The sequence below is a fragment of the Arachis hypogaea genome, chromosome 11 (genome assembly GCF_003086295.3).
Source record: "Arachis hypogaea cultivar Tifrunner chromosome 11, arahy.Tifrunner.gnm2.J5K5, whole genome shotgun sequence".
NCBI classification, from domain to species: domain Eukaryota; kingdom Viridiplantae; phylum Streptophyta; class Magnoliopsida; order Fabales; family Fabaceae; genus Arachis; species Arachis hypogaea.
In genome coordinates this window covers 119910575-119982663 of record NC_092046.1, presented here as the reverse complement: position 1 = coordinate 119982663, position 72089 = coordinate 119910575, and the positions used below count along the sequence as shown (strand labels likewise).

Here is a 72089-nt window from a genome sequence, read left to right as displayed (position 1 = left end):
CCTAGTCCTCTCCCTTGGGAAGGTCTAGCGTTAGTAAATAAAGAATTAGCCAACAACTTCCAATTTAACTAATCACTTGAGCATTCCAACTCAAGTGTCTCCTTTTAATCAACCCCCATGTCAAGTTGGGAATCTACTCCATTGACATGGATACCATCTTCGTTATTGGGAGTTTGGAGTAGAAAAGAGACATGATAATTTAAATAAAATAGAAATTCAAAATTAATTAAAAGTAAAAGTAATCCTTTGCGTTAACAATCCATGAAAATAATCCAATTGTAACTCTAAACAAGAATTAAGAATATGGAATAAATAAAAGAGTAAGGAAACAAACTAGAATAGTATCTTAACGGAGGTGATGACTCTTCAATCCAAAGCAAAAGCAATAAACTATGAAACTATGAATGTAAAAGAAAACCTAGAGGAAGAGTAATTTTTCTCTCTAGATTCAGATCTAAAAACTAAAACTATGCTAATGAGAATCTGTCTTGAGTCTCTGCAGGTTCCCTGGCTCTAGTCTGTGTTTCTGGGCCAGAAACTGGATCAAAACTCGGCCCAAAATCCCCCCAGCGTTTTCTGTTATTTCTGCAGATCGCGCATGTCACGTGTACGTGTCAGTCACGCGTACGCGTCGCTGGTCGTTTTGGCGTGTCACGCGTACACGTCATCCACACGCATGCGTCTTTGTGCAGTACTCCAATCCACGCGTACGCGTCAGGCACGCGCACGTGTCGCTGCAAATTTCTCCATATCGTGCACACGTCATTCAAGAATCAATTTTATGATTTTTCAGATTATCAATAACATTTCTCTTTTTTCATTATTCTTTCAAGAGGCAACAATTTTAACATTCATAAACAACAAATTCAAGAATATGCACTGTTCAAGCATTCATTCAGAAAATAAAACGTATTGCCACCACATCAAAATAATTAAACTAATTTCAAGATAGAATTCGAAACCATGCACTTCTTGTTCTTTTGCAATTAAAAACATTTTTCATTTAAGAAAGATGAAGGATTCATAGGACATTCATAGCTTTAAGACATAGACACTAGACACTAATGATCATGTAATAAAGACACAAAACATAGACAAAACATAAAGCATAAAAACCAAAAAACAGAAAAATAAGAACAAGAAAATTAAGGAACGGGTCCACCTTAGTGATGGCGGCTAGTTCTTCCTCTTGAAGATCTTATGGAGTGCTTGAGCTCCTCTATGTCTCTTCCTTGCCTTTGTTGCTCCTCCCTTATGGCTCTTTGGTCCTCTCTGATTTCATTAAGGATAATGGAGTACTCTTGGTGCTCCATCCTTAGTTGCCCCAGGTTAGAACTCAGTTCTCCTAAGGAGGTATTAATTTGCTCCCAATAGTTTTGTGGAGAAAAGTGCATTGATAAACCACTATTTTATGGTTTATCTTGTGCTCAATTGAGTAGTTTTTATCAACTCTTTACCCGCTTATTCATACTATTTGCATGGTTTTACATTTGCCCTCCTAATTATGTGCTTTGATTGAAAACATGCTTCTTTGGCCTTAAGTTCCCTATGTTTAATCCTCTCTTATTACCATTAGATGCCTTGATATGTGTGTTAAGTGATTTCAGAGATTACATGGCAGGAATGGCTCAGAGGATGGAAAGGAAGGATACAAAAGTGGAAGGAATACAAGAAGTTGGAGAAATTGCTAAGCTGTCCAGCCTGACCTCTTCGCACTCAAACAGCTATAACTTTAGCTACAGAGATCCAAATGACGCGGTTCTAGTTGCGTTGGAAAGCAAACGTCCGGGGCTTCGATTTGATATATAATATGTCATAGTTGCCCTGACGCTAGGCAACACGAACGCGCGCTCCACACGGACGCGTCGCAGTTCCAAAAATCAGCGTGGCAGTTTTCTTCTCCAGCGATTTCTGGGCTGTTTTCGACCCAGTTTTTGGCCCAAAAAACACAGATTAGAGGCTATAAAGTGGGGGAATCCATTCATTCATGATCATAAGCTCATAATTCATAATTTTTATTTTTAGATGTAGTTTTTAGAGAGAGAGGTTCTCTCCTCTCTCTTAGGATTTAGGATTAGGATTTTTCTTACTTTTAGGATTGTTTCTTTTTTATCAGGTTCAATTTTTCTTTTATTTTTTCAATTTAATTTATGAACTTTTCCATGCTACATTTGATATCTTTATTAGTACAAATTGAGGTATTTCAATTTATGAATGTTTTATTCTATTTATGAATGCTTTTAATTTAATTTAGATATTTTCTTCCTTTTGGCTTTAGTTAAGTAATTGGTAACGTTTGAGCTGTCAAATAAAGCAGTGGTTGAAATTGGGAGTTGCTCCAATAACTCTAGTCTTTCCATAGGAATTGACTAGGACCTGAGGATTAAGCTAATTAATCCACTTGATTTACCTTCATAGTTAGATGTTAACAAAGTGGGATTAAAATCCAATTCTCATCAGCATTGATAAGGATAGGACTTCCAGTTCTTATACCTTGCCAAGAGTTTATTTTATTATTACTACTTTATTTTTCTTATCATTTAACATACTGCTTCCTTACTTTCAAAACCCCCGATTTACAAGACTTATAACCAATAATAAGAACATACTTCCCTACAATTCCTTGAGAAGACGACCCGAGGTTTAAATACTCGGTTATCAATTTTAAAGGGGTTTGTTACTTGTGACAACCAAAACGTTTGTAAGAAAGGTTGATTGCTTGGTTTAGTAACTATACTTGCAACGAGAGTTTACTATAACTTCTAAACCATCAATCTTCAGTTCTTCAAAAAATGGCACCGTTGCCGGGGAACTGCAATCGTGTGCCTTATTACTGGTTATTGTAAATATTTTTCTTTTATTTATTTATTTGTCTTTATTTTCTCCTTTTATTTCCAGTAGCTACTATGAATCCTCACCCCTCTCGCTTTGAGTTTGTTTCTAATATTGTTGAAAGGAGTGAAAGTTATAACAGGAACATACATCAAGGTCAGAGCAATCAAAGATGGATGGAGCCAAGAGGATCTGATCAACCCTTTAGGCAACAACACCCTCCAAGATATCATGGACAAAGACCATTCTATAATGCATACCAAGCCAATAAACATGGTGGACAACCTTGTAGTTACCAACAAGCCCCACCTTATGCTTATAGGCCATCCTTTCAACATAACTTCGAACTACCACACTCACAAGCTCCTTTTCACCATTCACCACCATATGATCCTCATTTACCCCAATTCCAATCCAATTACTCCCAAACACCACCACTTCCCCATGTACCACGTCCAAATCCATCACCCCGAGAATCAGAGGTTCACCTCAAGGAAACAGTAGATCAACTTCAAACAACCCTTCATCAACTGGAGCAAGCAGTAAGTCAATTATCTTCTAGACGTTCGAACATTCAAGGACCTCTCACAGCCCCATGTGGACAATCTAATGAAGAGCGTAGTATGAAGGAGATACTAGAAACTCCAGTGGACAGAATAGGGCATGACTTCGTACTGGAACAAGTAGAGGAAGCTGTCATTGTAAAAGAAGAAGAGTTAGTTGAAGACTTAGGAGAAGCTGAACTTCCATCAGAGTCCAGAATTGTGGAAAATTTTGTCAAGGACGTTACAATTGATGCTAAGGAGGATAGTGCACAACTCCCAAAGCAAGTCTTTTATGAAGAACTAGACGGAATAATCCAAGAAGCAAGTTTCCTTGATAATGATAATCTCGAGTCAAGTTCTCCTAGTAATGAACTTGCATCCGCAAGTGAATTCTCTGAGATCGATGGATCTTCCCCAAGTGAATACGAAGATGATGCGGAGGTAGATTTCTCTCGACCTCCCATTTATGACTTAAGTGACGAGGAAGACATAGAAGGCTTTGATCAGGACATGGATGCATTTGAAGAAGTCTGCAAGGAAGTGAAGAAATTCACCGAAGAGCACAAGGGAGTAGAACTTACAAAACCACTGAAAACACCTATCCCAAGGCCATTACCACCCAATACAAGCTTCAAGTGGGTACAATCCTTAACCTTTAGCTTTATTTTTTCACTTGAATATGGGTTGCTTGAAACAGATGGCCAGCTTAGAGCTCTCTGCGGCTTTAAGAGTAAGAGGGAAATGGCTCGTACTCAGAACTGGTGCACAAGGTTCAATAAGGTTCTACGCTTCAACTCGAAGTGCACGGATTGGCATCATGATCAATCGAATGGATCTAGGAAAATGTTTGGTCACCATGGTGAGAATCTACTTTCTAAACCGCACGGATGGAAAAATATAGATCAAAACGGAGGCGGATTTAAAAGCAAAGTTTGGGATCCTGGAATCTTTTTTGACATTCGCCACCCCAGGAACCTGAGAATCTGTTTGAAGCTGCTCAGAAGCTTTACATGCCTAGTTTGGGACCCCGGAGGCCATTGGCATCCCAAACATTGGTGGAGATTTCTGGATGAATTTAAACATAAGCCGCCATAACAGGAAGCTCATCCAATGTCCAACTTAAGGACTTTAACTAAAAGTGCTAGGTGGGAGACAACCCACCATGGTATAATCTTTTCTTTTTTTATTTTTATTTAGTTTTATTTGTTTTCGAGTTTTATTTTATTTTATTGTATTGAACCTGGATTTTTGCATAACATTCATATTAGCATTGCATTCTGCATTTTTCATGCATAAAAAAAAAATTCACACGCGACGCGTCCGCGTCACCAGTGCGTTTGGAAGAAAAGGAAAGTGAACAGAGAGTCACGCGAAAGCGTGGCTGGAGGCGTGCCTTTGGCACAAATTAATCCACGCGACCGCGTGGATGACGTGTTCGTGTCATTAGCGAAATAGCCTCCCCACGCATTCGGGTCACCCACGCGAACGCGTGGCTCTGTAAAATCGACGTAAAAGGGTGCATGGCAGAGAGTTATGATGGAGCGGGGCTGGAATGGTGCTAGAAGCACAAGCCCCACCACGCGAATGCGTCACCCACGCGTTCGCGTCATATTGGAAATAAGGCCACCCGTGCGATCGTGTCAACCACGCGACCACGTCACCCAAAAATTTGGCGAAAAGAGTTTCAAACAGAGAGTTGTGCGAACGCGAGGCTGCACTCGCGCCAATCGCACAAATCAGGCCACGCGATCGCGTGACTCACGTGTCTGCGTCACCTGACCTTATCGCGCACCACATGACCGCATCACCCACGTGTCCGCGTCGCCTGCGCCGTACAACTTATCCAGATCTGCGCCAAATATCATATCTTTTCTTCCTTCAAATCCTAATTTTTCTTTTCCATTCTTATTTCTTTCTTCTTTTCTTCTTCCTTCTTTACTTTCATTCTCTTTTACTTAATTGCATACTTTCATTCATTGCATTTTAAATTTTGTGCATATTTTTATTTTCTTTTCTAAATTTATTATTTTTTTTCCATTAGTGTTACAATTTTCTTATTCAACTGTTGCATCTTTTCTTGAATTTATTTTGGTGCTCAGTGACTTGTTTTACACTGTTGGGCAATATTATTTAAGTTAATGCTAATCTTTTATGATATTTGTATTAATTTTGCATTGACATTAAATTATATTATCTTGCACTCTCTTTCCCATTGTTACAAATTTTGTACCAATGGTATGCCATGGCTTCTATTGTTTTCTCACGTACATGTTGAAGCTTCCATGTAAATGAGACCCTTTTCATTTGGCATTAACCCACCCATACTTCATTTATTTTCTTATCTCTATTTCTGGGTTACTTTTCTTTCCTTTTTCTTTCAGGATGGCCACCCGAAAGGGAACCGGAAGACGTTTACATGGGGAAACAAGACAAGTCCATCTGCACAATCTTTGGAGAAAAGCGCCAGTTGGAACAATCCGTCCACCTGCACATCTCAGCATACACCGAGGACGGTGCAATCTTTAAGTGTGGGAAGGTCGATACCGATCTCCATGGGTTAGTTACTCTTCTATCTCAACACCAATAGTTTATTTTCCTTGTTAGTTGTTGCATTTGCATGTTTGATTGCATGATTATTTAATTTTGTGCATATTTTACCACTTGGTTAAAGTAATACTTTCTCTTTCAAGAAACTTTTTTTTAAAAATATTTCACTAATTTGACTTACATTTTTTGTTACATTTGTTTGAAGAAATATTATACTGGAACATGGTTTTGAGCTCGAACACACAAAAGTTGTGAGATTTTGAGCTTATTTGAATTGGTTGCATTTTATCAACCAAAATTTTGTTTTAGTGTGTGTTTTTCTCTCTAAAATTGTGATCTTTGTCTTGCTTAATTCTATATTTCCATTGTTTGATGTATGCATACACTTACATGATTGAGGCCTTTGTTTCACTGAGCTTACATACCCATATGGCCTTACCCTTTCATTATTCTTTACAAACCAATGTTGAGCCTATTATACCCCTTTGTTCTTTACTTTAGCACATCATTAACTCTAAGCAGAAAATGATAATGTCCTTAATTTGAATCCTTGGTTAGCTTAGACTAGTGAGAGTGCTCATGAATTAAGTATGGGAAAAGTTGAATTCGGAAACATTTGGTTTGAGAATTGAGTATGTTAGAATTTTCTGAAAATGTGAAAAAAATATTTAGGACATGATTCATGCATCCAATAATTTAATCATATGCATTGAGAAAAATAAAAGAAAAGAAAAAAATATATATATACATATATAAAAGAAGTGAGAAAAAGAAAAAAAAAGAGCAATTAAAGGGGACAAAATGCCCCAAAGTAAGTGGTGAAAGCAATGCATATGTACTGTACTTGAAATTAGAATGCATGAATATGTGGAAAACATGGTCAATGGATAGTTAGATGTAGTATTATGATTACATGGATTGTCTAAAGTTAGGTGAAAAGTTTAAGTTAATTAAGGATTCAGATTTTAGTCCACTTGGCCAAATACAATCCTACCTTGACCCTAACCCCATTACAACCCTTAAAAGACCTCTTGATATGTGTATCTGTGCATTAAATTTATGTTGATTGTTAGATGAAGATCAAGCCTTAGAAATCAAGGTTAGTAGAGAATTGAGAGAATCGAACCTAAAACACTTGAGTGATTAGAGTGCATACACTCCCAGTGAGGGTTCGATGCTCTATTCTTTGTTCCCGGCTTTCATGAGCTATTTTCTTCCACAAGCCTATTTGTACTTCATTTTTATGATTTGAATTAGTGAAATCCAGTTCATATTTATTCTTGGAGAATTTATTTACTTTTAAACCAAGTAGGAAAAAACATTCTTCATGTAGTTGCATTCATATAGATAGGTTGCATTTCATACTTTCTACCATTCCTCTTCACTCTCTTATAGCTTCTCCTGAGCTTAGCATGAGGACATGCTAATGTTTAAGTGTGGGGAGGTTGATAAACCACTATTTTATGGTTTATCTTGTGCTCAATTGAGTGGTTTTTATCAACTCTTTACCCACTTATTCATACTATTTGCATGGTTTTACATTTGCCCTCCTAATTATGTGCTTTGATTGAAAACATGCTTCTTTGGCCTTAAGTTCCCTATGTTTAATCCTCTCTTATTACCATTAGACGCCTTGATATGTGTGTTAAGTGATTTCAGAGATTACAGGGCAGGAATGGCTCAGAGGATGGAAAGGAATACAAGAAGTTGGAGAAATTGCTAAGCTGTCCAGCCTGACCTCTTCGCACTCAAACAGCTATAACTTTAGCTTTAGAGGTCCAAATGATGCGGTTCCAGTTGCGTTGGAAATCTAACGTCTGGGGCTTCGATTTGATATATAATATGCCATAGTTGTTTTGACGCTAGGCGACACGAACGCGCGCTCCACACAGACGCGTCGCAGTTCCAAAAATCAGCGTGGCAGTTTTCTTCTCCAGCGATTTCTGGGTTGTTTTCGACCCAGTTTTCGGCCCAGAAAATACAGATTAGAGGCTATAAAGTGGGGAAATCCATTCATTCATGATCATAAGCTCATAATTCATAATTTTTAGTTTTAGATGTAGTTTTTAGAGAGAGAGGTTCTCTCCTCTCTCTTAGGATTTAGGATTAGGATTTTTCTTACTTTTAGGATTGTTTCTTTTTTATCAGGTTCAATTTCCCTTTTATTTTCCCAATTTAATTATGAACTTTTCCATGCTACATTTGATATCTTTATTAGTACAAATTGAGGTATTTCAGTTTATGATTGTTTTATTCTATTTATGAATGCTTTTAATTTAATTTAGATATTTTCTTCCTTTTGGCTTTGGTTAAGTAATTGGTAACGCTTGAGCTGTCAAATAAAGCAGTGGTTGAAATTGGGAGTTGCTCCAATAACTCTAGTCTTTCCATAGGAATTGACTAGGATCTGAGGATTAAGCTAATTAATCCATTTGATTTACCTTCATAGTTAGAGGTTAACAAAGTGGGATTAAAATCCAATTCTCATCACAATTGATAAGGATAGGACTTCCAGTTCTTATACCTTGCCAAGAGTTTATTTTATTATTACTATTTTATTTTTCTTATCATTTAACATACTGCTTCCTTACTTTCAAAACTTCCAATTTACAAGACTCATAACCAATAATAAGAACATACTTCCCTGCAATTCCTTGAGAAGACGACCCGAGGTTTAAATACTCGGTTATCAATTTTAAAGGAGTTTGTTAATTGTGACAACCAAAACGTTTGTAAGAAAGGTTGATTGCTTGGTTTAGTAACTATACTTGCAACGAGAGTTTACTATAACTTCTAAACCATCAATCTTCATTTCTTCATGCATCCCTTGAGGCATCTCAGAGATTTCTTGATGAGAAAATTTCACATGCTCTTGTTGAGGTCCATGTGTGGGCTCTTTTGTTTGCTCCATCCTCTTCTTAGTGATGGGTTTGTCTCCTTCAATGAGGATGTCTCCCTCTATGACAATTTCGGCTGAATTGCATAGGTTACAAATGAGATGAGGGAAGGCTAACCTTGCCAAAGTAGAGGGCTTGTCAAGCACCTTGTAGAGTTCTAGAGGTATGATCTCATGAACTTCTACTTCCTCTCCATTCATGATGCTATGGATCATGATAGCCCGGTCTATTGTAACTTCAGACCAGTTGCTAGTAGGAATGATAGAGCGTTGGATGAACTCCAACCATCCCCTAGCCACAGGCTTGAGGTCAAGCCTTCTTAGTTGAACCAGCTTGCCTCTTGAGTCTCTCTTCCATTGAGCTCCTTCCACACAAATGTCTCTAAGGACTTGGTCCAAACTTTAATCAAAGTTGACCCTTCTAGTTAAAGGATGAGGATCCCCTCTCATCATTGGCAAGTTAAATGCCAACCTCACATTTTTTGGACTGAAATCCAAGTAATTCCCCCGAACCATTGTGAGCCAATTCTTTGGGTTCGGGTTCATACTTTGATCATGGTTCTTAGTGATCCATGCATTGGCATAGAACTCTTGAACTATTAAGATTCTGACTTGTTGGATTGGGTTGGTGAGAGCTTTCCAACCTCTTCTTTGAATCTCATGTCGGATCTCTGGATATTCACCCTTTTTGAGCATGAAGGGGCTTCGGGAATCACTTTTTTCTTAGCCACAACTTCATAGAAGTGGTCTTGATGGACCTTTGAGATGAATCTTTCCATCTCCCATGACTCGGAGGTGGAAGCAATTGCCTTCCCTTTCCTCTTTCTAGAGGTTTCTCCGGCCTTAGGTGCCATTAATGGTTATGAAAAAACAAAAAGCAGAGCTTTTTCCACACCAAACTTAAAAAGTTTGCTCGTTCTCGAGCAAAAGAAGAAAGAAATGAGGAGAAGAAGAAGAAATAGAGGAGATGGGGGGAGGAGTGGATTCGGCCAAGGGGGTGTTAGTGTGTATGATGTGTGAAAATGAAGGTGGTGAGGAGGGGTATTTATAGGGTAAGAGAGAGAGGAAATTCGTGTATGAGGGGTTGGGTTTGGGAGGGAAATAATTTGAATTTGAATGGTGAGGTAGTGGGGTTTTATGATGGATGGATGTGAGTGGTGAAAATGTTGTGGGGAAGAGGGTAGGATTTGATAGGTGAATGGTGTTTGGGGAAGAGTTATTGATGGGAATGGTCAAGGGTATTTGGGGAAGAGTGTTATGGAAAGGTGTAAAGAAGAGAGAAGAAGAGGTGGGGTGGGTGGGGATCCTGTGGGGTCCACAGATCTTGAGGTGTCAAGGAATTCTACTCCCTGCACCATTCTGGCGTTCAAACGCCCTCTGTGTGCCAATTCTGCCGTTAAACACTAGCTCTGCTACCTTTCCTGGCGTTAAACGCCAGTCTACTGCCCCTTTCTGACGTTTAACGCCAGCCAGACACCCTTTTCTGGCGTTAAACGCCAGTCTGTCTGCCATTTCTGGCGTTTAACGCCAGCCAGACGCCAGACACTCTTTTCTGGCGTTAAACGCCAGTCTGTCTGCCATTTCTGGCATTTAACGTCAGCCAGACGCCAGACACCCTTTTCTGGCGTTAAACGCCCAGAGTGCTGCCCATTCTGGCGTTTAATGCTCAGAATGCTGCCAGGCTGGGCGTTAAACGCCCATTCTGCTATCCTTACTGGCGTTTAAACGCGAGTAAGCATGTCCTCCAGGGTGTGCTGTTTTTAATGATGTTTTTGATTGTGCTTTAATTCTACAGTTGTTTTATGACTTCACATGATCATCAACCTAAATGATAATGGAATATAAATATAATTAAATAACATTGGGTTGCCTCCCAACAAGCACTTCTTTAATATCAATAGCTTGCAGTGAGCTCTTAGAGAGCTTCACAGAGACTCAGAGCTTGATGATGGCCTCCCAACACCAAACTTAGAAGTTGAGTGTGGGGGCTCTGTTTTACTCTGTATTGAGAGAAGCTTTTCATGCTTCCTCTCCATGGTTATAGAAGAAGATCCTTGAGCCTTAAACACAAGGTAGTCCTCATTCAATTGAAGGACTAACTCTCCTCTGTCCACATCAATCACAGCTCTTGCTGTGGCTAGGAAGGGTCTTCCAAGGATGATGGAATCATCTTCATCCTTCATCCAAGGAAGTGTCTAGGATTATGAAGTCAGTAGGGATGTAATAGCCTTCAACCTTCACTAAGGCATCCTCTACAAGTCCATAAGCCTATTTCCCTGAATTGTCTACCATCTCTAGTGAGATTCTTGCAGCTTGTACCTCAAAGATCCCTAATTTCTCCATTACAGAGAGTGGCATGAGGTTTATACTTGAACCAAGGTCACACAGGGCCTTCTTAAAGGTCATGGTGCCTATGATGCAAGGTATTAAGAACTTTCCGGGATCTGGTTTCTTCTGAGGTAATTTCTGTTGAACTAAGGTATTTAGTTCATTGATGAACAATGGAGGTTCATCCTCCCAAGGCTCATTACCAAATAACTTGGCATTCAGCTTCATGATTGCTCATAGATACTGAGCAACTTGCTCTTCAATAATATCTTCATCCTCTTCAGAGGAAGAATACTCATTAGAGCTCATGAATAGCAACAGTAAGTTCAATGGAATCTCTTTGGTCTCTATATGAGTCTCAGATTCCTTTGGTTCCTCAATGGGGAACTCCTTAGGGGTCGGTGGACGTCCATTGAGGTCTTCCTCATTGGAAATCACTGCCTTTTCCTCCTCTATAGGTTCGGCCATGTTGGTTATATTGATGGCCTTGCACTCTCTTTTTGGGTTCTCTTCTGTATTGCTTGGGAGAGTACTAGGAGGGATTTCAGTAACTCTTTTATTCAGTTCACCCACTTGTACCTCTAAATTTCTAATGGAGGCCCTTGTTTCAGTCATGAAACTGAGAGTGGTCTTAGATAGATCAGAGACTATGCTTGCTAAGTCAGAGCGACTCTACTTAGAATTCTCTGTCTGTTGCTCAGAAGATGATGGAAAAGGCTTACTATTGCCAAACCTATTTCTCCCACCATTAGTATTATTGAAGCCTTGATTAGGCTTCTGCTGATCCTTCCATAAGAAATTAGGATGATTCCTCCATGAAGGATTGTAAGTGTTTGCATAGGATTCTCCCATGTAATTCACCTCTTCCATTACATGATTCTCAGGGTCATAAGCTTCTTCTTCAGAGGAAGCTTCTTTAGTATTGTCGGATGCAGCTTGCATTCCAGTCAGATTCTGAAAAATCATATTGACTTGCTGATTCAATATTTTATTCTGACCCAATATTGCATTCAGAGTATCAATCTCAAGAACTCCTTTCTTCTGAGTCACCCCATTATTCACAGGATTTCTTTCAGACGTCTACATGAACTGGTTATTTGCAACCATTTCAATGAGTTCCTGGGCTTCTGCAGGCGTCTTCTTCAGATGAAGAGATCCACCAACAGAGTGGTCTAATGACATCTTGGACAATTAAGACAGACCATCATAGAATATACATAGGATGCTCCATTCTGAAAGCATGTCAGAAGGACACCTTCTGATCAATTTCTTGTATCTTTCCCAAGCTTCATAGAGGGATTCACCTTCCTTCTATCTGAAGGTTTGGACTTCCACTCTAAGCTTGCTCAACTTTTGAGGTGGAAAGAATTTGGCCAATAAAGCATTGACCAACTTTTCCCAAGAGTTCAGGCTTTCTTTAGGTTGTGAGTCCAACCATATCCTAGCTCTGTCTCTTACAGAAAAGGAGAAAAGCATAAGTCTGTAGACCTCAGGATTAACCCCATTGGTCTTGACAGTGTCACAGATTTGCAAGAATTCAGCTAAAAACTGATGAGGATCTTCCAATGGAAGTCCATGAAACTTGCAATTCTGCTGCATTAGAGAAACTAATTAAGGCTTAAACTCAAAGTTGTTTGCTCCAATTGCAGGAATTGAGATGCTTCTTCCATAGAAGTCAGAAGTGGGTGCAGTAAAGTCACCAAGCATCTTTCTTGCATCTCCACCATTGTTGTTATTTTTGGCTGCCATAACTTCTTCTTTTTCGAAAATTTTTGTTAGGTCCTCTCCAGAGTGTTTTGCTTTAGCTTCTCTTAGCTTCCTCTTCAGAGTCCTTTCAGGTTCAGGATCAATTTTAATAAGAATGTTTTTATTCTTGTTCCTGCTTATATGAAAAAGAAGAAAACAGAAAAGAAGAGGAATCCTCTATGTCACCGTATAGAGATTCCTTTATGTGAGTATAAGAATAGAAGAATAGAATGAAGAAGGGAGAAGAAGAAGAATTCGAACACAGAGAGAGGGAGAGGGTTCGAATTTTAAGAAGAGAAGTGTTAGTGAATAAATAAAATAAATAGAAAGAGATGAGAAAGAGAGAGTATGTGTATTCGAATTTTAATTTAAAAGAAAAGAAAAATATTTTTGTTTTTATTTTAATTATTAGTTAGAAGTTGAATTTATTAAAAGAAATAAAATAAAAATAAATTTAAAATTTAAAACAATTAGTTAATTAAAAAGAATTTTGAAAAAAGGGTTAGTGATTTTCGAAAATTAGAGAGAGAGAAAAGTAGTTAGGTGGTTTTGAAAAAGCTAAGAAATAGTAAACTTTTAAAATAAAACAAAAAGTCAAGTAGTTAATTGAAAAATATTTGAAAATCAATTTTGAAAAGATAAGAAGTTAGAAAAAGATTTGAAATTAAGTTTTGAAAAAGATATGATTGAAATCTATTTTGAAAAATATTTGAAAAGGAAATTAAAAAGATTTGATTTTTGAAATTAAAGTTGATTACTTGACTAACAAGAAACTAAGAGATATGATTCTAGAATTTAAAGATTGATCCTTTCTTAATAGGCAAGTAACAACTTGAAAATTTTTTACTCAAAACATTGAATGTTAGCAATAATTTTGAAAATTATGAAATAAGATTAAGAAAAAGATTTTGAAAATTTTAGTTAAGAAATTCAAAAATATTAAAAAGAAAAGTGAAAAAGATTTTATTTTTGAAAAAGATTTGAAAAAGATAAAATTTTTAAATTGAAATTTTGACTTGACTAACAAGAAACAACCAAATTTTTAAAAATTTTGACTAAGTCAATACAAAATTTCGAAAATTACGAGTAAAATAAGGGAAAGATATTTTTTTATTTTTGAATTTTTAATGAGGAGAGAGAAAAACAACAAAATGACACAAGACATAAAAATTTAAGATCAAAACAAAAAAATGCATGCAAGAACACTTTGAATGTCAAGATGAACACCAAGAACACTTTCAAGATCATGATGAACATCAAGAACATATTTTTGAAAATTTTTAAGAAAAGAAAAACATGCAAGACACCAAACTTAAAAATTTTTAAACTTTAGACACTAATAATTCGAAAATGCATATGAAAAACAAGAAAAGGCACAAAGCAAGAAAATGTAAAGATCAAACAAAGAAAATCATCAAGAACAACATGAAGATTAAGAAAGAACATAATGCATGAGTTTTTGAAAATTAAAGAAAATTAAAAACATGCAATTGACACCAAACTTAAAATGACACAAGACTCAAACAAGAAACACAAAATTTTTTTGTTTTTATGATTTATTAATTTTTTTGTACTTTTCGAAAATTATTTTGGAAAAAAAAGAAAATAAAGAGATACAAAATTTTTAATAAGAATTCCAGGATTTGTGCAATGTTAGTCTAAAGCTTCGGTCCAAAAGAATTAGACATGGCCAAATGGCCAGTCAAGCTTTAGGATAACAATTACAGACATGTCCTTTCTCCAATGGAAAGTGGAAACCTTGGTCCAAAAGATTAGACATAGCTTCACAGCCAGCCAGGCTTCAACATATCTCATGAAACTCTAGAATTCATTCTTAAAAATTCTGAAGAACACAATTTTTTTTTCGAAAATAAAAATAAAAAACTTAAACATAAAATAAAATTACCCAATCTAAACAACAAGATGAACCGTCATTTGTCCAAACTCGAACAATCCCCGATAACGGCGCCAAAAACTTGGTGTGGAAAATCGTGATTCACACTTTTCACAGCTCCGCACAACTAACCAGCAAGTGCACTGGGTCGTCCAAGTAATACCTTACGTGAGTAAGGGTCAATCCCACAAAGATCGTCAGCTTGAAGCAAGCTATGGTCATCTTGTAAATCTCAGTCAGGCGGATTCAAATGGTTATGAGTATTGATAATTAAAAGATAAATAAAACATAAAATAAAATAAAGGTACTTATGTAATTTATTGGTGAAAATTTCAGATAAGTGTTTGGAGATGCTTTGTTGCTTCTGAACCTCTGCTTTCCTATTGTCTTCTTCCAACCATGCGTGCTTCCTTCCATGGCAAGCTGTAAGATCCTCTCAGTGAAAATGGTCTTCTACGATTTCTGCACGGCTAATCAACTGTCAGATTTCTCATCTCGGATGAAAAATACCAGGCAGAGCTACCGCATGGCTAATCATCTGTCAGTTCCCGCTAGCGTCGGAATAGGATCCATTGATCCTTTTGTACACTATCACTGCGCCCAACATTCGCAGGTTTGAAGCTCGTCACAGTCATCCCTTCCTAGATCCTACTCGGAATATCACAGACAAGTTTTAGACTTTCCAGATCCCAGGAATGCTGCCAATGATTCTAGCCTATACCACGAAGATACTAATCTCACAGACTCGGTGTGTGTATTAGATATCCAAGAGAATATACTCCGGCTGTCGTCCAATGACTACGTTGAACATCATGTAGACCGCTTTGTGGTTGTCAGGCACGTGGATCTTGGCTAAGCGAGTAACGAAGAATGGGTGATTCACGGGTCACCCCTTCATTCTGACTTAACTGAATTAAGTACGAGAGGATATCTTGGAGAAGAAGTAGGCGTGAATTGAAAGAAAAACAATAGTACTTGCATTAATTTATGAAGAACAGCAGAGCTCCCCACCTTAATCTACGGGGTGTAGAAACTCCACCGTTGAAAATACATAAGTGAAAAGAGGTCTAGGCATGGCCGTATGGCCAGCCTCCATGCCAAAGGTCTAAGGACTAAACGTCCAGAGATGTAAAGATCTGAATATAATAGTAAAAAATGCTATTTATACTAAACTAGTAACTTAGGTTTACAGAAAATGAGTAACTAAGTGCAGAAATTCACTTCCGGGGCCCACTTGGTGTGTGCTTGGGCTGAGCATTGAGATTTACACGTGCATAGGTTGTTCCTGGAGTTAAACGCCAGCTTGGGTGCCAGTTTGGGCGTTTAAGTCCAATTCTGGTGCCAGTTTGGGTGTTTTACGCTAGAAAGTTTTAGGCTGGATTTGAGCACCAGTTTGGGACATCAAATCTCGGGAAAAGTATAAACTATTATATATTTCTGGAAAGCCCAAGATGTCTACTTTCCAACGCAATTGAGCACGTGCCAATTGGGTTTCTGTAGCTCCAGAAAATCCACCTGGAGTGCACGAGGGTCAAAATCCAACAGCATCTGCAATCCTTTTTCAGCCTCTGAATCAGATTTTTGCTCAGGTCCCTCAATTTTAGACAGAAAATAGCTAAAGTTATAGAAAAACACACAAACTCATAGTAAAGTCTAGAAATGTGATTTTTTCATAAAAACTAGTAAAAATATAGTAAAAAGTAACTAAAACATACTAAAAAACTATGTAAAAATAATGCCAAAAAGGGTATAAATTATCTGCTCATCAGCTTCCTAGATCCATACAATTTAGTATTCTTCCAACCATGATAATTCAGCCATGAGCTTCCTACTACAATGAATCTAGGATTGTGTTGCCAACTACTAACCATCTCCCTCTTACTCTTAAAGCCACAAAGAGCTCTAAGCTGACCATCTGTCTCAAGTAAACCATATTCAAGTGGGAAAGTAAAGGTCAAGGATAAGAATTTTACCCACTTGAATGTTGTATTGGATGGTAATGGCTTTGGAGGAGAGGTCTCCAACAGCTTTGGCAAGGTGATTTTCAGCTCCATTCCCTTGAGCTCTTCCTTGACAACTTCCACCTCTTTGCAAGCTTCTGTAACATTAACCTCTTCCTCTAGTTCAATGGGAGAGAGTTCAATTGTAGGTAGAAACTCATTAATTGTTGAACCTGTCTCATGATCAACCGCTTCTAAGTCTTCAACCATGATATGCCTTGGAGGTTGTACACCCTCCTCAACATCAAATTCAAACTCCTTAGAAGGGGGCTCTATGACTGGGCTTTTCCATGGACGTTTCGCATCTCCTAAGTCTTCAACCACTTCCTCTTCTTTAGTAATTTTGGCTTTCTCCACTTGCTCTAGTACAAAATCAGACTCCTCCTTGATGTCTTCCTTTCTTTGACAACTCCTTTCAACTATTCTTTCATCTTCAAGGGTCTCTCCTGCCACTACCTTTAGGGCCTCCTCTAGCTTCTTATGAAGTATGGATTCGCGAAGATGATTCCTTCTCTTTTGTTCCATGTCAATAGCATAACTAGAATAATCTTGCTCTTGCATTGATGGATATGGGCATTCTTGCACGGAGGGTGGTGGTGTGCTAAAGCTTGAGGGTTGAATATCGAAGGTAGAGGGTTGGTTCATGCGGGATATAAGATTTTGGAGTGTAGAGGTGAGACCAATGATATTAGAGATGAGTGTGTTGTTATCCAATAGAGGTTGGGGTGGATAGGAGGGTTCATTTGTTGGGAGAAAGGGCTCATAATACGAAGGTGGCTCTTCTTGATAAGGATATGGAGATGGTGAATATTGAGGTGGTGGTTTTGGGTGTGGTTCATATGGAGGTGAATGGTGGAAAGGGGCTTGTGAGTGTGGTGGTTCAAAGTTATGTTGAGGAGGGGACTCATAGGCATATGGTGGGGCTTGTTGGTAACTACAAGGGGGTCCACCATATTTATCATCTTGGTACGCACCCTGGAATGGCTCTTGACCATAGTAATTTGGTGGAGGTTGGTTGTCACGAAAGGGTCCACCATAACTATTGTCTTGGTATGCATCACAGAATGGTTGTTGGTTATAGCGCATTGGAGGGGGTTGTTGCCAAGAGGGTTGATCAAATCCTTGTGATTCCACCCATCTTTGATTCTTCCAACCTTGATGCCTCTTCTCATTATAGCTTCCATTCTTTACAATAACATTGGAACCAAACTTGAAACCAGAGGGGTGAGAATTCATAGTGGCTAAACAAAATAAAAATGAAAACTCAAAAAATTAGCAATTAAATCATAAAACTAACTAATAAGCAAAAAGCAAATATTTACAATAACCAATAATAAGGCACACGTTTGTAATTCTCCGGCAACGGCGCCATTTTGATGAACAGATTTTTTGCTAGTAAAGAAATTCACAAATATATTCTCGTTGTAAGTATAGTTTCTAAACCAACAAAGAATCCTTTCGTACAAAAACTTGTTTGTCACTTAAGCAAACCTAATAAAAATAATAACCGAAGTATTGAAACCTCGGGTCGTCTCTCAAGGAATTGCAGGGAAGTATGATTTATTATTGGTTATGGAAAAGTATCTTTTTGGGTTTTTGAAATATGGAACAAGAAAATAAATTGGCAAAAAAGTAAATTAATAATCATGAAAACCCTTGCAAGGTATAAGAACTGGAAATCCCATCCTAGTTATCCTTATCAATTGTGATGAGAATTGTTTATTTCTCCCACTTAGTTAACCCTTACTAAATAAAGGAAAGTCAAGTGATTGAGCTAACTCTTATTCGCAAATCCTAGTCCTCTCCCTTGGGAAGGTCTAGCATTAGTAAATACAGAATTAGCCAATAACTTCCAATTTAACTAATCACTTGAGCATTCCAACTCAAGTGACTCCTTTTAATCAACCCCCATGTCAAGTTGGGAATCTACTCCATTGACATGGATACATCTTCGTTATTGGGAGTTTAGAGTAGAAAAGAGACATGATAATTTAAATAAAATAGGAATTCAAAATTAATTAAAAGTAAAAGTAATCCTTTGCATTAACAATCCATGAAAATAATCCAATTGTAACTCTAAACAAGAATTAAGAATATGGAATAAATAAAAGAGTAAGGAAACAAACTAGAATAGTATCTTCAACAGAGGTGATGACTCTTCAATCCAAAGCAAAAGCAATAAACTATGAAATTATGAATGTAAAAAAAAACCTAGAGGAAGAGTAATTTGTCTCTCTAGATTCAGATCTAAAAACTAAAACTATGCTAATGAGAATCTGTCTTGAGTCTCTGCAGGTTCCCTGGCTCTAGTATGTATTTCTGGGCCGGAAACTGGGTCAAAACTCGGCCCGAAATCGCCCCAGCGTTTTCTGTTATTTCTGTAGATCGCGCATGTCACGCGTACGCGTCAGTCACGTGTACGCGTCGCTGGTCATTTTGGCGTGTCACGCGTATGCGTCATCCATGCGCACGCGTCTTTGTGCAGTACTCCAATCCACACGTACGCGTCAGGCACGCACACGCATCGCTGCAAATTTCTCCATATCGCGCGCTCGTGTAAGCCATGCGTGCGCGTCAATGCTCGCTCTCCTTGGTTTCTTGTGTTCCTTTCATTTTTACATGCTCCCTCTCCATTCTCTAAGCCATTCTTTCCCTATAAAGCCTGAAACACTTAACACACGGATCACAGCATCGAATGGTATAAAGGAGAATTAAAATATACAAATTAAAGATCTCTAGGAAGCAAGTTTTCAACCATAGAACAAAACTAGGAAGGGATTGTAAAATCATGCAAATCATATGAATAAGTGGGTAAAGACTTGATGAAACCACTCAATTAAACACAAGATAAACCATAAAATTGTGGTTTATCATGGCGCATACGCGCCATGTGCGCGTGCGCGTCGATTGGCCAATTTCTCACCCGCGCGTACGCGCCATGTACGCGTACCCGCCGCCAGGCGACTTCACTTCTGTGCACTCGCGCCTTTTACGCTTGCGCGTCTATTGAAATATTCCCAATCTTTGTTTCCTTATGCATTCTCCACTTTGTATGCTTTTCTCTTCATTTCTTCCGTCCGATAGTTGCCTTATGAACCTGAAATCACTCAACAAACACATCAGGGCATCGAATGAAATTAAAGTGAATTAAAATCACCAATTTAAGGGCCTAAAAAGCATGTTTTTACACTTAAGCACAAATCAAGGGAGAATGACAAAACCATGCTATTTCATTGAGTAAATGTGGGAAAAGGTGATAAAATCCCCTAAAATGAGCACAAGATAAACCACAAAATCAAACCTCCCCACACTTAAACTAAGCATGTCCTCATGCTAAAAGTAAAGACAGAATCAAAGGGGTATCAACATTTATTCAATGTAAACTAACTACATGCAATCTATTTAGATGAATGCAATTGCTTGGTCAAAATAAATCAACTTCCAAGAATGCATATACAAGTACAAGGGCTAAGGCAATAGTAATCAATCAAACCCACAATTGAATTGAAGCATTGCAAGACTTTTCAAACTTGCAAGAAAGGATGATCATGGGTGGAAACATGTAATTGAGCGGTCGAACCCTCACCGGATGTGTATCCGCTCTAGGCACTCAAGTATGTGGGGTTGATTCACTCAATTCTTCCCTAATCATGCTCTCCAAGATTTGTTTTTCATCTAACAATCAACAATTACTTTATGCATGCATACAAATATCATGAGGACTTTCCCACAGGTTGTAATGGGGCTAGGTCAAGGTAGGATGCATATGGTCAAGTGAGCTTGAAATTCGAATCTTTGATTAACTTAAACTTCCCACCTAACCTATGACAACCTATACAATTCTAAACAAACCTAACTACCCATTCTTCACTTTTTCACATACTCATGCACTCTCTTTTGATCACCACACATATGCATTGATAATTATTGAGCCTTGAACTTTGGGACATTTTGTCCCCTTTTTATTGCAATTCTTTTTCTTTCTTTTCTATTTTTTTTCCAGTAAGGTATATATACAAGTAATAGTGCATATGGTTTCATATTTAATGCATGAGTATGCACCCAATTCCCAAATTTTTAACACAAAACGTAAACACACTTTTATCTCTATCCAATGTTCCCAACTTCCCCAAAATCAAATGATGAACACTCTCACTAGCCTAAGCTAATCAAAGATCCAAATTAAGGACATTTATTTTTTTTCACTTAGGCTTGTAATGTGCTACAATTAAGAACAAATGGGTTAAGCATAGGCTCAAAATTGGTTAACAATGGAGAATAAAAGGATAGGATATTTGGGTAAGTGAGCTATTTGAACAATGGCCTCAATCATATAAATGCATGTATACACAAAGTAATGGACATAAAGAATCAAACAAATCAAAGATTTCAATCATAGGAAGAGAATAATGCACACAAGAATGAGAATGAGTGGTTATATATGACGCAACCACACAATTAAGGCTCAAAACTCACATGCTTGTGTTCTTTGCTCAAAACATGATCCACAAAGTGTATCATTCAAGCAAGTTCTAAAAAAAAATTTTCAACCAATTGGGGTGGTGCCCTGGAAATGAATTTCTTAAAAAATTTCATCATATTGACTAAGCTTATTCTAATGCAATGTTGTGATTTAGAAAATTTTAAAAATTTCCTTAGTTTACCCCCCTTTTTAATCAAAACACATTTCTTATACAAAGAGGGTCAACTAGGTTTCAACAATCCAAAATACTTTTCTAATCACAACCAAAAGCAAAAACGAGCTAAAACAACTATATAAAGCAAAAGTGCATATATAAAGCGAAAGTGTAAAATCAACAGTCTAAACAAAAGTATCCACAATCCACAATATTAATATATACAATGATCCAAAAGGTGCAAAATAAGAAAAAATAACATAGGCTAGAAGATAGTGTCCGAAAATGTTCACGAAATCCACTGACGGCTACGACGGTGACTTCCCACACTTAAGATGAAGCATCGTCCTCGATGCTACTGATCGGGCTCATGGTGAGGGTTAACAGTCGTATCTGGCTCCGGATGGGGCTCAGTCTGGGGTACTAGCTCCTCGGGAGGCTGCTGGGTCTCCTGAGTATCCTACGTCTGTGGAGGTGCCTCCTACTGAACTGGCTCATCAACATGCTCCTCCTCGTGCTCTGCCTCGTGATCCTGCTCATCGGAAGTGGGAGAGTCAGGAAGAGGAGGTAGCTCAATGCCCTGTGATACAAACACCTGGTCTATGCGATCGAGACGTCGCATGATACGACACTCGCTGCGCTCCATGAAGCGAAACAGGCGCTGTACTAGAAGATATGTCAGCTCGAGTGCTTGTGGTGGTAAAGGTGCTACTGCTGCTGCTGAAGAAGAGGTTTCTGCTGCGGCTGCTAAAGATGAAAGTCTAGCTGCCTCTACTACTGCTCTAGCTCGAGAGCGGCGCCTGGATGGGGGCTTCTTGTGCACCCACGTACCCCACGGAATAGTAACCTCCTTATCGTCACCATCTGGGGGTGGTGGTGTCACGTCGTCGTCCCTCCATGGGGCATCAGCTAACTCAATCATCCTGGTGACCAATGTGGGAAACGGTAGTAGGCCACGGATGTGTGCTTGCCACATGCTTTGCCTGATCAACCGGGGGAAGTATACCTCCTTCCCCTCCATAACACAGCCAATAAGAACAAGCATATCCATCGGAATCTCAGAAAAATGGGTGGTAGGCAGGACATAGTGGGCGAATATCTGCTGCCAAGTCCTAGCCTCTTTAGACAGATAAGTAAATAGCATCCCCTTTGGCCTCTTGTTGCTAGAATCCATCACCCAAGGGGCGTCCGGTGTGGTAATAACGCACTTCAACACCTCATAATTAAAGGTCATGCAGTGTATAGCTATCTCTGCCTACTGATAAGCACATGTGTCACCAGTTTGAGGTCGGCAATGCAATACATCCCCAATAGCAGCTTCAGTAACTAAGATCTGTCCACCCTGTAGGTGAACTGAATCAAGAGTCGCGCGAAATAAGTTGCAGTAAAACTCCTTCACCCACGAAGTGTTTATTATTCCCAAATCCCTATCAACAAAGTCCAATCCCAACTCCTGAATACGGGTATTGATGGCGCGTCTCACATCGTTGGGAAGGTTCAATTTCTTTTCAATGTTCAGATTCATCTTCTGATATTTAGGAAAGCGAAGCTCACAGTAGAGATTGGGAAACTTGGTTGTGTCAGTGGGTGGTAGCTGCTGATTCTCCTTATCCACGTCATTAAGCAGATTCTTGGCATAGTTGGCATAAGGGGAGGGGGTAGAAGCTTGAAAGCGCTTCCTCTTCTTTAAAGTAGTAGCTATGGCTTTTCCTCTATCCGACATCCTGAAAAATAGATATGATATAATATAAGCAACTAGCCAAGTAGATGTATAGCACACAAGGTAAGGCATATTCATGAAGTGAGTGAAGAAAAGAGAATTCTTGGAATGCAAGTAACAAAATTCGGAATTCAAACCAAGTCACAAACCAATAATTCAAACCACATTTACACAATGCTTGTTCATTAAGCCTAAGAGACATCATGTCCAAAAGAATGATTAAAGGAGTTAGGTTGAAAACAAAAAGAAGAAATCAGTTGGTTAATCAAGTTAGAATTAGAAACTGGTTCAAAAACTAGTGATAGGACGGTTATTGGCTTAATTAAAAGAAGTGCACAAAGTATGGAAGGTAAGCATATTCACATCCATGAAAAAGATGCATCATTGATGATGAAATATGAAAATTTTACACAGAAGCATATATATGGGAAGCTAATCTTCTATCAATCAATGTCATGGTCACAAAGTTTTGCAATAGTTGGTATTGAAAGAATGAAGAATGCACTAATGTAACCAAAAGCACTTGAAAACAATATTGAATCAAAAAGGGTTATACTAGTGAGATCCACCAAATATTGCAATTAAATGAACCTTATTGAGGAAAATCACAAGTTAAAGTCAAATTGGAAATTTTGTATGATTCAAAAGGCAGTTGACTTAACTTGGAGGGTGGGAACACAAAAAGGTTCAAGTTGATGAGTTAGGTAAGGGATTGTTTGTCACAGAAATCTGGCAAGCAACTCCTTGAACTAACCAATCCATTGTATATCGCGGGAAATACAAGTAAGTACGGAAATGCCAACCATAGTAACCTAGGAATTAAACTCGCTGAAGTTGAATAAAACTCAATCTGAAAAGTGCTAAGTTCGATTCTAAGGTTGCAAGTTAAAGCACATAGCAATTTTTAGAAATTCGGGCAGCATTCCGACATTGAATTTGATGTTCCCAGATAGCATAAAGCAGCAAAAACTGGTATATGAATCCAAAAATGAACAAGCATGACATAAGCATGGATTACGTATAGTAGGGTAGTACCAAACACAATCAAACAATGAAATTCAACAAGCAGCAGTCAAAATCAGCACATCAGTGAAATAGAACATATAAAACAGAGCATACCACTCATCATTCAGCATGTAACATTTGAACAAGTAAACACAAACGGCGCACTTATCAGGCCTAGAATTAGCTAACCACATCCTAACTACCTAACAGCATGCAATTCAAAGCTAACCTAACAAATAGAGTATTCAACTAATTAATCTAATCTAATCATACCAGAATTAATGAAAAATAGTAAAGAAACAGAGCAGAGGCAGGGTGTAACCTGGAGTGCAGAAGCAGAAAGAGAAGGGATTTGAAAATGGAAAAGAGGGAGTAGCAGAACTGTGGCGCCGCCACCGGGGGACAGTGAGAAAGACAAGTGAGAAGAGAGGGGGTGAAAGGGCGAGGAGAGAGGAAATGGCTGAGGGAAGGAGAATGGGTTGAGGGCGAAGGCTCGCCGGCGACAATGGTTGTCGCGGTGGTTGCTGGTGGTTGCAGCAGAGAGTGAGAAAGGGTGCGAGAAGAGGGCAGAAAAGTGAGAACGGTGAGAGAAGAGGGGAGGGGAGACAGAGAGAGGAGAGGGGGTGAAGACGGAGGCTCGCCGACGATGAGGTGTTCGCCGGACGGTGGCGGTTATGGTGGTGACTGTGGAGGTTTGAGAGGAGTTGGTTATGGCTGAGGAAGAAGAAGAGGGAGAGACGTTGGGGAAAGGGTAAGTTGCGCAACTGCACTAGGGTTACTCGTGTCCCTCGGGTTAAGGTTTTCGAATCCACGCGTGCGCGCACCGTGCGCGTCTGCGTGGATGGGGAGATGAGCGAACGGCGCGGAAGTGTCAAACGCGCCTTTGCGTAGATGGATGATGTGGGCCTGGGCGCGGACGCGTACGGCGCACGTCCGTGTGGGGTGTGTTAGGCTAGAGGCACAAAGGTGGCCCAGAGTTGGCACAACTCTCGGGTCCTTGGCCTGGGCAATGCAAAAACGCTTCGGTGCGCGTGCGCATTGTGCGCTTGCGCGTGGGTGATCAGAGCGATGATGGGGCGCGGAGGCACCAGGTGCGCCTACACTTGGGTATGGAAACGCAAAGAGACGCAGACGCGTCATGTACGCATCCACATGGCTCAAGGCACAGAGTTAGCCCAGAAGTGGCACAACTCTCTGGTCCTTGGCCTGAAGAGTGCGAAATGCACAACCAATGCGCGTGCGCACTGTGCGCTTGCGCGTGGCTCTCTCTCTTCTTTTTTTTTCTCTCAAAAACACTAAGAAGAGCTCAGAATCCTCCTAACCTTCTCTAAGACACAAAAACCAGCCAAAATGCAAAATCAACTATGTTTTTGAATTTTTGAGGATTTTTCAAACAACTTGAGGAAACTTGCAATCCAAGCAAAAACTCAAATCCAAAGAATTATCCTTAATTAAGGCATAGAATGTATAAACAACTTAGCGAGTAGAACAACATATACTAAAGAGTAAAGAAGTTATTTGCAATGGAGCCCAATTTATTCATTCATTATATCTACAAGAGAATGGGAAGTGTTTACCATGGTGGGGTGTCTCCCACCAAGCACTTTTAGTTTCAGTCCTTAAGTTGGACATTTGGGAGGCTCCTTGTCAAGGTGACTTATGCTTGTATTCATCCTTAAACCTCCAAGAGTTCTTGCTTTTCAATCGGTTGTCAGAATTTTTAACCATCTCCACCAAGCTTAGGTGAGGTTCTTCCTAAGATATGAGCTCCCAAAGTTGGTCTTCATGTTGTGATCCAGGGTCCCATATCTTATCTTCACACCCATCTTTGAGTTTATCAATACGATTCCATTTGGGTGGTAAATTATCCGAATTCCTATGTGAGCACCAAACAATCCTCCTAAACCCAATCAATTGAGCACTACATCAAACCGTGCGATCAAACGTTGAACATGCAGCCATAGTGAACTTATGATAATGTCTCCAACCACTACACAACTCTCCCCTACTCTTAACTCCACAAAGGGCTCTAAGTTGACCATCATTTTCAAGCAACCCATATTCAAGTGAGAAAGCAAAGCTTATAGGAAGGAATTTTATCCACGTGAATGTTGTGTTGGGTGACGGTGGTTTAGGGAGGGTGACCTCCCCACACTTAGTCAATGCAAGGTTCATTCCCTTGTGGTCCTCCTCACCAACTTCTTCTATCTCTTCCCCATCACTCTCATCGTAAATAGGAGGTTTAGTGAAGTCTACCTCAACATCAATTCTAAGCATAATAGGGAAGGACTCATCAAGGTCAAAAGGATCATGCGTTGACACGGAATCATCATAAATAGGAGGTCCTATTACTTGGAATGCTTCTTCCAGTTCTTCACTCACAACATGCATTGGAGGTTGCACATCCTCCTCAACATTGCTCTTTGTCCCAATGGAAGGAGGCTCAACAAGATCATCAAGGGGATTGATCAATGTGGACAAAAAATCACTAATGATGGAATCCACTTCTTGATCAATATCCCTCAACTCTCTGTCCAATTCCTTAACATCCCTTCTTGATTCCGTGGAAGGAGGCTCTTCAACTTGCGATTCCTCTATGTACTCAATGTATCCTAAGTATCCAACCACTACTTCTTTTTATTCAATAATCTCTACCTTCTCCTTTTGTGGTACTTCTTGCCTTAACTCCTCTTCTTCACCATGGAGCTCCAAATTTACTCCCTCACTAAGCTCCTTAGTTGCTTCTCCACATTCAACAACGGAAGTACTTGGAATGCATGAGCTTAGGTGGGAGGCTAGGCAACCAACGGCTTCTACCATGATAACCATCTTGGTTTCTAGCTCCTTAAACTCCTTTTTCGTCTCCTCTTGTTGCCTTAAGATATGAGATTCAAGATCCCTTAGTTCTTGCGTGTGGGCTTCATCGGAAGGCGGTGGTGGAAAAGAGGGTTCATTGTTTGAGGGAAAGGTGTTGTAATCGGAAGGTGATTCATATTGGTGAAAGTCTTGAGGTGGTGCATATAGAATTTGTGGTTCTTGGGGGTATTGGTGTTAGAATGGTGGTGGTTCTAGATATGGTTTATATGGTGGTTGGTATAGTGGGTATGGGTTAGGGTTATATGGAGGTGAATGGTGGTATGAGGCTTGTGAGTATGGTTGTTGAGGGCTGTATTGAGGAGGGGGTTCGTATGCATGTGATGGTTGTGGTTGACAATCACAATATGGGTCATCACATACATTAGATTGGTATGCATTAGGATTAGGAATATACCCATAAGAATCCAGAGGAGGTTGTTGCCAAGAAGATTATCCATAAGCTTGGGGCTCCACCCACCTTTGATCTCCAAATCTTTGATGCATATCCTCATTACAGCTTCCAATTCCGACAACATAGTTTGAACCAAACTCATAGCCAAAATTATGAAAATTCATGGTGATAAGAGAAAATAAAAACAAAAGATAACAAGAAACAAAGAAGATAAAGTCCTACAACTAGCAAAAATTAACCAACAAACCCAAAATCAAGCTATTCACAATATATACAATAGCCAATAACATAGCATCATTGCAACTCCCTGGCAATGGCGCCATTTTGATGAGTGAATTCCTTGATGGTATAGAATTTCTCAAAATGAATTCTCATTGCAAGTATAGTTATACACCAACAAACAATCCTCCCAATCAAAAATTTGGTTGTCCCAAGTAACAAACCCCAAATAAGAATTAACCAAAGTATTTAGACTCCGGGTCATCTCACAAGGAATTGCAATGAAGTGGTCAATTATTGGCTATGAAGGAATAAGGGGTTTGATTTATAAGAGGAGCAAGAAAAGTAAATCAAGTAAGTAATTAAAGAAAGCAAGGTAAAGAACTCTTGGCTAAGACTTAGGTAATTGAGATCACCATCTTTGTCAACAAATCAAATATTGATAATTATAAGGAACCGAGCTCATTAGGTCTACTCACTAAAGCCTTAAGTATGTAATGTCTACTCCTAGGCTTGGAGTACGTCAAACGGCTTGATCAACATCAATTCATAAGTCTCAACCTAGTTACTAATTAACTTCTAGAGTCAATGGTTATCAAATTGATCCCCAAGGGTTCTAGAATCACCAATTCAATGAAGCCAAATGACTCAAGATCACTCAATCCCCTTAGCCTAGGCCAAGGGTTCTAGAATCACCAATTCAATGAAGCCCAATGACTCAAGATCACTCAATCCCCTTAGCCTAGGCCAAGGGTCAAGAGAACTACTCAAAAACTATAGGAAACATTCTATCAAACACCTATGTGCAATAAAAATAAACATCACAAAATGCAAGAATTAAGGAAACCCATAACTAACTTAAGCAAGAAATCAACAATGACAATGAAAATAAACATGAAGGAGACATGGAAACATAAAATTGCATTAAAAGAAATTGAGATCCAACAATTGTCATCACATAAAAGAGAGCAAAATGAGAAAGTAACACTACAACTAAGAGAATCAAGTAGTAGAAATAACAAATCATAAAGGAAACAAGATGAAAACACGAAATTGAATCAAGATCAACAAGAAATTAACCTAATCCTAACCTAATTCTAGAGAGAAGAGCGAGCTTCTCTCTCTAGAAAACTAACTAAAGGCTCATGTTGACTAACTAAGTGCCCCCCTTTGCTTAGGCTTCAATTTTGCATGAAATACACTCATAAACAAGTTGGATTTAGGCCTGGGCAGCTCAGAAATCGCCCCCAGCATTTTGCCTTTAAGTGGGTCACGTGCGAGTATCGGCTCGTACGCGCCATGTGTGCGTGCTCGTCGATTGGCCATTTTCTCACCAGCACGTACGTGCCATGTACATGTACGCGCCGCCAGACGACTTCACTTCTGCGCGCGCGTGCCTTGTATGCTTGCGCGTCCATTGAAATATTCCCAATCTTTGTTTTTTTATGCATTCTCCACTTTGTATGTTTTTCTCTTCATTTCTTCCATCTGATACTTGCCTTATGAGCCTGAAATCACTCAACAAACACATAAAGGCATCGAATGGAATTAAAGTGAATTAAAATCACCAATTTAAGGGCCTAAAAAGAATGTTTTTACACTTAAGCACAAATCAAGGGAGAATTACAAAACCATGCTATTCATTGAATAAATGTGGGAAAAGGTGATAAAATCCCCTAAAATGAGCACAAGATAAACCACAAAATTGGGGTTTATCACTTCTCTCTCTAGAAAACTAACTAAAGGCTCATGTTGACTAACTAAGTGCCCTCCCCCCTTTGCTTAGGCTTCAATTCTGCATGAAATACACTCAGAAACAAGTTGGATTTAGGCTTGGGCAACTCAAAAATCGCCCCCAGCGTTTTGCCTTTAAGTGGGTCACGTGCGAGTATCGGCACGTACGCGCCATGTGCGCGTGCACGTCAATTGGCCATTTTCTCACCCGCGCGTATGCGCCATGTATGCGTACGCGCCGCCAGGCGACTTTACTTCTGCGTGCGCACGCCTTGTACGCTTGCGCGTCCATTGAAATATTCCCAATCTTTGTTTCCTTATGCATTCTTCACTTTGTATGCTTTTCTCTTCATTTCTTCCATCCGATACTTGCCTTATGAACCCGAAATCACTCAACAAACACATCAAGGCATCGAATGGAATTAAAGTGAATTAAAGTCACCAATTTAAGTGCCTAAAAAGCATGTTTTTACACTTAAGCACAAATCAAGGGAGAATTACAAAACCATGCTATTTCATTGAATAAATATGGGAAAAGGTGATAAAATCCCCTAAAATAAGCACAAGATAAACCACAAAATTGGGATTTATCAGTCATATTTGGATATTGTTAATTTTGAATTTATTAATGCAATGAACTATTTTTATATTTAATTCCATTACTTGTTTGATTTCTTTCAATTAATTATCAGCTCCAAATTTACTTTTATTAATTAAATTTTAATTACCGTGTCTCCTATCTACTCCCTTTACATGTTTGTGAAAATGGCATTCATGTTAATGGAGTAGAGCTCCCAACTTGGCTTATGAGTTGATTAATTGGAAACCCTTGAGTTGTAAAACTCAAGTGTAATATGTAATTGAGAATTGCTGGCTAACTCAATTTTCACTGACTCTAGTCCTTCCCTAGGAAGTGACTAGGACTTGTGAATCAGAGTTAGTGCTACCCACTTGACCTTCCTTTGTAACTTCAAAAGGATAACTGAGTGGAAGCAATAAGCCTTTACTATTGCACTTGGGAAAGACAACAATGATAGAAATTCCAATTATCTCTCCTAACCAAGGCTTTTTATTTCAATTATATAACATCTCTTGTTACTGCTCATTACTTTAATTTTCCAATTATTTATTTTTCTCATTCTCAATTTCAAAAATACTCAGAAAATTCCTAACCAATAAATTGCACCTTGTGTCAACTCTTTGGGAAACGACCTGGGAATTCTATTTCCAATTATTTAATTTTAATTGTGACACAAACTAAATTGATAGTGGAAATTTCATCGGTTAAGGCTATATTGACAACGCTGTTTTCATTAGAAATTCTTAACCGGCATTTTTCCACCCATCATAGCTCAATTTCTGCTTTGATGGGTGCTATACCGGAGAAATATGGTGATCCCAGTTCTTGTCTAGTTACTTGCACTATAAGTGGTATACAATTTGTTGATTGCTTGTGTGACCTAGGTGCTTGTGTTAGCATTATGCCATTATTTGTTTATGATGCATTGAAGCTTCCACCGTTGAAAAGGTCGGCAGCCTGTTTTGTTCTGGGGGATAAGAGTATAATCTCGGTGGTTAGCATTGCGGAAGACGTCTTAGTGAGCATCAAGGGGTTGACTTTTTCAATTGATTTCTACATTCTTGAGATGCCCCCTAATGACTCCGGAAGACCATCATCTATCTTACTTGGGAGGCCATTCTTGAAAATCTCCCATTTTAAATTGGATGCTTTTTCGAGTACCTATTCCTTTGAAATTGATAGAAGAGCAGTGAGTTTCAATCTTGATGAGGCTATAAGGCATCCACCAGAGGACCATTCTATCTTCCGGTGTGATATGATTGATGATATTGTGGCCGAAGTCCACCATGATATAGTTGATGAGAAGAACATGGTTCAATGTGCAAGTGTGGGGAAATCTCCTGAATATACTGAAGACACCTTACCACTTCCGGTGACACCGGATGATCAAGTGCCAAGCCATGAGCCAAATATGGAGTTGAAGCCACTTCCACCCCATCTTAAGTATACGTATCTTGAAGAAAATCAAAATCTCCCGGAGATCATTGCAAAGGAGCTTACTTTCCAACAAGAGGAAAGATTGCTTCATGTACTGTGAAGGAACAAAAAAGCTATTAGGTGGAGTTTGGCGGACATAGTTGGTATAAGTCTCCAAGTTTGTCAGCATCGTATTTTTCTAGAAGAGGGAGTAAAGCTTATCCGTCAACCTCAAAGGCGGTTGAACCCCACAATTTTAAAAGTTGTGAAGAAAGAAGTGACCCAACTACTTGAGGCCGACATTATCTATCCAATCTCGGATAGTGAGTGGCTTAGCCCGGTACAAGTGGTTCCAAAGAAGTCCGACGTCACCATAGTCAAGAATGAGAGTGGGGAACTGATGATTGGATTTTCGACGGTTTAGAATTCACAATATATTCTCGTTGCAAGTATAGTTTCTAAACCAAACAATGATCCTTTCATACAAAAGATTGTTTGTCACAAGTACAAACCCCTAAATTTATAAACCAAAGTATTGGAACCTCGGGTCCTCTCTCAAAGAAATTGCAGGGTAGTGTTCTTGTTATTGGCCATGGACAAGTAGATTTTGGGGTTTTGATTAAGGAACAAGAAAAGTAAATGACGATGGAAATGTAAATGATAAAGCGGTCTTGGCAAGGTTTGGCAGTCAAGGATCTCTATCCTTATCACTAACCACAACATGAGAATTGGCAAGGATCAATCCCATTAAGTCATCCTCTAACATAGTAGTAAAGGAAAGTCAAATGAGTTATATCAATCCAAGTCCATAAGTCCTAACTCTCCACTAATTGAATTAGTGAGAACTAGAGTCAATGGCTCCCAATCATCAATTACTTGGACATTAGTAACTCAAGAGTTCCTAAGTTGTCTTCCCAAGCTAAGAGCATAAAATTCTACTCTAAAATCCAACCAAGCATTTCATCAAACACTTGGAAGGCAAAAAAGGAAAATATAGTAATTTGGCAACAAGAATAAAATCTAACAACAACTAATTGCAAAGAATTAATAACAACAATCAAAAGAAATACAATTATTATGAATTACCTCAAATTGAATTGGAAGAAAATAGAAGGAACAAGAGTAGATCTATAAGAAAGCATAGAAATAACATAAAGGAAATTGCAACAAAAGAATAGAAGAATGATGAATGTAACAACAAGAAATTGAGAAGCAAAAGTAGATGAAAGCATGAATTGAAATCTAGATCTAAGATTATTACCCTAAACCTAATCCTAATCCTAATCCTAGAGAGAAGTGAGAGCATCTCTCTCTAAAACTAACTAAAACTAAGCCTAAAATGTCTTGTGTGTCTTGGTCCCCCCTTCCCCTTTATTCCTTGGTCTATTTATCCTTTTCCCGCCAAAAACTCAGCTCCAAATGGGGCCAGAAACCACCAAAATCGCCAGGCACGAGTTCTTCTTTAAAAATCACGTGCGGCCTTTAGCGCGTACGCGCCCCTAGAGTATTTCGTGATCCACGGGTAGGCGCATAGTGCACGCGTGCGTCCATGGGTGTTTTCCAAATCTTTGGCTTTTCATGAATTCTCCACTTTGTATGCTTTCCTTTCACTCCTTTGATCCTTTCCTAGCCCTTTTCAATCTGAAATCACTAGCAAACACATCAAGGCATCTAGTGAAATCAAAGGAAGATAAAAATCATCAAATTAAAGGTCTAAAAAGCATGTTTTCACATCTAAGCACAAACAAAGAGACAATCACAAAATCATGCTAATTCATTGAATAAATGTGAGAAAAGGTTATCAAAATGCTCTAAATTCAACACAAGATAAACCCTAAAAAGGGGGTTTATCAGGAACTCATGGCCACAAGGGTGCAAAATTCATGGAGAGTTTGCATCGACTACAGGCACTTGAATTTGGCCACTTGCAAGGATTACTATCCACTACCATTCATCGATCAAATGCTTGATCGCCTGTCCGGTAAATCACATTATTGCTTTTTAGATGGTTATACCGGTTATTTTCAAATCCATATTGCTCCGGAAGATCAAGGAAAAACCAATTTCACATGCCCTTTTGGAACGTTTGCATACAAAATAATGCCTTTTGGTTTACGTAATGCATCGACTACGTTTCAAAGGTGCATGATGAGTATCTTTTCGGATCTTCTTGAGCACTGTATGGAAGTATTTATGGATGATTTAGTATTTATGGTAATTCTTTTGACCTTTGTTTGGATAGTCTTGCTTGAGTATTAGAAAGATGTTCTAGTTTAAACCTTGTGCTTAACTTTGAAAAATGTCACTTTATGGTAAAGCAAGGTATTATTCTAGGTCACGTTGTTTCTATTACTGGTATATCTGTGGATCCTACAAAGGTTGATGTTATTTCTGGTTTACCTTACCCCTCTTCTCTTAGGAAAGTCTGTTCTTTTCTTCGTTATGCAGGTTTCTACCGGTGGTTCATCAAGGACTTCAGTAAGGTTGCACTACCCCTTTCCCATTTATTGCAAAAAGATGTAGAGTTTGACTTGAGTGAAGAGTGTACGGAAGCATTTGATAAGCTGAAGATTTCCTTGACCCAAGCTCCTATTGTGAGAGGGCTTGATTGGAGTAGGCTGTTCGAGATTATGTGCGACGCATCTAACTATGCAGTAGGAGCGGCGCTTGCACAACGCGAAGGTAAGGATCCCTACATCATAGCTTATGCTTCTAAGACATTAGATGGTGCCCAATTTAACTATACTACCACTGAAAAGGAACTTTTAGCAATTATTTTTGCCTTGGATAAATTCTGGGCCTATTTACTTGGAACCAAAGTGGTAGTATGTTCAGACCATGCGGCTTTGAAGTACTTGCTAGCTAAGAAAGAATCAAAGCCAAGGTTAATCTGTTGGATATTGCTATTACAAGAGTTTGATTTAGAGATCAAGGATAGGAATGGTTCCCAAAATTTAGTTGCAGACCACTTGAGTCGCCTAGAGCATATCAAAAGTGACTCCACTCCTATCAATGATGCATTTCCTCTTGATAGCTTGCAAGCAATATCCGAGGTGGTTCCTTGGTATGCACCCATTGCTAATTATTTGGTCAGTCACACCTTTCCTCCAAATTTTTCTATACATCAAAAGGACAAGCTCAAGAGCGAGTCCAAATATTACATATGGGATGATCCATATTTGTGGAGATGTGGTGCCGACCAAATAATTAGGAGGTGTGTTCCACAATCTGAAATTTAGTCTATCTTGGAGGTGTGCCACTCTTCTGAAAGTGGTGGCCACTTTGGCCCTCAAAGAACTGCAAGAAAAATCTTAGACTACAGATTTGGTGGCCCACACTCTTTAAAGATACAAATCTTTTCTGTAACTCTTGCCACAGATGCCAAAGGTTTGGAAACATATCCAAGAGGGATGAGAACAACTCATGTTGTTTTGTGAAATTTTTTATGTTTGATGTATTGACTTCATGGGTCCCTTTCCAAACTCGAATGGTTTCATATATATTCTGTTAGTAGTTGATTATGTTTCTAAGTGGGTGGAAGCAATTTCTACCCGTACTGATGAAGCTAACATGGTTGTTTCTTTTGTGCGAAATAACATCATTTGCCACTTTGGATCACCACGAGCGATCGTGAGTGATCAAGGCTCTCATTTTTGTAACAAAATAATAACAGGTTTGATGAATAACCATGGCATTATTCACAAGGTGGCAACGGCTTATCATCCCTAAACAAATGGCCAGGCCAAAGTGTCTAATAGAGAGATTAAGCGCATACTTGAGAAGATAGTTAAACCTCATAGAAGGGATTGGAGCTCTAGGCTTGGAGATGCGCTATGGGCTTATCAAACGACTTACAAGACACCGATTGGCATGAGTCCGTTTCGACTAGTCCACAGAAAGGCTTGTCACCTTCCGGTAGAGGTGGAACACAAGGCTTATAGGGCTGTGAAGGAATGTATCTTAGGATTGGAAGGAGCCGGAGTTGAAAGAAAACTGCAACTGGAAGAATTGGAGTTCATTTGGCTAGAGGCTTATGAAATTTCAAGGCTCTACAAAGAAAAGGTGAAGGTGGTACATGATCAGAACATCAAGAGAAGAGAGTTTAGAGCTGGGGATCAAGTCCTTCTCTATAACTCAAGGTTGAGATTAATGCCGAGCAAACTGAGGTCAAGGTGGGATGGACCATATGTGGTGAAGAAGGTTGAACCGTATGGAGTTGTCCACTTGAGTCATCCCTCAAGCCCTACCTTTTTCAAGGTCAATGGCCACTGGTTGAAACTCTATCATGGTGTGAAGATGAAGAATAACAAGGAGTTGGAGATCTTTCTCTTGAAAGATGATGATTGGGATTTGCACTGGTTTGGAATTTCTCAAAAGTAGAATAAGCGGTTCGTTGCAAGTATAGCCCAAACCGGAAATTCAATCCCAGACATCAAAGTTTAATTCAATTCAAATATAAACCGAGAGTAATGAAACCTCGGCTTGTTCTTCCCTAGGATGCAATCGAAATGTTACTTCCTTGGTTGTTAAGGCAAAAAGGGGTTTTGCAAATCAAAAAACAAAAGATTAAGGGAACTAAGAAATCAAAGAACTAAGGAATGATCAAAATTGTACTTAATGCAAGTAAAGAGAAGATGAGATCAAAAGTAGTGAAAATGCTATAAATGTAATAAAGAGCCTTGACTTGGGAATGAGAGTCCAAGGAATCCTATCATCGCCATAACCACAACTATGGTAATGATCATGAGTCAATCTCGCTTAGTTAACCCCAACCATCAAGGAGTAAATCAAGCAAGCATAATTGACCTTAATCCATAAGTCCTAACCAACTTACCAAACTAGTTGATAAAAGGCTAGCGTCAATGGAAACAAGAGTCAACTAACTACCCAAGAATTACCACTAAATGTCGGACATTATGACTCTAGTATCCTAGGAACTCAAACCACAAGCCAAGGTGGAAAAATCTACTCAAAATATAGATTTGGCATTTTCACAAACACCTTGTTTGCATAAAAGTAAAACATGCGAAAATTACAAAGTAAAATGGAAATTATAACCAACTATCAACAAAACCAAATATAGACAAGCAATCAAGCATAAAGGAAGCATGAAACATAAATTTCATTGATCAAAACTTCAAGTAACACAAAATTGCAATTATAAATAAGTAACTTGAACCAAAGCAAATGAAAGTAAAAGTGCTATAATTAAAGGTGAAATTGAGAGTACTTACAATGAAAAGGGGTAAAATCAAAGATCAAGCTTCTATAGAATGCTACAATGGAGATGGAAATTAAACCCTAAGAGAGCATTTTCTACTCTACTTCTACTCCTACTCCTAATGCATTTTCTACCTAATCTAACCTAATGAAAGCCTCCTCTTCAAATGTGTTGAATTCCCCTTATATAGCACTCCAAAATCAGCATCCAAGCCTTCCAAAATGGGCCAAAAGCCCTCAAAAAATGCACAGCACGCGTGTCATTAATGAAATCACATGCAGAGACCTGTGCGGACGCACAGATGTGTGCGTCCGCGCACTTGGCTGAATGTTGACCTGTGCGTACGCATGCAAGCTTGTGCGCACGCACACTTGCCTGTGTGTGCTTTTCCTTGTTTTCTTCATGTGTTCTCCTTTCTACATGCCTTCTTCCACTTTTGCTTAGCCAATCTTCCCAAAATGACCTGAAATCACTCACAAAACACATCACGGCATCGAATGGCATAAAAGTGGAATTAAATTACTCGATTTAAGCACAAAAATGCATGTAGTCACATTTAAGTTCAGATTAGAGATCAAACACAAAAGTATGCTATTTTGGTGCTTAAGTGTGAGTTCATGTGCTAAAATCCATCCAAATTAAGTCAAAATATACCATCAAATATGGACTCATCAAAAGACTCAGCCAAGGAAGAGGAATAAGCTCATAGACCGTCCAACTTAAGGACATTAAAGAAAAGTGCTAGGTGGGAGACAACCCACCATGGCATAATCTTCCCTTTCTATAGCTTTTTCTTTATTTATTTACTTATCTTTGCTTCATTAGATGTGTGTGATCCTTTTCAATTATGCATATTTGCTTTTGTTCTTATAAAAAAAATTGATGCTGCTGCTTTCTGGTACAAAAAATCAGAGAGTTGTGCTGAAACCATGCGTGAGGGGTGACAGGGCGCATAAACCACTCCACGTGTATGCCTCGCTGACGCGTACGCGTCACCCAACAATTTTACCTTGTCCACGCGTGTGCCTGACCGAAGCGCACGTGTCGTATGCTAATGCTGCAATGCCTGGTACAAAAACAGAGACTTGCACTGGAACGGTGAGGGTAGGGTGCTAGGAGCACAACCAAACCCACGCATGCGCCTCGTTGACGTGTATGCGTCACTCTATTTTCCAGTTACCCACGCGTGAACGTGACCAACGTGCACGCGTAGTCTCTTAATGCTGCCTCTAGTACAAAAACTAGAGAGTTATGATGGAACTGTTCTGGTTTCGTGTGTCTAGCACGAAAAGTAGTCACGTGCACGTGTGACCGATGCTCACGCGTCCCTTTCACTTTTGGGCCTTCCACGCGTACTCGTGGATGATGCGCCCACGTCACAACGCAGATTCAATTAAATCAGCACGCTGCCCTGCCTCCCGTCACTCTCCCTCTTTCTTCTAATCCTAATTCTTTCTTCTTTCTTCTTTCTTCTTTCTTCTTACTTTTTCCTTCTTTTTTACCCTCTTCCACCGCCACCGGCGGACCACCACCGGTGACCACCACCTCCGGCAGTCTCACCTTTTTTTTCTTTTCTCTTCTCACCTCTCTTATCTCACTTCTACTTACTTTTACCTTTCTCTCTTTTTCCTTCTTTTCAAGGTTTCTTTTCTTACTCTCTTCTACTCTTTAACCCTTTTTTTGTTTGTTGCATTCGAATATTTTAATTGTTCTTAATTGTTGTTACTTGCATTTTAGTTTTATTCTTTTAGTTTTCTATTAGTTCTTTCTCTCTTTGCATTTTTCTATTGGTGTTGGAGTTTCAAGTTAAATTGTTTGTGGTTTGGTGGATTATTTTGATTCCTCTTGACTTGTTTATATCATGTGATATTGCTATGGTAGTTGTTATTTTATTTTGAGGATTGTTTCACACTTAAACTTATCAACTTGCTTGTTGTTTATGATATGCATCCCAAGTGTTTGTGAAAAAGCACCAATGACACTTCAGTTCATCTTTGACCCTATTCTTTCAACCTATTGCTTCTTTATCACACACTTGCACTCTATGTACGTTGAGCTTATTCTCTATTAATTTTCATCATCCATATACTCATTATTTTTGGATTGATTCGCATGTGTCCATCATTGTTGATATCAATGCTTGAGTTTATCCCTCTCATGCTTTATACTTGCATGTTTCTATCCCTCTCGCATCTAGTGTTAATGACATGGCTTTATGATTTTAATTGATGTTTTACTCGCATGTTGTACCTACCATTTATTTAAGACACTTTCCTTTTCTTTGGCATTCATTCTCACTTTCATTTTCTTGATTCCAGTATTTATCTTCATGAGTTTAATGTTTTCTCTTTTTCTCACTTTTTCAGGATGGCCACGGGTGCGCGGAATTACACTTCGCACAACTAAACCAGCAACTGCACTGGGTCGTCCAAGTAATACCTGAGTGAGTCAGGGTCGATCCCATGAGGATTGTGATTTGAAGCAAGCTATGGTTATCTTGTAGATCTTAGTCAGGCGGATAGAAAAGTTGATTGTTTGTTTAAAGCGCATAAAAGTAAAATAAATAAAACGTTACTCGGTTAATGGTGAATGCAATGATATGGAGATGGTTAAGGCTTGGACATGCTTTGTTCTTCTAGATTACTCCGGTCTTACTGTCTATTCCAACTGTGAATGATTTCTTCTACGGCAGGCTGTATGTGATCAACGCCTTTCTTAAGGGATCGCCAATGCTCCTCCAAATCTGAACCCCAGGGTTAGTGTGGATCCAGTCTGATTGAGGGTGAAGCTCTTGCAGTTCATTCTCCTTAGTGATCCTACTCAAAATGCCATGGACAAGTTCGAATCTTCCAGATCAGAGAATGTTACGTCTTTGGTTCTAGCCTCTACTACAAAGACTCTAATCTCCGCGTACCTCGGCTGAACTGGTGTCTCGAGAAGTCCCCAACGAAATCATGGATTAGCCGTCTAAGAGATGTATAATCAAGCTAGTGGTTCATCATTGTCCGATGAAGAACTCACTCTGAACCCATGTAGAATGAGATAACCTTGTGCCAGTTTAACGCATTCATAATGATGAATAACGAATATACATCTTAGAATAGAGAGTCAAATACGTATTGAGATAGAACAGTAGTACTTTATTAATCCATAAAACTCAGTAGAGCTCCTCCCCTCAACCTAGGAGGTTTAGAAGCTCATACTGATAGAAAATACAATGTGGAATTCAAAGATATGCTAGAGGTCACCAAAAGATGTAAAAGTTCTCAAAATAAATACTAGATTAATGACTAAGGATTACATAAGAAGGGTAAAATAGTCTTTTAGTGCTAAAATCCACTTCTGGGGCCCACTTGGTAAGTGCTGCCAAAGGGGTCCTTCTTGGGCGTTGAACGCTGGTCTCTTCTCCTTTGGGCGTTGAATGCCAGAATAGAGCAGGAGGCTGGCATTAAAGCCAGGTTTGGGGCTTCAATTTAGAAGCAAAGTATGGACTATTATATATTTCTGGAAAGATCTGGATGTTAGCTTTCTATAGCCGTTAAGAACGCTCCATTTAGACTTTGGTAGCTTCAGAAAAGCTATTTCGAGTGCAAGGAGGTCAGATCCTGATAGCATCTACAACACTTTCTCTGTCTCTGAATTAGACTTTTGCTCCAGCTCCTCAATTTCAGCCAGAAAATACCTAAAATTGCATAAAAATATACAAACTCAAAGTAGAATCCAAAAATGTGAATTTTTCACTAAAATCTATAAAAACATAATAAAACTTAAACAAAACATATTAAAAACTATATGAAAATGATGGCAAAAAACGTATAAAATATCCGCTCATCAGAACACCAAACTTATATGTGTTGCTTGTCCCCAAGCAACCAAAACAAAGTAGGATCGAAAGAAGAGTAAGATACAATAAATCTCAGAGTTTTTAATAAAGCTCATTTTCAATTAGATGAGCGGGACTTAGTAGCTTTTTACTTCTGAATAGTTTTGGCATCTCACTATCCATTGAAACTTAGAAGTGTTGGTCTCTTTAAGAACTTAGAATCCAGATGATATTATTGAATCTCCTAGTTTAGTTCTTTTTTATTCTTGAATACTACTTTTAGAGTCTTGGCCATGGCCCTAAGCACTTTGTTTTCCTGTATTACCACCGGATACATAAATGCCATAGACACTTAACTGGGTGAACCCTTTTGGATTGTGATTCAGCTTTGCTAGAATCCCTAAATAAAGGTGTCCATAGTTCTTAAGCACACTTTTTTTGCTTTGGATCACAACTTTAACTGCTCAGTCTCAAGCTTTTCTTCTTGACACCTTCACACCACAAGCATATAGTTAGGGACACTGTCCATTTGGAGTGCTTAGGCCAAGATTTTACTCCTTTTAGGCCCCTCCTAACTATTGATGCTCAAAGTCTTGGATCCTTTTGCCCTTGCCTTTTGGTTTAAAGGGTTATTGGCTTTTTGCTCTTGCCTTTTGGTTTAAAGAGCTATTGGCTTTTTCTGCTTTTTATTTTATTTTCAGCTTGCTCTTTTTTTCCGCATGCAATTATTTTTTTTTCTTTTTATTGCATCTTGCTTTTTCTTGCTTCAAGAATCAATTTTTGGATTTTTCAGATTACCAATAATATTTCTCCTTTTTCATCATTCTTTCAAGAGCCAACATTCTTAATTTCAATTTCAAATATTCACTGTTCATTCATACATTCAGAAAATAAAAGCAATGCCACCACATCAAGATAATTGAACTATTCTTAAGATAAACTCGAAATTCATGCAACTTAATCTCTCTTTCAAATAAAATTTTCTTTTAAGTAAGGTGAGAGATATATGGAACATTTTATTACTTTAAGACATAGATAGAAATGATCATATAATAAGAACAAGAGAACAGACAATAAAACATAACAGAAAACAGAAAAATAACATAAGAAAAAGGGGATTAAGAGAACGAATCCACCATAGTGATGGTGGCTACTACTCCTCCTTGAGGATCCAATGTAGTGCTTGATCTCTTCAATGTCACGCCCTTGTCTCTGTTGTTCTTCCCTCATAGCCCTTTGATCTTCTCTTAGTTCATTGAGGATGTGGAAATGCTCTTGATGCTCCATCCTCAATTGCTCCATATTAGTGTTCAATTCTCCAAGAGAATTATGCAATTGGTTCCAATAGCCTTGAGGAGGAAATTACATCCCCTGAGGTATCTCAGGGATTTCTTGCTGAGGCGGTTGCACAGGCCCACGTGCATGCTCTCTAGTTTGCTCCATCCTCTTCTTAGTGATGGGCTTGTCCTCCTCAATGAACATGTCTCCCTCTATGACAATTCCAGCTGAATTGCATAGGTGACAAATGAGGTAAGGGAATGCCAACGTTGCTTGGGTGGAAGACTTCTCAGCTATCTTGTACAGTTCTTGAGGTATCACCTCATGTACTTCCACCTCACTCCCAATCATGATGCAATGGATCATGATGGCTCTGTCAATGATCACTTCTGACCAATTGCTAGTAGGGATGATGAAACGTTGGATGAATTCCAACCATCATCTAGCTACGGGCTTGAGGTCAAGCCTTCTTAATTGAATGGGCTTGCCTTGGGAATCCCTTTTCTACTGTGCTCCTTCCACACAGATGTCTGAGAGCACTTGATCTAGTCTTTTATCAAAGTTGACTCTTCTAGTGTAGGATGTGGATCTCCTTGCATCAAAGGCAAGTTGAACGCCAACCTCACACTTTCTGGACTAAAGTCCAAGATTCTCTCTCAGACCATGGTGCTCCAATTCTTGGGATTTAGATTCACACAAATATCATAGTTTTTCGTGACCCAAGCATTAGCAAAGAACTCTTGCACCATTAAGATCTCAACCTCTTGGATGGGATTGGTTAGGACTTCCCAACCTCTTCTCTAGATCTCTCTTCGGATTTTCGGATACTCATTCTTCTTGAGCCTAAAAAGTTCCTCAGGGATCACCTTCTTCTCTGCCACTACTTTATAGAAGTGGTCTTGGTAGGCTTTGGTGATGAATCTCTCCATCTTCCAAGATTCAGAGGTGGCGGTTATAGCCTTTCATTTCCTCTTTCTAGAGGGTTCTCCAACCTTGGGTGCCATAAGTGGTAATAGAAAGCAAAAAGCAAAGGATGGAGTATAATGGAGTAGAATGCAAAAATAAATAAAAGAGAAGAATGGAGTAGAATGCAATTCGGCCAAGGGCGCTTTGATGTGTATGAGAGGTGTGTGTATGAAGGGTTAGTAAGAGGGGTATTTATAGGAGTGGACTAGGGTTGGGTTCGGTCATGGGTGGGATAAATGGGAGGGAAATTTGGTTTTGAAGTAGGTGAGGGTTGGTGGGAGTTATGATGGTTTTAGGAAAGTGATATGGATGTGATTGGGCTAGGGTTTATAGGAAAGAGTGTATAGGGAAGTGTGAAAAGGAAGAGGGAAGAAGTGGGGTAGGTTAAGATGTTGTAGGACCCACTAGTCTTGAGAGGCTAGGGAATTCAGATTCCCTGCCCTTTGCATGGGCGTTTGAATGCCCAGTATTATGCTCTTGGCTGGCATTCAACACTAGCTTTGCTGCCATTTAGAGCGTTTAACGCCCAGCCAATGCTCCCTAGCTGGCATTCAATGCTAGCAAGACACTCCATCCAGAGTATTCTGTTTTTATTGCTGAACCTTTCTGTCTCTGTTCTGACTGCTGCACATGATCATGAACCTAAAGGAATAACTTAAAGAAAATAAATTCAAAGAAAAACATAAACAATAACTATGGTTGGGTTGCCTCCCAACAAGCGCTCCTTTAACGTCACTAGCTTGACGGTTAGCTCCTTACGGAGAATGATATGGGCTTAGAATTTTGCCCCTTGCAGTGAAGTTTCTTCCTGTCTTCTCATGAATGAGCTCCACATGCTCTAGACACAGGACACGACTCACTGTATGTGGTATGACTTACTTCTTGGTGAAGATAACTCTCATGCCAGGTGAGAGGCCTTTAGCGGGGACTTTCTTGTCCCTCCAACCTTTAGGTACTTTCTTCTTAGTACCTTTGTTCTCAATGCTTGTTGATGGCTACCCAACACCAAACTTAGAATTGGTGTTTGGGGGCTTAGTAAAGCTTTAAAAGAGATGGTTAGAACACTAAGTGTTGCACAGTTATCTCTCTTTTTTCAGAGGGAGAGTTGGGGTGAGGCATCTTGAACAAGATGTGATCCTCCCCTAGTTGTAGAATCAGTTCTCCTTTTGCTACATCAATGATAGCATTGGCAGTGGCTAGGAAATGTCTTCCAAAGATGACGGATTCATCCTCATCTTACCTAGTATCTAAGATAATGAAGTTTGCAGGGATGTAAAGATTTTCAACTTTCACTAATACACCCTCTACTAAGCCATATGCTGTCTTTATTGATTTGTCTGCCATCTCTAGTGAGATGTTTATATCTTGTACCTCAAAGATTCCCAACTTCTCCATTACGGAGAGTGGCATGAGGTTTATGCTTGACCCTAGGTCACATAGAGCCTTCTCAAAGGTTATGGTGCCTATGGTGCAAGGGATTAGGAAGCGTCCGGGATCTGGAAGCTTTTGAGGTAGCTTCTGCTGAACCAAAGCATTGAGTTCTTTGGTCAGCACTGGAGGTTCTTCCTCCAAAGGCTTTATACCAAATAGCTTGGCATTCAGCTTCATGAAAGCTCCTAGATACTGAAAAACTTGCTCTTCCCTAGTGTTCTCATCCTCATCAGAAGATGAGTGTTCATCAGAACTTATGCACTGCAGGAGTGCATGCAAGGGAACCTTTATAGTCTCTATATGAGCCTTGGCTTCCTTTAATTCTTGGATAGGAATTGCTTCAGTGGGTGCTAAACACTCAGTAGGTATGCCATTACTGGCGTTCAACGCCAGTTCTGGTGGTTCTTTGGGCGTTGAACGCCTATCATGCATCCCTTCACTAGCGTTCAACGCCAGTTCCTTTGCCAAGTTGGGCGTTGAACGCCCAGGAGGGACCTCCTTCCTAGCGTTCAACGCCAGATTCCCTGCCATTTTGGGAGTTGAACACCCAATGAGGGCTTCTTTACTAGCGTTCTACGCCAGCTTTGATGCCTGTTTGGGCGTTGAATGCCCAGTCTCACTGGCGTTCAACGCCAGCTTCTGTCCCAGCTTGGGCGTTGAACACCCAGTGAGATGCACTTCACTGGCATTTAATGCCATTCCAGTCTCTCCAAATTCGGCCCCAGCCTCTATGGTGATGGCCTTGTACTCTTCTCTCGGGTTTACTTCAGTGTTACTAGGAAGAGTGTCAGGGGGAGTTTCAGGGATTCTTTTGCTCAGTTGACCAACTTGTACCTCCAAATTTCTAATGGAGGATCTTGCTTCAGTGATAAAACTATGAGTGGTCTTAGAAAGGCTGGAGACTAGAATGACTAAGTCAGAAAGGCTCTGTTTAGGAGTTTCCATATTCCCGTGAGACGATGGGAATGGTGGCCTGTTGTTGAACCTGTTTTGGTTCCTTCCACCTTGATTGTTGTTGAAGCCTTGCTGAGGCTTCTGTTGATCCTTCCATGAGAGGTTAGGATGATTCCTCCATGAGGGATTGTAGGTGTTTCCATAAGTTTCTTGGTGCACGAAATTACAATCACACTTTTGTAACTCTGCACAACTAACCAGCAAGTACACTAGGTCGTCCAAGTAATACCTTACGTGAGTAAGGGTCGATCCCACGGAGATTGTCGGTTTGAAGCAAGCTATGGTTATCTTGTAACTCTTAGTCAGGATATCAGTAATTCTCAGAGTTAATTGTAAAAAGTAAAAGAACATGAAACAAATACTCGTTAAGCAGTAATGAAGAACAGGTTGAGGCTTTGGAGATGCTTTGTCTTCTGAACCTCTGCTTTCCTACTGTCTTCTTCTTCATGCACGCAAGACTCCTTCCATGGCAAGCTTTATGTTGGGCATCACCGTTGTCAATGGCTACATCCCGTCCTCTCAGTGAAAATGTTCCAAATGCGCTGTCACCGCACGGCTAATCATCTGTCGGTTCTCGATCATGTCGGAATAGGATCCATTGATCCTTTTGTGTCTATCACTACGCCCAACACTCGCGAGTTTGAAGCTCGTCACAGTCATCCCTTCCCAGATCCTACTTAGAATACCACAGACAAGGTTTAGACGTTCCATATCTCAGGAATGACCGCCAATGATTCTAGCTTATACCACGAAGACTCTGATTTGAATCATGAGGCTAAGAGATATGCATTCAATCTAAGGTAGAACGGAGGTGGTTGTCAGGCACGCGTTCATAGGTGAGAATGATGATGAGTGTCACAGATCATCACATTCATCAAGTTGAAGTGCGAATGAATATCTTAGAATGGAAGCAAGCGTAATAGAATGGAAAACAGTAGTAATTGCATTAATTCATGAAGAACAGCAGAGCTCCTCACCCCCAACAATGGGGTTTAGAGACTCATGCCATAGAGGATACAATATGAAACGTGTATAATGTCATGAGGTCCAAGATGAATCACTGAAAGTAGTATTTATAGTAAACTAGTGACCTAGGGTTACAGAAAATGAGTAAGCTAGGGTGTTTATTGTAAAAATCTATTTCCGGGGCCCACTTGGCGTGTGCTTGGGCTGAGCATTGAATCTTTCATGTGTAGAGACATTTTCTGGAGTTTAACGCCAGTTTTTATGCCAGTTTGGGCGTTTAACTCCAGCTTTTGTGCCAGTTCTGGAATTAAACGCCAGAATTCTTGAGCTGACTTGGAACGCCTATTTGGGCCATCAAATCTCGAGCAAAGTATGAACTATTATATATTGCTGGAAAGCCCAGGATGTCTACTTTCCAACGCAATTAAGAGCGCGCCAATTGGGCTTCTGTAGCTCCAAAAAATCCACTTTGAGTGCAGGGAGGTCAGAATCCAACAGCATCTGCAGTCCTTTTTCAGCCTCTGAATCAGATTTTTGCTCAGGTTCCTCAATTTCAGCCAGAAAATACCTGAAATCACAGAAAAATACACAAGCTCATAGTAAAGCCCAGAAAAGTGATTTTTATTTAAAAACTAATAAAAACATAATAAAAATTAACTAAAATATACTAAAAACATACTAAAAACAATGCCAAAAAGCATATGAATTATCCGCTCATCACAACACCAAACCTAAATTGTTGCTTGTCTCCAAGAATCTAAAAATCAAATAGGATAAAAAGAAGAGAATATACAATAAATTCCAAAAATATCTATGAAGATCAGTATTAATTAGATGAGCGGGGCTTTTAGCTTTTTGCCTTTGAACAGTTTTGGCATCTCACTTTATCCTTTGAAGTTCAGAATGATTGGCTTCTATAGGAACTCAGAATTCAGATAGTGTTATTGATTCTCCTAGTTAAGTATGTTGATTCTTGAACACAGTTACTTTATGAGTCTTGGCCGTGACCCTAAGCACTTTGTTTTCCAGTATTACCACCGGATACATAAATGCCACAGACACATAACTGGGTGAACCTTTTCAGATTGTGACTCAGCTTTGCTAAAGTCCCCAATTGGAGGTGTCCAGAGCTCTTAAGCACACTCCTTTTTTTGCTTTGGACCATGACTTTAACCGCTCAGTCTCAAGTTTTCACTTGACACCTTCACGCCACAAGCACATGGTTAGGGACAGCTTGGTTTAGCCGCTTAGGTCAGGATTTTATTCCTTTAGGCCCTCCTATCCGCTGATGCTCAAAGCCTTGGATCCTTTTTATCACCCTTGCCTTTTGGTTTAAAGGGGTATTGGCTTTTTCTGCTTGCTTTTCTCTCTCTTTTTTTTTTCATGCAAGCTTTCTATTCACTGCTTTTTCTTGCTTCAAGAATCAATTTTATGATTTTTCAGATCATCAAATTACATGTCTCCTTTTTCTTCAAGAGCCAACAATTTTAACATTCCTAAACAATCAAATTCAAAAATATGCACTGTTCAAGCATTCATTCAGAGAACAAGAGTATTGCCACCACATCAAAATAATTAAACTGTTTTAAAATTCAAAATTCATGTACTTTTTTTTTTCAGTTAAAAACACTTTTTATTTAAGAAAGGTGATGGATTCATAGGACATCCATAGCTTTAGGAGATAAACTCTAATTTTATTGATTATGGAATAAAAATAAGAGTCAAAGATAAATATAAGAGCAGATCCATAATAATAAAAGACAGAAAATTAAAAGCAGAAAAATAAATGACTCTTAAAATAGACTCTTAATAATAAAGGTTATCACAGAGTTAGGACTCAACAACCTTAATTTTGAGAGGTTGATGCTCCCTCTTTTTGTGGGGTGCTTGGTCCTTCAAGGGAGAGCTTCTGGCGCTTCAGCTCCTGTAGCTCACGCCCCTGCTTCTCCTGTTCCTTCAGCAGCTTGCAGAGCATGCAGTTTTGATTCTGCTGTCCTTCCTTAAGTTGTTCCATAGCTTCCTGCAGCTTGGTAACAGATGCTTCTAAGCGGGTCCAGTAGTCAATTTTAGGAATTTCTGGGAGGAACTCCTACGCCCTCTTTTGATGGAGTTGTCTTGCACTTGTCCTTCCATTGACTTCTTGGTGATTGGGTGTTCAATTGGGATGAATTCATCTACTCCCATCCTCACCCCAGCATCTTTACATAGCAGAGAAATTAAGCTTGAGTAGGCCAGTTTGGCTTCAGTGGAATTCTTGTTTACAATTGTGTAAATCTCACAAGAAATCAGATGATGAATCTCCACTTCTTTTCCAAGTATAATACAATGAATCATCACTGCTCTTTTGACAGTGACCTTAGAGCGGTTGCTAGTAGGCAATATAGAACGCCCAATGAAGTCCAGCCAGCCTCTTGCAACTGGTTTGAGATCTCCTCTCTTGAGTTGGTTTGGGACACCTTTGGAATTGGTTATCCACTTAGTTCCAGGGAGGCATATGTCCTCTAGAACTTGATCCAACCCCTTATCTACTCTCACCATTCTCCTATTAAAGGATTCAGGATCATCTTGTAGTTGAGGTAGTTTGAAGACCTCTCTTATTTTGTCCAGATGGAAGTAAATAATTCTTCCTCTGACCATGGTTCTGTAGGTATGAACGGCGGTTCCAGTCATTCTCTGCTTATCTGTCAGCCACAGATTTGAGTAGAATTCCTGAACCATGTTTCTTCCAACCTTTGTCTCAGGATTGGCTAGAATTTCCCATTCTCTGTTTCGAATTTGCTCTTGGATCTCTGGATATTCGTCTTCTTTCAGATTGAATTTAACTTCTGGGATCACTGACCTCAAACCCATTATTTTGTAGTAATGGTCTGCATGTTTGATGAGCGGATAGTTTATACGCTTTTTGGCATTGTTTTTAGTATGTTTTTAGTAGGATCTAGTTACTTTTAGGGATGTTTTCATTAGTTTTTATGTTAAATTCACATTTCTGGACTTTACTATGAGTTTGTGTGTTTTTCTGTGATTTCAGGTATTTTCTGGCTGAAATTGAGGGACTTGAGCAAAAATCAGATTCAGAGGTTGAAGAAGGACTGCTGATGCTGTTGGATTCTGACCTCCCTGCACTCAAAGTGGATTTTCTGGAGCTACAGAACTCGAAATAGCGCTCTTTCAATTGCGTTGAAAAGTAGACATCCAGGGCTTTCCAGCAATGTATAATAATCCATACTTTGGCCAAGAATAGATGACGTAAACTGGCATTCAACGCCAGCTTTCTGCCCAAATCTGGCGTCCAGCGCCAGAAAAGGAGCCAAAACCAGAGTTGAACGCCCAAACTGGCACAAAAACTGGCGTTCAACTCCAAGAAGGACCTCTACACGTGCAACACTCAAGCTCAGCCCAAGCACACACGAAGTGGGCCCCGGAAGTGGATTTATGCATCAATTACTTACTCATGTAAACCCTAGTAGCTAGTTTATTATAAATAGGACATTTTACTAGTCTTTTTGACCATCTTTGAATGCATAGTTCTTAGACCATGGGGGCTGGCCATTCGGCCATGCCTGGACCTTTCACTTATGTATTTTTAACGGTAGAGTTTCTACACTCCATAGATTAAGGTGTGGAGCTCTGCTGTTCCTCAAAGATTAATGCAAAGTACTACTGTTTTCTATTCAATTCATCTTGTTTCGCTTCTAAGATATTCATTCGTACTTCAATCTGAATGTGATGAACGTGACAATCATCATCATTCCCTATGAACGCGTGCCTGACAACCACTTCCGTTCTACCTTCGACTGAATGAGTATCTCTTAGATCTCTTAATCAGAATCTTCGTGGCGTAAGCTAGAATGATGGCGGCATTCAAGAGAATCCGGAAGGTCTAAACCTTGTCTGTGGTATTCCGAGTAGGATTCAATGAATGAATGACTGTGACGAGCTCCAAACTCGCGATTGCGGGGCGTTAGTGACAGACGCAAAAGGATAGTAAATCCTATTCCAGCATGATCGAGAACCGACAGATGAATAGCCGTGCCGTGACAGGGTGCGTTGACCATTTTCACTGAGAGGATAAGATGAAGCCATTGACAAGGGTGATGCCTCCAGACGATTAGCCGTGCCGTGACAGGGCATTGGATCATTTTCCCGAGAGATGACCGAAAGTAGCCATTGACAGTGGTGATGTATCACATAAAGCCAGCCATGGAAAGGAGTAAGACTGATTGGATGAAGATAGCAGGAAAGCAGAGGTTTAGAGGAACGAAAGCATCTCCATTCGCTTATCTGAAATTCTCACCAAAGAATTACATAAGTATTTCTATCCCTATTCTATTAATTATTATTCGAAAACACCATTATCAATTTATATCTGCCTAACTGAGATTTGCAAGGTGACCATAGCTTGCTTCATACCAACAATCTCCGTGGGATTCGACCCTTACTCACGTAAGGTATTACTTGGACGACCCAGTGCACTTGCTGGTTAGTTACACGGAGTTGTGAACCATGGTCTTGGCATCATGTTCTTGGCGCCATTTCCAGGGAATGAAAGAGCAATGAATTTTACATAATTAAAGTGTAATCACGATTCCGCGTACCAAGTTTTTGGCGCCGTTGCCGGGGAAAGAAAGAGCCATGAATTTTACATAATCAAAGTGTAATTACGATTGCGCGTACCAAGTTACTCACGTTGCCAGGGATTGTTTGAGCCTGGACATCACAATTTTGTGCACCAATGTTCCTTGGTTAGGAACCTCTCTTGATTCCAAAGACTCTTTGGAGTATTCTCTTTCTTGCCTCTTGATTTGGTTTGTTTTCCCTTGGGTGCCATGATCTTGATGAGTCTTAGCTAAGTGATCACGGAAAAGCACACCAAACTTAGAGGTTTGCTTGCCCTCAAGTAAAAGAAAAGAAAGGGAGGAGAGAGGAGAAGAGGTAAATTCGAATGGTGTAGAGGAGGGGATGGCCGAAACTATATTTATAGGAGGAGGGGATGGCTTTCAAAAAATATGAGAGAGATATGAAAAGATATGGAAAGAATTTGAGAAGATATTTGAGTTTTTGAAAAAGATTTGGAAAGGATTTGAAAGAATTTTGAGACATAATTTAGAAAATTATTGAATGATGAGAATTGAGGGTGAATGATGAAAGTTTGAAACATGTTTATGTAGAAAATTATGAGTCAAAACATGAAAATTTGAAAAAAAATTGAAGTTGGAAACAAAATCTCCTCCCCCTGTCTATCTGCCGTTAAACGCCCAGAATGGTATCCATTCTGGCGTTTAACGCCCAGTTGTTGGCCATTATGGGCGTTTAACGCCCAGCTAGGTACCCTGGCTGGCGTTAAATGCCAGAAACTCCTTTATCACTGGGCGTTTTGCTGAACGCCCAGGATACTGCAAATCTGGCATTAAACGCCCAGAATGGTGGCATTAAACGCCCAGAATGGTACCCATTCTGGCGTTTAACGCCCAAAATGGTACCTTTACTGGCGTTAAACGCCCAGAATGATACCAATTCTGGCTTTTAACGCCCAAAATGCCCCTTACTGGCATTTTCTTTCCAGCAAGCTCCTTTTCTTTGCTTTTTGTACTGAATCTTTCTGTAACTCTGTGAATTCCTTCAATTTTGATGCTTAGCCTTTGATGAAAATGTATATCAAACCTCTACAAGTATTAATTAAAATAAATAACTTGCTAATGGCTGGGTTGCCTCCCAGCAAGCGCTTCTTTATTGTCTTTAGCTAGACTCTTACTGAGCTTCATTCAAGCCTCAGTTTTGAGCATTCTCGCTCAAAATTACATTCAAGATAATGTTTGATTCTCTGTCCATTGACAATGAACTTTTTGTCAGAATCAATATCTTAAAGCTTAACATATCCATATGGTGACACTCCTGTAATCACATATGGTCCCCTCCACCGGGATTTTAATTTCCCAGATTATCTGAGCCTAGAGTTGAATAGTAGAACTTTTTGTCCTGGCTCAAAGACTCTGGATGACAATTTCTTGTCATGCCACTTTTATTGCTTTTTCCTTATAAATTTTTGTATTTTCAAAAGCATTGAGTCTGAACTCTTCCAGCTTATTTAGCTGGAGCAATCTTTTCTCACTAGCTAACTTAGCATCCATGTTTAGGAATCTGGTTTCCGAGTAGGCTTTATGTTCCAGTTCCACGGGCAGATGACAAGCCTTCCCATACACAAGCTGGTACGGAGAGGTTCCTATAGGAGTCTTGAATGTTGTTCTGTATGCCCACAGAGCATCATCCAAGCTCCTTGCCCAATCCTTTCTACGGGCAATTATAGTCCGTTCTAGGATTCTCTTTAGTTCCCTATTAGAGACTTCAGCCTGCCCATTTATCTGTGGATGATACGGAGTTGCTACTTTGTGGCTAATTCCATATCGAACCATAGCAGAGTAAAGCTGTTTATTGCAGAAATGGGTTCCCCCATCACTGATTAGTACTCTGGGAACACCAAATCTGCTAAAAATATATTTCTGGAGGAACTTCAGCACAATCTTGGTATCATTAGTGGGTGTGGCAATTGCTTCCACCCATTTAGATACGTAGTCTACTGCCACCAGAATGTAAGTGTTTAAGTATGATGGTGGGAAAGGACCCATGAAATCTATACCCCATACATCAAACAACTCAATCTCTAAGATCCCTTGTTGAGGCATGGCATAACCATGAGGCAAGTTACCAGCTCTTTGGCAACTGTCATAGTTACTCACAAACTCTCGGGCATCTCTATAGAGAGTAGGCCAATAGAAGCCACATTGGAGGACTTTAGTGGTTGTTCGCTCACTTCCAAAATGTCTTCCATACTGTGATCCATGACAATACCACAGGATCTTCTGTGCCTCCTCTCTAGGGACGCATCTGTGGATCATTCCATCAGCGCATCTCTTAAAGAGATATGGTTCATCCCATAAGTAGTACTTTGCATCAGAAATTAGTTTTTTCTTTTGCATCCTACTGTACTCCTGGGGTATGAACCTCACAGCTTTATAATTTGCAATGTCTGCAAACCATGGTGCCTCCTGAATGGCAAAGAGTTGCTCATCCGGAAAGGTCTCAGAGATCTCAGTGGAAGGGAGGGACGCCCCAGCCACTGGTTCTAACCAGGACAGGTGATCAGCTACTTGGTTCTCTGTCCCTTTTCTGTCTCTTATTTCTATATCAAACTCTTGCAGAAACAACACCCATCTTATGAGCCTGGGTTTTGAATCCTGCTTTGTGAGTAGATATTTAAGAGCAGCATGGTCAGTGTGCACAATCACTTTTGATCCTACTAAATAGGACCTAAACTTGTCAATGGCATAAACCATTGTAAGCAGCTCTTTTTCTGTGGTTGTGTAATTCTTTTGTGCGTCATTTAGAACACGACTGGCATAGTAAATGACGTGCAGAAGCTTGTTATGCCTTTGTCCCAACACTGCACCAATGGCATGGTCACTGGCATCACCATTAATTCGAATGGTAATGTCCAGTCAGGTGCAAAGATGACTGGTGCTGTGACCAGCTTGGCTTTCAGGGTATCAAACGCCTGCAGACACTCTGTGTCAAACACAAATGGCATGTCAGCAGCTAGCAGGTTACTCAGAGGTTTTGCAATTTTTGAAAAGTCCTTTATGAACCTCCTATAGAATCCTGCATGCCCCAGAAAGCTTCTGATTGCCTTTACATTGGCAGGTGGCGGTAATTTTTCAATTACCTCTACCTTGGCTTGATCTACCTCTATTCCCTTGCTTGAAATTTTGTGCCCAAGGACAATTCCTTCAGTCACCATAAAGTGACATTTTTCCCAGTTCAAGACCAGGTTAGTTTCTTGGCACCTTTTCAGGACAAGTGCTAGATTATCAAGACAGGAGCTGAATGAGTTTCCAAATACTGAGAAGTCATCCATGAAGACTTCCAAGAATTTCTCTACCATATCAAAGAAAATAGAGAGCATGCACCTCTGAAAGGTTGCAGGTGCATTGCAGAGACCAAAAGGCATTCTTCTGTAAGCAAATACTCCAGATGGACATGTGAATGCTGTTTTCTCTTAGTCTTGAGGATCCACTACAATTTGGTTGTAGCCTGAATAGCCATCCAAAAAGCAGTAGTATTCATGACCTGCTAGTCTTTCTAGCATTTGGTCTATGAATGGTAAAGGAAAATGATCCTTTTTGGTGGCTGTATTGAGCCTTCTGTAATCAATACACATACGCCACCCTGTGACTGTTCTTGTGGGAACCAGTTCATTCTTTTCATTATGGACCACTGTCATGCCTCCCTTCTTGGGGACAACTTGGACAGGGCTTATCCAGGGGCTATCAGAAATAGGATAAATAATCCCAGCCTCTAGTAACTTAGTGACCTCTTTCTGCACCACTTCCTTCATGGCTGGATTTAGCCGCCTCTGTGGTTGAACCACTGGCTTAGCATCATCCTCTAATAGGATCTTGTGCATACATCTTGCTGGGCTAATGCCCTTAAGGTCACTTATGGACCACCCAAGAGCTGTCTTGTGTGTCCTTAGCACTTGAATTAGTGCTTTCTCTTCCTACGGATTTAAAGCAGAGCTTATGATCACTGGAAAAGTGTCACCCTCTCCCAAAAATGCATATTTTAGGGATGGTGGTAGTGGTTTGAGCTCAGGTTTAGGAGGTTTCTCCTCTTCCTGAGGGATTTTTAGAGGTACTTTTATTTCCTCTGATTCCTCCAGATCAGGCTGAACATCTTTAAAGATGTCTTCTAGCTCTGATTCAAGACTCTCAATCATATTGATCTCTTCCACTAAAGAGTCAATAATATCAGTGCTCATGCAGTCATTTGATGTGTCTGGATGCTGCATAGCTTTGACAGCATTTAACTTGAACTCATCCTCATTGACTCTCAGGGTCACTTCCCCTTTTTGTACATCAATAAGAGTTTGTCCAGTTGCTAGGAAAGGTCTTCCTAGAATAAGAGTTGCACTCTTGTGCTCCTCCATTTCCAGCACTACAAAGTCAGTGGGAAAGGCAAATGGCCCAACCTTGACAATCATGTCTTCAATGATGCCTGATGGATATTTAATGGAGCCATCAGCAAGTTGAAGACATATCCGGGTTGGTTTGACTTCTTCAGTCAACCCAAGCTTTCTGATAGTGGATGCAGGTATTAGATTGATACTTGCTCCAAGGTCACATAAGGCTGTCTTGGTACAGGCACCCTCTAATGTGCATGGTATCATAAAGCTTCCTGGATCTTGAAGCTTCTCTGGTAAGCTTTTCAGAATGACTGCACTGCATTCTTCAGTGAGAAACACTCTTTCAGTTTCTCTCCAATCCTTCTTATGACTTAAGATCTCTTTCATGAACTTAGCATAAGAGGGTATTTGCTCAAGTGCCTCTGCAAATGGAATCTTTATTTCAAGAGTCCTGAGATAGTCTGCAAAGCGGGTAAATTGTTTATCCTATTCCGCTTGGCGGAGTTTCTGAGGATAAGGCATCTTGGCTTTATATTCTTCAACCTTAGTTGCTGCAGGTTTATTCCCTACAGGAGTGGTTGGAGAAGCCTTCTTAGAGGGGTTACTATCAGCACTTGCAGGTGTCTGATCCCTCATTGGCGTTTGAATGCCAGGATTGGGTGTTTAACGCCAGCTTCCCACCCTTTTCTGGCATTTGAACGCCAGAACTGGACAAGGAATGGGCGTTTAACACCAACTTTTCCCCCTTTTCTGGCGTTTGAACGCCAGAGTTATTCCTCTCTGGGCTCTTGATGTCCTCAGAGGGATTTTGGGCAGTGGTTTGGTCATCCTCTGTCATTTGTTCCTTTCTTGACTTTTTGCTACTTTGGGCTAAGTTATTCAATGTCTTCCCGCTCCTTAGTTGGACAGCTTGGCATTCTTCTGTTATCTGTTTAGATAGCTGCTGTCTTGTCTATTTAATTGTACTTCTATATTTCTGTTAGCATTTTTAGTGTCTTGGAGCATCTCTTTGAATTCTGCTAATTGTTTTGTCATAAGGAGTAATTGCTGATTAAGTTCCACAATCTGTTCTTTAGGATTGGGATCAGTAGTTACTGCCATAGCCTCACTGTTTGAGTACAGATGTTGATTTCTAGCCACTGTATCTATGAGTTCTTGAGCCTCTTCAATTGTTTTTCTCATGTGTATAGATCCACCAGCTGAGTGGTCTAGGGACATCTGAGCTTTTTCTGTAAGCCCATAGTAAAAGATGTCTAACTGTACCCACTCTGAAAACATTTCAGAAGGGCATTTTCTCAGCATCCCTCTGTACCTCTCCCAGGCATTATAAAGGGATTCATGATCCTCTTGTTTAAAGCCTTGGATGTCCAGCCTTAGCTGTGTCATCCTTCTTGGAGGGTAAAATTGATTCAGAAATTTGTCTGTTAATTGCCTCCATGTTTTTATGCTTGATGTGGGTTGGTTATTTAACCACCTCTTAGCTTGATCTTTTATAGCAAATGGAAACAATAATAATCTGTAGACATCCTGATCCACTTCTTTATCACGTACTGTGTCAGCAATTTGTAAGAACTGTTCCAGAAACTCAGTAGGTTCTTCCTGTGGAAGACCGGAATACTGGCAATTTTGCTGCACCATGATAATGAGCTGAGGATTTAGCTCAAAGCTGCTTGCTTTGATGGGAGGTATACAGATGCTACTCCCATATGCAGCTGTAATGGGGTTAGCATATGACCCCAGAGTCCTTCTGGACTGTTCACTTCCACTTATGTCCATGATGGAGAAAAGGGAATTGATATGAATTATTTTTTTTATTTTTTTTATTTAAAAGTAACCGAAAATAATAAGTAAAATAAATGGAAAATAAAGTAAAATTTCGAAAACAACAAGAAAATAAAATAAAAGTAAATTGAAAACTAAATTAATTAATTAATTAAAAAGATATGATTGAAGAAATTAAAAAGATTTGATTTTTGAAAAAAATTTGAAAAGATCAATTTTTGAAATTAGAATATTGACTTGACTAAAAAAAAGATATGATTTTGAAAATCTTTGACTAAATCAATGCAAAAATTCGAAATTTATGAATAAAATAAGGAAAGGATATTTTTTTTATTTTTGAATTTTAATGCGGGAAGAGAAAAACAACAAAATGACACTAAACTTAGAAATTTTAGATCAAAACACAGAGAACAAACAAGAAAACTTTGAATGTCAAGATGAACACCAAGAACAAATTTTTGAAAAATTTTTAAGTAAATAAAAGCACAAAAACACCAAACTTAAAATTTTTAGAAAATAAAGCACAAATTTTCGAAAAATTAAAAGGAAACACAAAGAAGACACCAAACTTAGAATTTTTTTAAAAATCAAGAAAGAACCAAAGACATGCAATTTCGAAAAATTAAAAGAAAATAAAAGCATGCAATTGACACCAAACTTAAATATTAAACTAAACTCAAATAAAAGACTCTAAACCAACAAAAATAATTTATTCCTAATCTAAGCAACAAGATAAACCGTCAGTTGTCCAAACTCGAACAATCCCCGGCAATGGCGCCAAAAACTTGGTGCACGAAATTACAATCACACTTTTGTAACTCCGTACAACTAACCAGCAAGTGCACTGGGTCGTCCAAGTAATACCTTACGTGAGTAAGGGTCGATCCTACGGAGATTGTCGGCTTGAATCAAGATATGGTTATCTTGTAACTCTTAGTCAGGATATCAGTAATTCTCAGATTTAATTGTAAAAAGTAAAAGAACATGAAATAAATACTCGTTAAGCAGTAATGAAGAACAGGTTGAGGCTTTGGAGATGCTTTGTCTTCTGAACCTCTGCTTTCCTACTGTCTTCTTCTTCATGCACGCAAGACTCCTTCCATGGCAAGCTTTATGTTGGGCATCACCGTTGTCAATGGCTACATCCCGTCCTCTCAGTGAAAATATTCCAAATGCGTTGTCACCGCACGGCTAATCATCTGTCGGTTCTCGATCATGTCGGAATAGGATCCATTGATCCTTTTGCGTCTGTCACTACGCCCAACACTCGCGAGTTTAAAGCTCGTCACAGTCATCCCTTCCCAGATCCTACTCAGAATACCACAGACAAGGTTTAGACGTTCCGGATCTCAGGAATGACCACCAATGATTCTAGCTTATACCACGAAGACTCTGATTTGAATCATGAGGCTAAGAGATATGCATTCAATCTAAGGTAGAACGGAGGTGGTTTTCAGGCACGCGTTCATAGGTGAGAATGATGATGAGTGCCACGGATCATCACATTCATCAAGTTGAAGTGCGAATGAATATCTTAGAATAGAAGCAAGCGTAATAGAATAGAAAACAGTAGTAATTGCATTAATTCATGAAGAACAGCAGAGCTCCTCACCCCCGAAGATACAATATGAAACGTGTATAATGTCATGAGGTCCAAGATGAATCACTGAAAGTAGTATTTATAGTAAACTAGTAACCTAGGGTTACAGAAAATGAGTAAGCTAGGGTGTTTATTGTAAAAATCCACTTTCGGAGCCCACTTGGTGTGTGCTTGGGCTGAGTATTGAAGCTTTCATGTGTAGGGACATTTCCTGGAGTTAAACGCCAGTTTTTATGCCAGTTTGGGCGTTTAACTCCAGCTTTTGTGCCAGTTCTGGAGTTAAACGCCAGAATTCTTGAGCTGACTTGGAACGCCTGTTTGGGCCATCAAATCTCGGGCAAAGTATGGACTATTATATATTTTTGGAAAGCCCAGGATGTCTACTTTCCAACGCAATTGAGAGCGCGCCAATTGGGCTTCTGTAGCTCCAGAAAATCCACTTTGAGTGCAGGGAGGTCAGAATCCAACAACATCTACAGTCCTTTTTCAGCCTCTGAATCAGATTTTTGCTCAGGTCCCTCAATTTCAACCAGAAAATACCTTAAATCACAGAAAAACACACAAACTCATAGTAAAGCCCAGAAAAGTGATTTTTATTTAAAAACTAATAAAAACTAACTAAAATATACTAAAAATATACTAAAAACAATGCCAAAAAGCGTATGAATTATCCGCTCATCAGTTCTCCCATGTAATTCACCTCCTCCATGGTGGGTTGATTAGGATCATAAGCTTCTCCTTCAGAGGAAGCTTCTTAATTGCTGCCAGCTGTAGCTTACATTCCAGTCAAATGCTGAGAGATCATATTGACCTGTTTGGTCAAGATCTTGTTCTGAGCCAATATGGCATTCAAAGTGTCTACTTCAAGAAATCCTTTCTTCTGAGGGACCCATTTTTCATAGGATTTCTCTCAGAGGTGTACATAAATTGGTTGTTTGCAACCATCTCAATGAGTTCTCTTGCCTCTTTAGGCGTTTAGTTCAAGTGGAGTGATCCACCTGCAGAACTATCTAATGATATTTTGGACATCTCAGAAAGACCATCATAGAAGATACCTAGGATAGACCATTCTGAGAGCATGTCAGGAAGACACCTCCTGATCAGTTTCTTGTATCTTTTCCAAACTTCATAGAGGGATTTACCTTCTTTTTGTCTGAAGGATTGAACTTCTACTCTGATTTTGCTCATCCTTTGAGGAGGGAAGAATTTGGCCAAGAATGCATTCACCAACTTTTCCCAAGAGTCTAGGCTCTCTTTTTGTTGAGAATCCAACCATATTTTAGCTCTGTCTCTAACAGCAAAGGGAAAGAGCATAAGTTTGTAGACTTCGGGATCTACTCCATTGGTCTTAATAGTATCACAGATCTGCAAAAATTCAGATAGGAACTGATGTAGATCTTCCAGTGGAAGTCCATAAAATTTGCAGTTCTGTTACAAAAGAGAGACTAACTGAGGCTTAAGCTCAAAGTTGTCAGCTCTAATAGAAGATATGGAGATACTTCTTCCATAGAAATCAGAGGTAGGTAGGTGTAGTCACCAAGAACCTTTCTTGCCTCTCCCCCATTATTAGCCTTGTCTGCCATGTCTTCAGCTTCTTATTCAAAATTTTCTGAAAGGTTTCTTCCAGAGTGTTGTACTTTAGCTTGTTGTAAACGCCTCCTCAGAGTTTTCTCAGGTTCAGGGTCAGGATTAAAGAGAGGTTCTTTGTCTCTATTTCTAATCATAAACAAGAAAAAAAAAGAAAGAAGAAGAATGGGAGCTCTATGTTCTAGAACAGAGGACTCCCTGTGAGATGTGAAGAAGAAAGGAAAGAAGAACGAAGATAGAGAGGAGAGAAGAAGAATTCGAAAGTTAGAAGTAAAAAGAGGAAATATTTTTGTTTTTATTTTTATTTATTAATTAAATTCAAAAAATTAAAGCTAATTAACAAAAAAGATTTGAAAATTAAACGATGAATTTTTGAAAAAGAAGAGAGAGAAAGAGAGAAGATATTTTCAAAAATTAGAAGAGAGAAAATAAGTAAATAATTAAGAAAGATTTGAAATTAAGATAAGATAGAAGATTTGAAAAGATTTGAAATTAAAAATTGAAATTAGAAAAGATGAGATAGAAATTGAAAAGATTTGAAAAAGATTTGATTTAAAATTTGAAATTAGAAAAGATAAGATAAGAATTTGAAAAAGATTTGAAAGAGATAAGATTTGAAATTTGATTTTTGAAAAAGATTTGATTTTGAAATTTTAAATTTTAAATTTTAAATTTTGAAATTGAATTTTTAAAATTTGAATTTGAAATAAGATAAGATAAAAATTTTGAATTTTAAAGAAAAGATAAAAAGATAAGATAAGAATTTGAAAAAGATATGATTTTTGAAAAGATTTGATTTTGAAAAGATTTGAATTTTGAATTTTAAAACCAAGATAAGTTAAGATAATGATCTTGAAATTAAAATTTGAATTTTTTTTGTTGATTTTTGAAAATTAATGCAAAAATAAGAAAAGATATTTAATTTTTTTTATTTTTGAATTTGATGAAGAAAGAGAAAAATAACAAAAAGACACCAAACTTAAAAATTTTTAGATCTAAGACACCTAGAATTCGAAAATTTCAAAGAAAAACACAAAGAGACACCAAACTTAAAAATTTTAAGATCAACACAAGAAGAAAAACAAGAACACTTTGAAGATCAAGAAGAACAACAAGAACAAAACTCAAAGAATTCAAAGAAAAAAAGAACATAAAAAGGACACTAAACTTAAAAATTTTGAAAACCAAAGACACAAATTTCAAAAAATTTTAAAAGAAAAGACACAAGAAGACATCAAACTTAAAGATTGACACAAGATTCAACTAAAAGACACTATTTTTAAAAATATTTAGAAAAAGACTCAAGAAATTTGAAAATCCAACAAGAATAAGAAAAGACTCAAACCAAAGATCAAGATTAATAAAGAAAAGAAAATATTTTTGAAAGCTTTTTGAAAAGAAAATAAAAGACTCAGATAGAAGAAAACAAAACATATAAAGAAAAGGAAATTACCTAATCTAAGCAACAAGACAATTCGTTAGTTGTCCAAACTCGAACAATCCCCGGTAACGGCGCCAAAAACTTGGTGCACGGAATTACACTTCGCACAACTGAACCAGCAAGTGCACTGGGTCATCCAAGTAATACTGAGTGAGTCAGGGTCGATCCCACGAGGATTGTAATTTGAAGCAAGCTATGGTTATCTTGTAGATCTTAGTCAGGCGGATAGAAAAGTTGATTGTTTGTTTAAAGCGCATAAAAGTAAAATAAATAAAATGTTACTCGGTTGATGGTGAATCAATGATATGGAGATGGTTAAGGCTTGGAGATGCTTTGTTCTTCTAGATTACTCCGGTCTTACTGTCTATTCCAACTGTGAATGATTTCTTCTATGGCAGGCTGTATGTAATCAACGCCTTTCTTAAGGGATCGCCAATGCTCCTCCAGATCTGAATCCCAGGGTTAGTGCGGATCCAGTCTGATTAAGGGTGAAGCTCCTGCAGTTTATTCTCCTTAGTGATCCTACTCAAAATACCATAGACAAGGTCGAATCTTCCGGATCAGAGAATGCTGCGCCTTTGGTTCTATCCTCTCCCACAAAGACTCTAATCTCCCCGTACCTCGGCTAAACTGGTGTCTCGAGAAGTCCCCAACGAAGTCGTGGATTAGACGCCTAAGAGCTGTATAATCAAGCTAGTGGTTCATCATTGTCTGATGAAGAACTCACCCTGAACCCATATAGAATGAGATAACCTTGTGCCAGTTTAATGCATTCATAATGATGAATAACGAATATACATCTTAGAATAGAGAATCAAACACGTATTGAGATAGAACAGTAGTATGTTATTAATCCATAAAACTCAGCAGAGCTCCTCCCCTCAACCTAGGAGGTTTAGAAACTCATACTGATAGAAAATACAATGTGGAATTCAAAAAATTGGGGTTTATCTTGTTCTTAATTTAGGGAATTTTATCAACTTATCTCGCATTTATTCAATGAAATATCATGGTTTTGTAATTCTCCCTAAATTTATATTTAAGAGTGAAAACATGCTTTTTAGGCCTTTAAATAGCTAAATTTGATTCACTTTAATTCCATTCGATGCCTTGATGTATTTGTCGAGTGATTTCAGGTTCATAAGGCAAGCGTTGGATGGAAGAAGTGAAAAGAAAAGCATGCAAAGTGGAGAATTCATGAAGAAATGAGCATTAAGAGTATTCAGAGCGACGCACACGCGTGAAGAGGTGCATCGTCAAAGGCGACGCGTACGCGTGACATGACGCATACACATGACAAGAAAAAGCTAGACGACACATACACGTGACCCATGCGTACGCGTCACTATCAGCACGTGACCTCATTAAAGTGAAAACGCTAGGGGCGATTTCTGAGCTGTCCAGTCCCAAATCCAACTCATTTTCTGGAGCTACAGAAGCCCAATTGGCGCTCTCTCAATTGCGTTGGAAAGTAGACATCCTGGGCTTTCCAGCAATATATAATAGTCCATACTTTGCCTGAGATTTGATTGCCTAAACTAGCGTTCAAAGTCAGCCTAAAACATCTTGGCGTAAAATGCCCAAACTGGCACCAGAATTGGAGTTAAACGCCCAAACTGGCACCAAAGCTGGCGTTTAACTCTTGAAACAACCTATGCACGAAAAAGCTTCAATGCTCAGCCCAAGCACACACCAAGTGGGCCCTGGAAGTGGATTTCTGCACTATCTGCACTTAGTTACTCATTTTCTGTAACCCTAGGCTACTAGTCTAGTATAAAAACTACTTTTAGAGATTTATTTTATATCTTTGATCACTTTGATCTTTGAAAAAGGTCTTTTGGTTAGTCTTTTGACCATTGTTTACGTTTAGAGAGGCTGGCCTCACGGCCATGCCTAGACCTTTCACTTATGTATTTTCTACGGTGGAGTTGCTATACCCCATAGATTAAGGTGTGGAGCTCTGCTGTTCTTCATGAATTAATGCAATTACTACTGTTTTCTATTCAATTTACGCCTACTTCTTCTCCAAGATATACTCTCGTACTTAATTCAGTTAAGTCAAAATGAAGGGGTGACCCGTGACAATCACTCAATCTTCGTTACTCGCTTAGCCAAGATCGCGTGCCTGACAACCACAAAGTGATCTACATGATGTTCAACGTAGTCATTGGATGACAGCTGTAGTATACTCTCTTGGATATCTAATACACGGACCGAGTCCGTGAGATTAGTATCTTCGTGGTATAGGCTAGAACCATAAGCAGCATTCCTGAGATCCGGAAAGTCTAAACCTTATCTGTGGTATTCCGAGTAGGATCTGGGAAGGGATGGCTGTGACGAGCTTCAAACTTGCGAATGTTGGGCGCAGTGACAATGTGCAAAAGGACAATGGTCCTATTCCGACGCTAGCGGGAACCGACAGATGATTAGCCGTGCAGTGACAACACATATAGATTTATTTTCATCCGAGAGGATCATACAGCTTGCCATAGAAGGAGGTAACGCATGGTTGGAAGAAGGCAGTAGGAAAGCAGAAGTTCAGAAGCAACAAGGCATCTCCAGACGCTTATCCAAAATTCCCACCATTGAATTACATAAGTATTTCTATTTTATTTTCTATTTTATTTATATTTTAGTTATTAAAACCTTATAACCATTTGAATCCGCCTGACTGAGATTTACAAGGATGACCATAGCTTGCTTCAAGCCGACAATCTCCGTGGCATCGACCCTTAATCACGTAAGGTTTATTACTTGGACGACCCAGTGCACTTGCTGGTTAGTTACGCGGATTTGTGTAAAAGATGAGATCACATTCTCCCACACCAAGTTTTTGGCACTGTAGCCAGGGAATGAACAATCACGATTTTGCGTACCAAGTTTTTGGTGCCGTTGCCGGGGATTGTTCGAGTTTGGACAACTGACGGTTCATCTTGTTGCTCAGATTAGGTAATTTTATTTTAATTTTAAGCTTTTTATTTTCGAAAAAAATAAAAAATATATTTTTTATTTTGTTCTTCAGAATTTTTAAGAATGATTTCTAGAGTTTCATCATGATCTGTTGAAGCCTGGCTGGTTGTCAAGCCATGTCTAAATTCTTTTGGACCGAGGCTTCCACTTATCATTGCAGGAGCTTTCTGATTCCCATCAATATGGCTGTTGTATGTAATGCTCTACTGAAGCTTGGCTGGCCATTGGCCATGTCTAATCTTTTGGACCGAAGCTTTCAGATAAAGCTTGGCTGGCTATTAAGCCATGTCTAAATTTTTGGACCGGAGCTTTCGACTAACATTGCATGATTCCTAGAATTCTTATTAAAATTTTGTATCTTTTTTATTTTCTTTTTCCAAATTAATTTTTGAAAAATTACAAAAAAAAAATAATAAAATCATAAAAACAAAAAAAAATTGTGTTTCCTGTTTGAGTCTTGTATCAAGTTTTAAGTTTGGTGTCAATTGCAACTTTTTAATTCTCTTAAAAATTTTCGAAAATTCATGCATGTGTTCTTCATTGATCTTCAAGTTGTTCTTGATGATTGTCTTTGTTTGATCTTTACATTTTCTTGTTTTGTGTCTTTTCTTGTTTTTCATATGCATTCTTGAATTATTAGTGTCTAAAGTTTAAAAATTTTTAAGTTTGGTGTCTTGCATGTTTTTCTTTTCTTAAAAATTTTCAAAAACATGTTCTTGGTATTCATCATGATCTTCAAAGTGTTCTTGGTGTTCATCTTGACATTCAAAGTGTTCCTGCATGCATTAGTTATTTTGATTTTAATTTCTTATGTTTTGTGTCATTTTTATGTTTTCTCTTTCCTCATTAATTTCAAAAATAAAAAAAATATCTTTCTCTTTATTTTGCTCATAATTTTCAAAATTTTGAATTAATTTGGTAAAAAAAATTTCAAATTTAGTTGTTTCTTGTTAGTCAAGTCAAAATTTCAAATTAAAAATTCTATCTTTTTCAAAAATCAAATCTTTTTCATTTTTTTTATTTTCAAAAATTTTCAAAATTGATTTTCAAAATCTTTTTCTTATTTTTATTTTATATTTTCGAAATTAATGCTAACATTTAATGTTTAGATTCAAAAATTTTGAAGTTCTTACTTGCCTATTAAGAAAAGATCAATCTTTAAATTCTAGAATCATATATTTTAGTTTCTTATTAGTCAAGTAATCAACTTCAATTTCAAAAATCAAATCTTTTTTAATTTCCTTTTCAAATCTTTTTCAAAATAAATTTCAATCATATCTTTTTCAAAATCAATTTCAAAATCTTCTCTAACTTCTTATCTTTTCAAAATTGATTTTTCAATCTTTTTTAATTAACTACTTGAATTTTTGTTTGATTTTAAAAGTTTACTATTTCTTATCTTTTTCAAAACTACCTAACTACTTTTCTCTCTCTTATTTTCAAAAACTCCTTACCACTTTTACAAAATTCCTTTTTAATTAACTAATTGTTTTAATTTTTAATTTTACTTTATTCTTTTTAATAATTTCGAATTTTAACCAATAATTTAAATAAAAACAAAAATATTTTTTTAATTATTTTTGAAAACTCTCTCTCTCTCTCTCTCTCATCTCTTTCTATTTATTTATTTAATCACTAACACTTCTCTTCTTCTTAAAATTCGAACCCTCTCTCCCTCTTTGTGTTCGAATTTTTCTTTTCTCATTCTTCTACTCTTCTCTTCTTCTACTCACATAAAGGAATCTCTATACTGTGATATAGAGGATTTCTCTTCTTTTTTGTTCTCTTCTTTTTCATATGAGAAGGAGCAAGGATAAGAACATTCTTGTTGAAGCTGATCCGGAACCTGAAAGGACTCTAAAGAAGAAGCTAAGATAAGCTAAAGCACAACACTCTGGAGAGGACCTGACAGAATTTTTCAAAAAAGAAGAAGAAATGGCCGAACCCAACAACTATGGTGGAGATGCAAGGAAGATTCTTGGTGACTTTATTGTACCCTCTTCTAACTTCTGTGGAAGGAGCATCTCAATTCCTGCAATTAGAGCAAACAACTTTGAGCTTAAGCCTCAATTAGTTTCTTTGATGCAGCAGAATTGCAAGTTTCATGGACTTCCACTGGAAGATCCTCATCAGTTCTTAGCAGAATTCTTGCAAATCTGTGACACTGTTAAGACCAATGGGGTTAATCCTGAGGTCTACAGACTTATGCTTTTCCCCTTAACTGTAAGAGACAGAGCTAGGACATGGTTGGACTCACAACCTAAAGATAGCCTGAACTCTTGGGAAAAGTTGGTCAATGCTTTCTTGGCCAAATTCTTTCCACCTCAGAAGTTGAGCAAGCTTAGAGTGGAAGTCCAAACCTTCAGACAGAAGGAAGGTGGATCCCTCTATGAAGCTTGGGAAAGATACAAGCAATTGATCAGAAGGTGTCCTTCTGACATGTTTTTAGAATGGAGCATCATATGTATATTCTATGATGGTCTGTCTGAATTGTCCAAGATGTCATTGGACCACTCTGCTGGAGGATCTCTTCATTTGAAGAAGACGCCTGCAGAAGCCCAGGAACTCATTGAAATGGTTGCTGATAACCAGTTCATGTACACTTCTGAAAGGAATCCTGTGAATATTGGGACAACTTAGAAGAAAGGAGTTCTTGAGATTGATACTCTGAATGCAATATTGACTCAGAACAAAATATTGACTCAGCAAGTCAATATGATTTCTCAGAGTCTGACTGAAATGCAAGCTGCATCAGGCAGTATTAAAGAAGCCTCCCCTGAAGGAGAAGCTTATGATCCTGAGAATCCTAGAATGGAAGAGGTGAATTACATGGGAGAATCCTATGGAAACACCTATAATCCTTCATGGAGAAATCATCCTAATCTCTCATGGAAGGATCAACAGAAGTATAATCAAGGCTTCAATAATAATAATGGTGGAAGAAACAGGTTTGGCAATAACAAACCTTTTCCATCATCTTCTCAACAACAGACAGAGAATTCTAAGCAGAGCCACTCTGACTTAGCAACTGTAGTCTCTGATCTATCTAAGACCACTCTCAGCTTCATGATTGAAGCAAGGTCCTCCATTAGAAATTTGGAGCCACAAGTGGGTCAGCTGAGTAAAAGAGTTACTGAACTCCCTCCTAGTACTCTCCCAAGCAATACAGAAGAGAATCCGAAAAGAGAGTGCAAGACCATAAACACGTCCCACATGGCCGAACCTGGAGAGGAAGAAAAGACAGTGATTTCTAATGAGGAAGACCTCAATGGACATCCACTGGCCTCCAAGGAGTTCCCTAATGAAGGACCCAAGGAATCTGAGGCTCATATAGAGACCATAGAAATTCCACTAAACTTACTGTTGCCATTCATGAGCTCTGATGAGTATTCTTCCTCTGAAGAGGATGAAGATATTGTTGAAGATCAAGTTTCTCAATATCTAGGAGCAATAATGAAGCTGAATACTAAGTTATTTGGTAATGAGACTTGGGAGGATGAACCCCCATTGCTCATCAATGAACTAAATGATTTGGTTCAACTGAAATTACCTCAGAAGAAATAGGATCCTGGAAAGTTCTTAATACGTTGTACCATAGGCACTATAACCTTTGAGAAGGCTCTGTGTGACCTAGGGTCAGGGATAAACCTCATGCCCCTCTCTGTAATGGAGAAACTAGGGATTTTTGAGGTGCAAGCTGCAAGAATCTCACTAGAGATGGCAGACTATTCAAGGAAAGAAGCTTATGGACTTGTAGAGGATGTCTTGGTGAAGGTTGAAGGCCTGTACATCCCTGCTGATTTCATAATCCTAGACACTGGGAAGGATGAGGATGAATCCATCATCCTAGGAAGACCCTTCCTAGCCACAGCAAGAGTTGTGATTGATGTGGACAGAGGAGAGCTAGTCCTTTAATTGAATGAGGACTACCTTGTGTTTAAGGCTCAAGGATCTTCTTCTGTAACCATGGAGAGGAAGCATGAAAAGCTTCTCTCAATACAGAGTCAAACAGAGCCCCCACACTCAACTTCTAAGTTTTGTGTTGGGAGGCCATCATTAAGCTTTGGGTCTCTGTGAAGCTCTCTAAGAGCTCACTGTCAAGCTATTGACATTAAAGAAGTGCTTATTGGGTGGCAACCCAATGTTATTTAATTATATTTATTTATTTTCCATTGTTATTTTATGTTTTCTTTAGGTTGATGATCATGTGAAGTCACAAAAACAACTGAAAAATCAAAAACAAAATGAAAAATAGCATTAAAAATAGCACACCTTGGAGGACAGGCTTACTGGCATTTAAACACCAACAAGGATAGCAGAATGGACGTTTAACGCCGACCCTGACAGTATTTTGGGCATTAAACGCCAGAATGGGCAGCACTCTGGGCGTTTAACGCCAGAAAGGGCTGTCTAGCATCTGGCTGGCGTTAAACGCCAGAAATAGGCATCTGGTTGGCATTTAACGCCAGAAATGGGCAGCAGACTGGCGTTTAACGCCAGGAAAGGTAGCAGAGCTGGCGTTAAATGCCAGAATTGGCACACAATGGGCGTTTGAACGCCAGAATGGTGCAGAAGCTCAAATTCCTTGACACCTCAGGATCTGTGGACCCCACAGGATCCCCACCTACCCTACCTCTTCTTCTCTCCTCTTCACACCTTTCCATAACACTCTTCCCCAAACACCCTTGACCAATCCCATCAAAACCTCTTCCCCAAACACCCCTCACCTATCAAATCCTACCCTCTTCCCCACAACCTCTTCATCACTCACATCTATCCATCATTAAACCCCACCTACCTCACCATTCAAATTCAAACCATTTCCCTCCCAAACCCAAACCCTCATACACGGCTACCCTCTCTCCCTTACCCTATAAATACCCCTCCTTACCACCTTTATCTTCACACAACATACACACTACTACCCCCTTGGCCGAATCCAAACCACTACTCTATCTCCTATCTCCTCCATTTCTTCTTCTTCTACTCCTCTCTTTCTTCTTTTGCTCGAGGACGAGCAACCATTCTAAGTTTGGTGTGGGTAAAGCTAAAGCTTTTTGTTTTCCATAACCACTAATGGCACCTAAGACCGGAGAAACCTCTAGAAAGAGGAAAGGGAAGACAATTGCTTCCACCTCCAAGTCATGGGAGATGGAGAGATTCATCTCAAAGGTCCATCAAGACCACTTCTATGAAGTTGTGGCCAAGAAAAGGTGATCCCCGAGGTTCCCTTCAAGCTCAAAAGGAGCGAATATCTGGAGATCTGACATGAAGTTCGAAGAAGAGGTTGGGAAGTCCTCACAAACCCCATTCAACAAGTCCGGATCTTAATGGTTCAAGAGTTCTATGCCAATGCATGGATCACTAAGAACCATGACCAAAGTATGAACCCGAACCCAAAGAATTGGCTCACAATGGTTCGGGAAAAATACTTGGATTTTAGTCCAGAAAATGTGAGGTTAGCATTCAACTTGCTAATGATACAAGGAGATCCTCACCCTTTCACTAGAAGGGTCAACTTTGATCAAAGGTTGGACCAAGTCCTCATGGACATTTGTGTGGAAGGCGCTCAATGGAAGAGAGACTCAAGAGGCAAGCCAGTTCAACTATGAAGGCTTGACCTCAAACCAGTGGCTAGGGGATGGTTGGAGTTCATCCAACCCTCTATAATTCCTACTAGCAACCGATCTGAAGTTACTGTAGACCGGGCTATCATGATCCATAGTATCATGAATGGAGAGGAAGTAGAAGTTCATGAGATCATATCCCTAGAACTCTACAAGGTGGCGGACAAGCCCTCCACTTTGGCAAGGTTAGCCTTCCCTCATCTCATTTGTCACCTATGCAATTCAGCTGGAGTTGTCATAGAGGAAGACACCCTAATTGAAGAGGACAAGCCCATTACTAAAAAGAGGATGGAGCAAACAAGAGAGCCCACTCATGGAACTCAACAAGAGCATGAGGAAGTTCCTCATCATGAAATCCCTGAAATGCCTCAAGGGATGCACTTTCCTCCACAAAACTATTGGGAGAAAATTAACACCTCCTTAGGAGAACTGAGTTCTAACATGGGGCAACTAAGGATGGAGCACCAAGAGCATTCCATCCTCCTCCATGAAATTAGAGAAGACCAAAGAGCCATGAGGGAGGAGCAACAAAGGCAAGGAAGAGACATTGAGGAGCTCAAGCACTCCATTAGATCTTCAAGAGGAAGAACTAGCCGCCATCACCAAGGTGGACCCGTTCTTTAATCTCCTTGTTCTTATTTTTCTTTTTTTCGAATTATATGCTTTATGTTTTGTCTATGTTTGTGTCTTTATTACATGATCATTAGTGTCTAGTGTCTATGTCTTAAAGCTATGAATGTCCTATGAATCCATCATCTTTCTTAAATGAAAAATGTTTTTAATTGCAAAAGAACAAGAAGTACATGGTTTCAAATTCTATCTTGAAATTCGTTTAATTATTTTGATGTGGTGACAATACCTTTTGTTTTCTGAATGAATGCTTGAAGAGTGCATATTTTTTGAATTTGTTGTTTATGAATGTTAAAATTGTTGGCTCTTGAAAGAATAAAGAAAAAGGTGAAATGTTATCGGTAATCTGAAAAATTATAAAATTGATTCTTGAAGCAAGAAAAAGCAGTGAATAAACAAAGGGGCGAAAAAAATAAAAAAAATAAAAAAAGGAAGAAAAAGAAAAAGCAAGTAGAAAAAGTCAATAGCACTTTAAACCAAAAGGCAATGGTAGAAAAAGGATCCAAGGCTTTGAGTATTAATGGAAAGGAGGGCCCAAAGGAATAAAATTCTGGCCTAAGCGACTGAACCAAGCTGTCTCTAAACATGTACTTGTGGCGTAAGGTGTCAAGTGAAAAGCTTGAGATTGAGCGGTTAAAGTCGTGGTCCAAAGCAAAAAGAGTGTGCTTAAGAGCTCTAAACACCTCTAACTGGGGACTCTAGCAAAGCTGAGTCACAATCTGAAAAGGTTCACCCAGTTATGTGTCTGTGGCATTTATATATCCGGTGGTAATATTGGAAAACAAAATGCTTAGGGTCACGGCCAAGACTCATAAAGTAGCTGTGTTCAAGAATCAACATACTGAACTAAGAGAATCAATAACACTATCTGAATTCTGAGTTCCTATAGATGCCAATCATTCTGAACTTCAAAGGATAAAGTGGGATGCCAAAACTGTTCAGAAGCAAAATGGCTACAAGTCCCGCTCATCTAATTGAAGCTAATCTTCATTGATAAGTTTGGAATTCATTGTATATTCTCTTCTTTTTATCCTATTTTGTTTTTAGTTGCTTGGGGACAAGCAACAATTTAAGTTTGGTGTTGTAATGAGCGGATAATTTATACCCTTTTTGGCATTGTTTTTACATAGTTTTTAGTATGTTTTAGTTACTTTTTATTATTTTTTATTAGTTTTTATGCAAAAATCACATTTCTGGTCTTTACTATCAGTTTGTGTGCTTTTCTATGATTTTAGGTATTTTCTGACTGAAATTGAGGGACCTGAGCAAAAATCTGATTCAGAGGCTGAAAAAGGAATGCAGATGCTGTTGGATTCTAACCCTGCTGCATTCGAAATGGATTTTCTAGAGCTACAGAAGCCCAATTGGCGCGCTCTTAATTGCCTTAGAAAGTAGACATCCTGGGCTTTCCAGCAATATATAACAGTCCATACTTTGCTCGAGATTTTATGGCCCAAACTGGCGTTAAAAATGAGCCTAAAATATCTTGG

The 72089-nt window shown here is 39.0% G+C and overlaps 2 protein-coding genes and 1 non-coding gene across 3 annotated transcripts; all 3 read left to right on the top strand.

Annotated features, from left to right (window-relative positions):
• The first annotated feature begins 12384 nt into the window (after window positions 1–12384).
• LOC112725498 (small nucleolar RNA R71) lies at window positions 12385–12492 on the top strand. Its single transcript, XR_003164603.1, has one exon. It is a non-coding gene; the product is annotated as a small nucleolar RNA R71 (small nucleolar RNA).
• Window positions 12493–30738: 18246 nt separating this feature from the next.
• LOC112721689 (uncharacterized) lies at window positions 30739–31488 on the top strand. The gene has a single exon (XM_025772728.1). It carries the CDS (start codon window positions 30739–30741, stop codon window positions 31486–31488), a length of 750 nt encoding a protein of 249 aa, XP_025628513.1.
• Window positions 31489–35237: 3749 nt separating this feature from the next.
• LOC112721688 (uncharacterized) lies at window positions 35238–35747 on the top strand. The gene has a single exon (XM_025772727.1). It carries the CDS (start codon window positions 35238–35240, stop codon window positions 35745–35747), a length of 510 nt encoding a protein of 169 aa, XP_025628512.1.
• Window positions 35748–72089: the final 36342 nt, after the last annotated feature.

Bases quoted from the DNA above. Each gene is read 5' to 3' on its own strand.
- LOC112721689 (XM_025772728.1), top strand. From the start codon at position 30,739: ATGGGTGCTATACCGGAGAAATATGGTGATCCCAGTTCTTGTCTAGTT.
- LOC112721688 (XM_025772727.1), top strand. From the start codon at position 35,238: ATGAGTCCGTTTCGACTAGTCCACAGAAAGGCTTGTCACCTTCCGGTA.